The sequence below is a fragment of the Bufo gargarizans genome, chromosome 11, assembly GCF_014858855.1.
Source record: "Bufo gargarizans isolate SCDJY-AF-19 chromosome 11, ASM1485885v1, whole genome shotgun sequence".
NCBI classification, from domain to species: Eukaryota; Metazoa; Chordata; class Amphibia; order Anura; family Bufonidae; genus Bufo; species Bufo gargarizans.
In genome coordinates, this window is record NC_058090.1 from 54,790,921 (window position 1) to 54,859,290 (window position 68,370).

Below are 68,370 nucleotides of genomic sequence, written 5' to 3' on the forward strand. Positions count from 1 at the left end.
TTTACAAAAAAATATGAGTTTTAGAAAACTACTTTCTGCTATGAATTCAAATTCCCATTTCTCTTATGTCCCCGTGTACTAAGGTTATAATGTAGATACAACAGTGCCGGACGTATCATATGATACCACCAGTGCCTGTTGGACCTCAATAATTTATTAAAGAGTCAAATAATGGAGTTGATTTCCAGCATAGTGCATATTAAATTTCATAGAAACTGTGAACAGAGTCTAAAAATTCAATTAAGGCCACATCTGATAAGACTGTACATCACAATTAAAGTCCACCATACACCAGGTCAACTTTTTGTGGGGATCTGATCACAATGCTTGGTGGGCTGTATGGTACCACAGGTCATCAGAGAATGGTTTGGGGTATGTTTGTTGACATCTGGAAAAGACAAACTTCAATGATCATGTTTAAACATATTTATAGGAGTTTTTGACATTCATTGCACATAAAATAATGCAATAAAGAGTGCTGAATGATCACTAACTTTTCACATAAATCTTCACATAAATCAATAGTAAAAGTGACTATAAGAAACTTTATAGTAAATCTTATCAGTGAGAAATGTCTACTTCTTCTGTTATCAGCTATTTGCCTCCCCCATCCCCCTTGTTAATTTCTTTTCTCTTTGTAATATGCTTTGATTCCATTCAGCTTAAAGGGGATGTGTCATCTCTCTATTACTAAGGCGAGATGAGACACAGAGCGCTCTGGTGATCGGGACTAACGCTGACTGTTTTAGTAGCTTTCATTGCGGTGCATGAGAACTATGGAAACAACATACCACAGCAAGCTGTGCCGTTTCTGAATTAGGGAAACTTGGTTGTGGAAGGTTGCTTGCTGTGCTATGCTGTTTCAGTAGCTCTCATGCACAGCAATAGAAGCAACTGAAACAGTGGTGGTCGGGACTGGTGGTCGGGACTGTGTCTCATCTCGCCTTAGTAATGGTGAGATGAGACAACCCCTGTAAAGAAGGATCATATTAAACATGGCAATAGAAGTCTATAGAGGGGAAAGGGGAGGAATGAGCAGGAGCTGAGCGAGACCGGACTCTAGGAGACACACCAAAGAGACTGCTAGAGCTAAATAGTAAGTTTATATCTCAGCACAAGTGCTTTATTTACAACCATACAGGTCAGTGCTTCTCTGTAATGTCCTTGATCCAGGGGCTGCTTCTGAGTGAGTAAGAAGGTTAGGAAGCAGATTCCCTTCTACTTTGTGTGCAGTGGATGACAGCTATTCTCCCCCACCAGAACTAAGAGAACTGCAAATTAATGAAAGTCTGCAAGAGGAAACTGCAAAAAAAATGCCAGATACAAGTGATTTAAAAGGGTTTTCCAAGATTTAAATACTGATTACCTATTCTCCGGTGAGTGCTGAGGTCTTCTCCCTGCTCACCAAGCACAGCACCATATATTATATAGCGGCTGGGCTTGGTATCGCAGCTCAGCCCCATTCCCTTCTATGGGGATGAGCTGCGCCTAGGCCACGTGATCAGTGAACGTGACGTCACATGGCCTAGGGAAAGCTGGTAAAGGTCACGGCTCTATTGCAAGTGCCACTGCCTTTTCAAACAGCTGGGTGTCTTATTAAAAAGAGACATGTTTCACAATTGTGATACCACGTATATAGAATGTTGTCATGTCTTTTTCTTACACTCTTTTTCTTTTATTCCTGACAAAATCATAACTACAGCAAAATACTCTGAAATGTGAGATTTAAAAGACAAAAACTTGCGGCACTCACCCAATTTTCTTTGCAGCTTGTTTATTCAAAGTTAAAACATGGTCGCTGGTGCGGGCACTCACTCAGCCCCAGGCAGCGGCCGTTTCGCACAATCCGCGGTTCGTCTGGCCTCCCACGCGATGGCGTCAAGACGCTCCTTTCTATGTACTGCGTCAGACGTCATCACCATGACAACGATATACACATATACATTTAAAAACAAATCACTATTACATGCCTTATTAAAGAAAAACCGCTAAATCGTTCTCATCATTTAGGCCCATAGGAATAATGTCATCAATTTGACAAATGTGAGATTAGACGAGGACCGTCTCTCGCTGCTTTCAAAAGGTTTGAATTTTAGTTTAGTGGAAGGATTTAACCCAGTGGAATTTGAAGTAGATATATTTAAAGCTATCAGGAAACTAAATATATATAAGTTTTACAAAAACAACAAAAATATTGAAGTGGGAGGTAAAAGAAGGAGAAAAACCAAGTGTGATTAGTGAGGTTGGATTCTGTATGAGTAAAGTACAGGACCAAGTTGATAAAGATGTGGTGAGCACATTGTTGGCCCTACAGGATGAGACAGAGTCAACACAAATAGGGGAAGTGGATAATGTAGAACCGTTCATGAAAGGAGTTAAATCAACATTTAACCCTCCCTTGTCGGCTGGAAGTAACTTATATTTCAAAAACGGGTACTCAAAGAAGTGAGATGCCTGATGTATCCAAAGATGAAGAAAAACATCAGGAGGGGGAAGAACGAGCCTTACAGTGGTTGATGAATATAATAGTGAAAGCAGCCGACAAGGGAGGTAATATAGTACTAATGCAGAAAGAATATTACATAAAAGAGGCAATGAGACAGTTAGAGGAAAAGGACGTATACACACGATTGATGAACAATCCAAGTTCACAATATCAGAAGCAGCTGAGGTCACTGTTGTGGAAATATATGGAGAAAGGTGTGATAACAGAAAAAACAGCAGAGAGATTGTATCCCAAATACCCCACAAAACCAAAGTGGTATTTTGTACCTAAAGTGCATAAATTGGTGGAAAACCCACCTGGACGCCTTATAGTGTCAGGAATAGGGTCGGTTACAGAACCCTGTCACAATATGTAGATTGGCTACTTTGTCCTCTTTTGAAAGGGATACCATCATATTTAAAAAAAGATACTAATGATTTTTTTTTAGAGTAATCAGAGATATACAGTGGCAAGGAGGAGATCTTTAGGCATCCATAGATGTAGAAAGCTTGTACACAAGAATACCCCAGGAATTGGGGGTTCAGGCAATAGGTAAAATATTGGAATGTCAACAAAAAAAGTGAGGAATTTGTGGGAGAGAAGCCTTGAGATTTGTGTTGACGCATAACGCCTTCACATATGATAAATGGTATTACCAAAAAACGGGAACAGCTATGGGGACACCAGTCTCCTGTACTTTCGCTAATGTATACCTTTGAGGACGAATATGTGTTCACCACTAAAAAGAAGTATGTGAGCAATATAAAAAACTTTTTTTAGATTTATTGATGATGTGTTTATTATATGGAGAGGAACTGAAGTGAAATTTGAGGAATTTGTGGAATATTTAAATACCCAAAATAAGGCTACTTTCACACTGGTGTTTCTGGGTCCGCTTGTGAGCAGTGTTCCCTCTAAGCCTTGGCAGCTGCTGAGCGGGGTCAGCCCAGAGCTGGGCACAGCGCCATTAAATGTGGGCGATAGGAAAACCTAGGATAATTGTCACATCAAAGAGCATACAGTGTAACCCCTGTGCCATCCCGTACAATACAGTGTAACCCCTGCACCATGCTGTGTAATATACAGTATAATTCCTGCATCATGCCGTACAATATATAGTATAGCTAATACACCATGCTGTGTAATATATATTATAATCCATACACCATGGTGTACAGTATACAGTATAATCCCTGCACCATGCAGTACAGAATGCATTATAAAATCCCTGCCCCATGCCGTATGATATACAGTATAGTTCATACACCAGTGGGCTTATGCCTTTTGATCAAAATGTACACTAATGCCTCTTGTACAGCATGCAGTATGGGGGCTGTACACTTTAATATTGCACTGAGAAGCGAGTTTAATTAGCTCTAAGCATAGCATTGTGGATGTGCGATCCAGTTCTGTTTCTCCCCTTGGTATGCACCATGCCGTACAATATACAGTATAATCCCTGCACCATGTTGTACAATATACAGTAGAATCCATACACTATGCCGTACAATATACACAATAACCCCACAGTGTAGGTGTTATACTGTATATTATACAGCATGGTGTATGGATTATACTGTATATTGTACAGCATGGTACAGGGCTTATATGGTATACTGTAGTCATCTATAATGCTATTCGTTTTAGCACGGTAATGTATAGCGCCATCACGCTGTTGTTCTTGGCAAGATTAAATTACATGGTAGATGGGAATGCTATAGGTCAGTGGTGGCGAACCTATGGCACGGGCACTCAGAGGCCTTTCTGTGGGCACCCACGCCCTGGAAAAAGTCTATGGTGTACCAATATGCATTAGACTTTTCCTGCCATTCATCAGCGCAGGGCGCACTACGATCAACACTGGCAGCGTACTGAATATAGGCCAGCTATTATAGCTAAAGGATAAATTACATGGAAGATATACTATACTGGACTGTATAGGGTTCTATAGGTGATGGCACTGTGGATGAGGGTGCTATAGGTGATGGCACTGTAGATGATGGTGCTATAGGCGATGGCACTGTAGATGAGGGTGCTATGGGCGATGGCACTGTAGATGAGGGTGCTATAGGCGATGGCACTGTAGATGGGGGTGCTATGGGCGATGGCACTGTAGATGGGGGTGCTATAGGTGATGGCACTGTAGATGGGGGTGCTATAGGTGATGGCACTGTAGATGGGGGTGCTATAGGTGATGGCACTGTAGATGGGGGTGCTTTAGGCGATGGCGCTGTAGATGGGAGTGCTATAGGCGATGGCGCTGTAGATGGGGGTGCTATAGGCGATGGCGCTGTAGATGGGGTACTATAGGCGATGCCGCTGTAGATGGGGTGCTATAGGCGATGGCACTGTAGATGGGGGCGCTATAGGCGATGACACCGTAGATGGGGGTGCTATGGGTGATGGCACCGTAGATGGGGTGCTATAGGTGATGGTACTGTAGATGGGGTGCTATAGGTGATGGCACTGTAGATGGGGGGCTATAGGTGATGGCACTGTAGATGAGGGTCCTATAGGTGATGGCACTGTAGATGAGGGTCATATAGGTGATGGCACTGTAGATGAGGGTCTTTTAGGTGAGGGCAGCATAGCGGAGGGCAGCACCAGGAACCAAAAGGATGAAACAAGTGTATCCTGCTGTAAATGTAACGCAGCCACAGCTGTGGACATGCTCGAGTGTATCAGCTAAACCAAATAAGAGTCTGTGAGAAGAAAAGCTAAGAAGTGTGAGGGGTTAATGTCTGACAACCCTGTGTGATCTGGGGTATCCCAGGGTATTATATTGCTGCAGTATGTGGGGTCCCAGACTCCCAAGGGGCCCCTGGACCCCGAGCCTCAGATGGATACATTCCTGCGCAGTCTATTATGCCCTTGTGAAAACCCATGAGTTCAAATAATGTCTTTGCTGAGCTTTTACCAATGGGATACCCTGACAGTAAAACCCCTCTAGCCTCAGGCTCTAAGATGACGCCGATGAAGTTACCTCGCCCGGCTGCTGCGTGCTCAGTCCAGTCCTCCTCTTCTGGTCAGAAAAAGGAGGAGCCGCAGCAGTAGAGCGGTAATATGTGTAGGCGGCGCCACGCTGAGCCGCACAGGTCGTATTGAAGACATCATCTTGAGTGTGGGCATTAGTGTGGGTATTTTGCCGGCGGCAGGGTGAGCGGGTGCTAAGCGGAGGCACAATAATTGCTGCGCGGTCGCACACCTGCGCAGCTTAGAGGGAACACTGCTTGTGAGATCCGTTTCAGGGCTCTCACAAGCGGCCCAAAACGGATTAGTTTAGCCCCAATGCATTCTGAATGGATAAGGATCTGTTCAGAATGCATCAGTTTGTCTGCGTTTAGTCTCCGTTCCGCTTTTGAGGCAGACACCAAAACGCATGCTTGCAGCGTTTTAGTGTCTGCCTGACGATGCAGAGCCAAACGGATCCGCCCTGACTTACAATGTAAGTCAATGGGGATGGATCCCTTTTCAATGACACAATATGGTGCAATTGAAAATGGATCCGTCCCACATTGACTTTTAATGCAAGTCAAGACGGATCCGTTTTGAACGGATACAAGCGTTTGCATTATCGGTGCGGATCCGTCTGTGCAGATACAAGACGGATCTGCACCGAATGCAGGTGTGAAAGTAGCCTTATACAAATATGAAATTTACTAGTAAAGTAAGTTCAAGAGAATTAGAATTTTTAGATGTAAGGGTTAATGTACAAGGGGAGAAATTAAAGGACTAAAGTATATAGAGAATCTCCTGCCACAAACTCCCTCTTACACTTCAGGAGCTCCCATCCCCCACGTGTAAAAAAATAAAAAAATAAAAGCAGTACCCTATGGCCAATTTACAAGATTGAGAAGGATAGCTAGTGAAGATGTAGACTTTATAGATCAGTCTAGAGATTTAAAAAGAAGACTACTGGAGAGGGGGTACCCTGAAAAAATTATTGATGATTCATTTTTGAGACCAGAGAAGAGAGGAGATGTAATAAACAAGTAGAAGAGAAAAGAGGGAGAGCAGTGTTCACCTTTAAATACACACCTATGGCCACGATTACAACAAAAAAGCCATCTTGAATAACTGGAATAAGGATTTAAAGGAAAAAACAAAGCCACCTTTGATAAGTTTTAGTAGGAGCCAGACCATTAAAAACAAGGACCATTAAAAACAAGATAATAAAGAAGTAGGTTTGTAATAACCATGAAGGATCTAATCTGGGTAAAGGTATTTACTTAACACCACCCCTACTGTTGCTAAAAAAAAAATATAAAAGTTGAAATCACCTCCCTTTCCGTATAATAATAAAAAAAAAAAAATAAAAAAATAATAAAAAAAAATATATAAATATCATGGGTATCACCGCGACTGAAAACACACTCGTACTAATCAAATATAAAAATATTTTTTCAATACGGCGAATGGCGTAACGAAATAAAGGGTAAAAATTGCCAATTTACCATTTATTCATTGCTTCTCTTACACAAAAAAATGTAATAAAGTGTGATTGTGATCAAAAAGTCACACACACCCCAAATTGGTATCAATAAAAAGTACAGATTGTCCCTCAAAAAATTAGCCCCTATAAAGATCAGTAGACATAACTATAAAAAAAAGTTATAGGGTCAGAATATAGTGATGTCCAAAAAAAATTATTTTTTCAAACTTTAAAAAACCTATGTATAGGGTATCGTTGTAATCTTATTGACCCAAAGAATCAAGGGAACGGGACAGTTTTGATGCATACGAAACTCCGTAGGAACAAAACCCATAAAGCGGTGGAGGAATTGCGTTTTTTTTCCAATTCCACCCCATTTGGATTTTTTTTTTACCACTTCTCACTAAACTGTATGCCATAACTAATGGTGACATTAGAAAGTAGAACTTGTCCTGCAAAAAATAAGCCCTCATACAGCTATGTGAACGGAAATATAAAAAAGTTTAGGCTCAGGGAAGATAGGGAAGAAAGAGTTAAATGGAAAAACCTCAGGTAGTGAAAGGGTTAAAGAGCAGAGACCCAGGACTAATGTCTGTGATTGACCATAATGCCTATCGCAGACAGTGGAGTGGTAAAGATGAGCGAATTTCATATTTTGAAATTCGTTTGCGCTACGTTTGGTGGTAAAAGCAGAATTGCGTTATTGAATCCGTTACCACGGACCATAACACAATACTATGACGGAAAGTCCTCTCCTGCATAACGGAAACGGTACAGATCCGTTATGCAAGCCATAGACTGCTATTATTATAATGGAATAAATAACGGAATGCCTCTAAAGGCATTCCTTCATAGAATTGTGTTATGGTCCGTGGTAACAGAATCCATAATGCAATTCTGCTTTTACCACCAAACGAAGCGCAAACGAATTTAACATGAAATTCGCTCATCTCTAATTAAAATAAATAAAATGGCCGCCGTCCTATTAGTACACACAAAACCTGTCCTAATCACAGAGCAGGACAAGTTACTTCCCAAAACTTTACTAAAGAGCTGCCCCAGCCTCCGCTCCGCTTGTCGGGGGACTATGATCCTCTAGGAGGGCTTTTTTAAATATTAAAATCATCCCTCTTTCTTCAAAATAAAGAAAAAGATAAAATAAAAATATAAATGATCTTTGGCACCGATGCTTTCTGAAAAAGCGATCACTATTAAAATATGTATGCTATAGGGCGAACGGTATAACAGAAAAAAAAAATCAAAATGGGCAATTACATTTTTTTCATTGCTTCAGTGAAAAAAAAAAAAAAAAAGCCCACTCACCCACAGACTCCAAATTGGTATAAATAATAAAACTACAAATCACAACTCAAAAAAATAGGCCTCAATCATCAACGTAGACAAAAATGGGGATCAGAATATGGAGATGCAAGGAAAAGAATATATTTTTTTATTATCTTTTTCAGTATTAAAAGAAAAAAATTGCAAATGTGGTATCGCTGTAATTATACTGTGGCAGATTTATTTTTATATTCTTTTACATTCCACCTCATCTGGATATTTTTTTTTACAGCTTCACACCACATCAAATTCAAAAGTAGATGGTACCAATAGAAAATACTATTTATCCCACACACAAAAAAAATAAAATATGGAAAACTATGTTATGGCTTCGGGAAGGCCAAAAGTAAAAAAATAAAAATGGAAAATGGCCTGGTCCTGAAGGGGTTAAAGTTGTCCTGCCATATACATTCATGACCTATCATCAAGATAGGTCATCAATATCTGATTAGCAGGGGTCCGACAAACGGCACCCCGCCGATCAGCTGTATGAAGAGGAGCCGCCACTTCCTGGTCATTACACTATGTGTTGTCTCCTCTGGAGCAGAGACGTAGTGTAATTACAAGCACTGGCTCCATTCACCTGAATGGAGGGAGTACTTTTATTATACTGCAGTTGCGAGATGACAAGCAGTGTAATAAGGAGGAAGATGCGCTCGCATGGAGCACTGCCTCCGCTTCATCCAGCTGATTGGGGGATGTCGGGTTTCAGGCCCCCACTGTTCAGATACTGATGACCTATCCTGAGAATATGTCCTCAATATATCTGGCAGGAAAATCCCTTTAAATATACATAAAAAAATATAAATTATAATATATATATATATATAGATAGATAGATAGATAGATAGAGAGAGAGAGAGAAATGGGGCAGCACTCCTATGTTAAATAAGTAGAAGAAATCCACGGCACTCCTCTGTAAAACAGGAAAAAAAATTGTCTTTTATTCACACATGTCACACAGCGATGTTTCGGTTCTCTCACAGAACCTTTCTCAAGCCAAGTCTTAAGAAAGGTTCTGTGAGAGAATCGAAACGTCGCTGTGAGACATGTGTGAATAACGCTTTACAGAAGAGTGCTGTGGATGTATTCTAATAAATATATATATATATATATTTTACATACACACACACATATACATAAAATTCTGCAAAAATATGCGTATTTTCATTTTTATATACAGTATATTATATATACATACACATGTATATACACATATATAACGTACATACCGTAAATATAAACATATTTATATACTGTGTGCATATATATCTGTGTGTATGTGTGTACATATATACACTCACCTAAAGAATTATTAGGAACACCTGTTCTATTTCTCATTAATGCGATTATCTAGTCAACCAATCACATGGCAGTTGCTTCAATGCATGTAGGGTTGTGGTCCTGGTCAAGACAATCTCCTGAACTCCAAACTGAATGTCAGAATGGGAAAGAAAGGTGGGCTACAACAGCAGAAGACCCCACCGGGTACCACTCATCTCCACTACAATAGGAAAAAGAGGCTACAATTTGCACGAGCTCACCAAAATTGGACTGTTGAAGACTGGAAAAATGTTGCCTGGTCTGATGAGTCTCGATTTCTGTTGAGACATTCAAATGGTAGAGTCCGAATTTGGCGTAAACAGAAGGAGAACATGTATCCATCATGCCTTGTTACCACTGTGCAGGCTGGTGGTGGTGGTGGTGTAATGGTGTGGGGTATGTTTTCTGGGCACACTTTAGGCCCCTTAGTGCCAATTGGCCATCGTTTAAATGCCATGGGCTACCTGAGCATTGTTTCTGACCATGTCCATCCCTTCATGGCCACCATGTACCCATCCTCTGATGGCTACTTCCAGCAGGATAATGCACCATGTCACAAAGCTCGAATCATTTCAAATTGGTTTCTTGAACATGACAATGAGTTCACTGTACTAAAATGGCCCCACAGTCACCAGATCTCAACCCAATAGAGCATCTTTGGGATGTGGTGGAACGGGAGCTTCGTGCCCTGGATGTGCATCCCTCAAATCTCCATCGAACTGCAAGATGCTATCCTATCAATATGGGCCAACATTTCTAAAGAATGCTATCAGCACCTTGTTGAATCAATGCCACGTAGAATTAAAGCAGTTCTGAAGGCAAAAGGGGGTCCAACACCGTATTAGTATGGTGTTCCTAATAATTCTTTAGGTGAGTGTGTGTGTATATATATATATATATATATATATATATATATATATATATATATATATATATATATATATAATCATACTTACCATGAGCTTGACAAAGGCCTCATTGAGTAGGCCAAAACGTTGCTGGGGGATTAAAGTTTGGGGTCTTCACCCTTTCGCAGTATTCTGGAGTGTTGCGTAGTTTTTTGGGATATATATGCAGTGGAGGAGAAGCCTGCCTTCCTAGAGGAATCGCACCCAGTGTACACCATCTGACTGTGCTGCTGTGGTATTTGCAAGTGTATATATATATATATATATATATATATATATATATATATATATATATATGTATATATATCTATGTGTGTGTGTGTATATATATATCATACTTACCAATGTTTCATTTGGTAAAACATAGGCCCCGCCTGCTTTCCATTAGCCCCGCCCACATGGGGCTCTGGAGGACTTTCTTGCAGGGAACTTCAGGGAAGCACATCCTCCTCCTCCTCCACGAGCTGCTGGTCTCTTTCACACTGAGGGCACCAGTGCTGGGAGCAGACTGTACATGCTCTGCTCTTACAGGTGAGGGAGAAGAGCGCAGGCGCAGATAGACTGCACAGATTATCTGGCACGGACGAGCTTGTTGTGAAGCTCCTCCATGTGGCGTGTAGCCATGGACGGATTCAGCTGCAGGGCAGAGCGGTGCTCAGGGGGCGTGGCTTCAGATTCTAGAAAAAAAATCTGCTTAATGACATATATTAGGAAATGTACTTTTTCCCTGGCCAACCCCTTTAAATCTAGGAATTTAAATACAGGAGGAGTGAAACATATAGTAAAACAGTTTATCTCATGTAAAACACAGTTTTTTGTTTATGTTATATTTTGTTCATGTGGAAGGTTCTACATAGGAAAAACCATAAGATGTTTATATATAAGATTTAGGGAACATAAGAAACCTATTGAGACAGGAATACATCAGAGAAGCACATGGAGGGGGCAGTAACGTCCGCACATGTGCAGGAATAGAATCGGTGGAGGAGATGGACATTGCATATTACTCCAAAAAGAAGTCTTGGCTGATATAAACAAATGCAATGGGAGCTCTGGGCCTAAATGATCAGAATGATTTAGCGTTTTCATTTAATAAGAATAGTGTTTTGCTTTTAAATGTATATGTGTATATCGTTGTCATGGAGATGACGTCGGACACAGTACATAGAGAGGAGCGTCCTGACGCTATCACGTGGGAGGCCAGACGAAGCGCGGATTGGGCGAAACGGCCGCTGCCTGTGGCTGAGTGAGTGCCCGCACCAGCGACCATGTTTTAACTTTGAATAAACAAGCTGCAAAGAAAATTGGGTGAGTGCCGCAAGTTTTTGTCTTCTACATATAACATTTGAACAGTTCCTATATTGCTGAGCACCACCTATATATTACACGCAAATGCGCACGGACTCCAGGTGTACCCCCAAAAAGCGGCAGCGGGATTGCTGAAACATGAACTCCTAATCTCGGACACTGGCCACATCTGGCCCTGCTGTAGACCTCCAAACATAGTGACGATCCCAGCCTTCCATTCAGTGGATTTAGCAGGCTTGCCATGTCAGAACCACTGGCCGCAGTGACTGGTGAAGTCCATAGAAAAGAACAGGGATACACGATGTGTCACGTGTGACTTTCATTGTTTCATTGTGACTTTGGTGTTTAGAAAGACTTGTCAAATATGGAGAACCCGTGACCAGCAGGATTGACTTCCGTTTTATAAAGGAACAGATGAATTTAGTGCATTTGTAACAAAATGTATTTACAGAAGTAATGTCTACAACCTCTGCTACTTACCTTCAGCTTCTGTACCATCTGGTGTCCTGCAGGGTCACCCACATTATAGCAAAAATCTGCCAAAAAGGTACAATGTTCTCTTACCTGATTGGGCCCCATAGCAAGTGCTATGGCTATAGTGACACCCATGGAAGTAAGTTAGGACCCTGCTGTGCGTCCCAGACCAACAATTGATAAAAACTTCACAAAATATGCAGAAAAACTGTAATCACACACCTTTTTAAAAGTATCTTACCTTTACTCCCGGTCTTGCATGTCTTATCTTGACGCTGCAGGATTCCTTGTGCTGTCTTTTTCAGCTTCCAGCGTGAGGACTATGTACCATAGACCTGCGGGTAGGTCATCTGACCACAGCCATACACTGAAGTGGTCGACATTCAGACACGAAGTCAAGTGTGTAGGCAACTAGTATAGTATCGCTATGATCTGACTTCACTAAACATTTTGAATTCTAAGTTTAGCATTTTACTTTGGAAAAAAAAAAGATTATAAATGTATGTTTTTGTAAAAGTGCAGGGAACTTATTAAAATATAAAAAAAGAATTAAAAAAAAAAGCTTACTCACCTTTACGAAGCACTGCATCTATGATCCTTCGCACCGCTGCAGCCATAGTGCCATGCTTTTGGCTGTAGGGATGACATGCTCGTACACTGAATGTGATTGCTGCAGACAATTACTGGCCACAGCGGTATATGGCGTGAGACCACTGAGGTCAGTGATTGGCTGCAGGGATCATGTGTGGTATAGTAGCATGTCACTGCTGCAGTCAGCAAAACAAACCCTGGTGTGGGGGGGGGGGGGATTAGAATAGGGGTGCTGGAAACTAGAGGGGGTTTTAGAAAGGTGACTATAAGACAACCCCTTTAACTACTGTATAAAAGTGTTGTGTCTTTTTCTAATAGATTGTGTTTCAGTTCCTTATTTTGATACCTCTGTCTTCTTTCAGCGAATGGGAGCATTCTAGATTACAGCCATGCCAACCATACCTTGTATTGTAAAAAATAAAATAAAAAATTATGTATATAGATATATACACACACATACACACAGATGTAGTCGAGATAAAATTGACTCTGATAACACGTCACAGTATTATCTTGTGCCATCTTGTGACAAAAGCCATTGAAATACATTTAAGGAGTTAACGTTTGTGTCATTTTTTTACTTAACTCATCTGCATCTATATATATATATATATTAGTGTAAAATTGTGTTGTCCTTTATTCACCCATATAGCGACAATTCAGTCCTCTCTCATATACACCAGAAACTTTGCGTGTCTGGTGTTTAAAGCCGTTTTTCTATTTTTTACTACTTGGATGTGCTGTGGAATTTTTTATTTTTATACATTGGAGGGGGATCGCCCCCACAGCCGCTGGCACTCCGACCGTACTCTACAGATAGTTGTGCTGCCCACATCCTTCTACCTGTGCTATATATATATATATATATATATATATATTATATATGCATCATTTTTCATTTTCAACGTTTCAACATTTTCCCCTGCTTTTCAATACCCTTTGTCCTTCTCTCGACAAGCTTTTCTATAATCCCTCATTAGAACTGTTTTAGGCTGGGCTGTGAGCCACAAATGCTCCGCTCTTTTTTTACTTCTTTATCAGATCTCATCACGTCACTCATCTACCTAACAGAACCAGTTCACGTGCCTGCTCAATCGTGCCGTCAGCCATGGCCAGGCGTCCGGCTCCTCCTTCATTGCTGACCTTTCTTGAACTTCTCTATCCTTTCATTTACACTTCTTTGCGACAAAACTCTTTCTCCATACAGCGCACAAAGTCTTGGATGAATATCGGCACCAGACAAAAACAGGCCACAAGATCAGCCATTGATTCTCACACCACAGTCACAAATGAACCGATAATTCAGAGCAGTGACTGGGGAGATTAGGTCAAAAAATGATGTATTTGCCTCTTCTAATTAAAATAAATTCTACAGCCGGAGTGCAGATAGTTTTTGACTCACCTTCGTATATGATGTATATCCCAGTATCATTTATTTTTCAGCTGTAGGTGAACTCAGGTAGGTGTAATCATTAACTAGAAATCATGTACAAGGCATGGGCGGGGGAGTGAAATCTTTATTGCGGTTATTTCTAATTTACAGTATTGAAGAAGGTAGCGAGCGATCTCCGCAGCCAGACACAGGAGGCAGGGTCTTACTGGTAACTACAGCTGAACACTGACACTATGTGGCAGCAAGCAATTGGTTAAACTTCCTCTCAAAGCATCGCAAAAATGCACAAGAAAAAGATACCGCTCTTCTAATTTAACAGAAAGCAGAAGTCTATATTTTTTATTACCTATGACAACATAATGTTATAAATCCAGCTGGTTCCCATTCACAGGTCTATAAATAATAAACAGGCTGCCAGTCAGTGGGGCTCTGGAGCAGCAGATAGGACGCCGGCCGGATCACAGCAGAGAACGCTCACTCATTTGGTTTTGCTTATTCTTCCTCTTCACCAGAGAAATGCGGAACAGACTTCTTGGCTACAACGCTGTCCAGCCTCTGCCCCTGCAGGTATGGATTCACCATCTGCCAGGGGAAAAGGTGGGTGGTGAGACGGAAGATGGAGACAAGTGGGACTCTGTATGCCATGGATGATAGATAGAGAAGAATAGAAGAGAATATAGATAGAGAAATAGATGAGGAAGGCTCTAGTGTTTTAACCGAAATAGTCGCGTCCACATGGGTGAATAAACTCTCTCCTTTTTTCTTTATTTGAGAGTGCTGCCGGTTTGCATTTTGTTTGTTTGTTTGGGCATTAGTCTTAGGGTCCATTCACACCTCCGTATGTGTTTTGCGGATCCATGGATCTGCAAAACACGGACACTGGCAATGTGTGTTCCGCATTTTGTGGACCGCAGATCGCCGGCATAATAATAGAAAATGCCTAATTTTGTCCGCAATTGCGGACAAGAATAGGACATGTTCTATTTTTTTCGGGAACGGAATTGCAAACCAGGAAGTGCGGATCTGCATTTCCGGATCCGGACAGCACATAGTGTGGCCCCATAGAAATGAATAGTTCCACAATTCCATTCAGCAAATTGTGGAACAGAATTGCGGACATGTGAATGGAGTCTCATCTCATTAGGCTTGCGACTATTATATATTTTTTTGCCTGGTGCTGCTATTTTTCTTATGGATAGAATAGATGATAGATAATAGATAATAGATAGATATAGACAGAGATAGAGAGTGATAGATAAATGAGAGATAAACGATTGATATATAGATAAATGATAGATCATAGATAAATAGATAGATACTGATAGATAGATACTGATAGATAGATAGATAGATAGATAGATAGATAGATAGATACTGATAGATATTAAATAATATTAGCATTTAACAGGTCATGTGACTTTTGCTCGGTTTACATTATGTTCTTGTACATTGGCTTATATTGTGGGAAAACCTCCTGAAGTATATGCCGAGCACAGATTTGTGTTGCAGTGTAAATTGGAAATGTATAGGGAGTGTTATGTATTTTACTCTTAGTGGAATCCCTTTGTATTCAAAAGCTATAATGGCGCTGATTTACCAAGACTGGCATGTGCTGTGCCAGTGTGGATAGGCCCTGAGCCACCAGAGGATGCATTTAATTTAGGATGAGGCACAGGCCTGGTCCCAAATTAGATGCCTCCTCTGGCAGCCTGTGCACCAGACTGAAAGCTATGGCAACGTGGAGTTCCTATAGAAGTCATTATTTACAGCAATTTCTTGCAAAAATAAGGATAAATGTGCCCGCCCATACCCCTGCCCCCTATTTGGAAAGTGGTGAGGGCGGCGTAAAAGCTCCAGTTGCAACTAAAAAGATCGCAATGGCATTTAAAAAGTAGCAAAATAGATTTTCAACCCGGAAAGTGGCATGGGGGGGGGGGGGGGGGATGATAAATCACTACCTGTGTGTTTCAATACAGTTAAAGAAAAAAAAAAAAAAAAAAAAAAAAAAAAAAAGGTATACTACTGTGAAGGAATACTTTTGAAATACCTTTGGCCCATTATTGGCTCTGGACGTATTTGGTGAATATATTGGGAGCATTTCCCGGCATACATGTCAAATGCACACTACAGGCTCACCCCAGGAATTACATCTCCATGCTTTTCTCATGTCTATCTGTTTCTCATGTCTATCAGATGGCCTGAAGGAGGTCTGCTGACCAAAAACGTTAATTTATAATCTGATTTGCAGCTAAAAATGTATTGAATGTGATTTTGTCATGTGCGCACGTTTTCATTATCCATTGTATTGCCTCCTTGGGAACCTACTGTGGGCACCTCTCCTATATGGGGTGCCATGATTTTCCCTTCTGTTGAGGGTACGCTATGAACATGGTGTGCACATTGGACTTCTGTGGATAAGTGTTGATTTTAGTACAAACCCTTTAAGATCTCTAGGGCAAATAAGCTATGACTGCAGTGTACATAAGATGGGTCTTAGAAACTCAAAATGTGATGTACTCTTAGTATTCCCATCCTCAAAATCACCAACATTGTTTAAGCATGTTATAGGACCCAGAAAGTAATGTCATTCAAAATCAGAGGTAGAGGTCAAAACACCCCACACTGTCACCCAATTGTAGATTCCAGAGTCAACAATTGTAGGAGGCTTTGGTTGGTGCTACTCTCTTTACAGTCCTCGTATCAATGATTTGACCTGTCATTTTGGCAGGTTTGGGACTGTATGGGGTACAAAATCCCCTATTCTACCCCCTGTAGCTTTTAAGCTCATTTGCAACTCTTGATCTCGTCATTCAGAGGAACAGAGGCTTCCAGTAACTCCTACGAGATGTCACCACCATACAAACAACATTATCCATGTCAAATGCACACTGCAAAACCCCCAAAAAATATTACCCTCTTTTTCCTCTGCGAGGTGCCCTTCATCTTCTCATAAAGTAGTTTTTTATTCTGCACAAAGAATAAAAGCAGAGGTCAGAATGCTGGCAATAACTATATTTTATGTAGCATTAGCTTGTAGAAATAATGTTCAAAAGTGCATTTTACTTTACAACGTGGTTATGGAGAGCAGACTTAGGTAGGACTATTTTCCTGTGCTACAGGCTTATATTCACGTGTCCATAAATTACTACAGGAAAAATGTAAATGTCAAGATAAGAGCAAATAGTGGTGTACATAGAGCAGAGGAGACACAAAAAGGAAAAGTAAGCGACCTTTCTGTTGCTGGTTCATGCCCTTTGTTGCCCTCTCTCCACTTTTCATCCATAGGTAAGCCATTCTGCCCAATTTCCCTATTACTTTTATGCTAAATTTGCTGTGAATCTGAAGGAAAGCCCAAGAGTGTAGAGCCAGCATAAGCATGGGCTCCCCTTCCCATACACACTACACAGTCGAGTTCCATTATTCTGACCACCAGCCAATTTCCAGAGTGACCTCCGTGTGCAACACAAGCATCAGCTAGACGGGCTGGGAGTGACTCAGTAAGGTCTTGGTAGGTTGTCACAGGTATCTCAAGCAATGCTGATCCCACAGCTGCTAGAGGGTGTTTGAGGGAGGATCCATATAGCGAACACAAATATCAATGTGGTCCCACAGATGCTCAGTTGAGTATAAGTCTGGGGAATTAGGAGGCCAGGGGAGTACTTGGAAGTCTCGGTCATGTTCTTCCAACCAATGTTAGACATTTCTAGCCGTGTGATATGTTGTATTGTCTTGAAGACAATTAGCATGTATGGTTGTACTTTATCTGCAAGGATAGATTGATACCCAAATTGGTTGAGAGCTCTTTACACATGGATGAGTGGGCCCAGAGAATTCCACAAAAACATTGCCCAGATCATAACACTGCCACCACCAGCTTGTCTTCTTCCATCAATGGCTCCAGAGTGTTTGTTCTCTGATGTTTCTTGCCTGACACGCCAACGCCCATCTTTTCACTGACGTTTGACTCATCGGAGAAGACAACCCTTCACCAATCAGCCTTTTCTGCTGGTGCAACTTCGTTAGTAGAGGTGCAGTGACCATCCGTCTGCTTCATACCCCACATGGAGTAGGGTTCCCGGAACTGTTGATTTAGAAACACGTCTGGTAGCCCCTGGTTTATTTTAGCTGCTCCACTGTATTGTGTTGGTCCACCCACACAAACCGTTGTAGCGGATGTTCACCTCTCACATTAATGCCATGTGGTTCTCCACAAGTTCCACATCACTTATTCCCAATGGTGCCATTTGTCCACTCACAATACACTTTTCACCACAGCAGCACAGGAACAGTAGGAAGTATTCATAATAATCTGCTTTGACTGCATAGATGAATTGTATGGGCTGGTTCTATGCTACCTACATCCTTGAGGGCAAATTAAACAGGGGTTGCTCAAAGTGATGAACATATTACATCTTCCTACAGACGATAGAGATGACGGATAACTTAAGACCTACAAGTTGTGAAGCTGTCATCACTTTAATGAGTGTGAACTCTGTACATTTACCTATTACCGCTGCCCCAGGTAGTGCACGGCTTTTTATTTTTCTCTAGCACCTCCTGTTCCCGAGTCCTGTCCCCAGATACGGATGTAGCGGAGTTTACATTCACAGTCATAACGCATTAACCAAATGTGATAACTCACTAAGAGTGTGTGTGAACTCTGCTACATCTGTACGTGAATCCATTATGGCTTTTCCACGGAGGCAACTACAGGGAGTTTCTTCACTCTGATGGGGGCAGCACCATAGCAGCTAGAGCAACTCTAAGGGAGAGTTCACATCCGTTTCATCTTCTGATCTGTCAGAAGAAGAGAAAAAAAACAAAAACTAAAAACCGGATCCTGGAAAAAAACGGATCCTGGTTGCATCAGTTGGTACCCGTTTGAGCCATTTCCATCCGAGATCCCCGTAGATGGAAAAAAAAAGTACTGCATGCAGGACTTTTTTTCCCAGTCTAAAAAAATGGATCTCAGACAGAAATGGCTCTAACAGATGGCAACTGATGATGTTTTTTTTTACAGGATCCCGGTTTCTTTTTTTTTTTTTGTTTCACGGATCGATCAGAAGAATGGAAAATGAAACAGTGATTTTAACTCCCCCTAACACAGTGATTGGACAGCAGAGGGACGAAAATCACGAAAATCACTCCTCCTGGAGTGAAGACTCCTGGTAGTCACCCTCTTGGTGAAGAAGCAGTGGATTCGTGGATTTATCCATTTTTTTAGGCTCTGGCTCAGGAAGTGCTAGGAAGAAGAAAAGCGGTAAACTCAGCAGGCCAATGGTACTTGGTAAATGCACTTAGTGGTGACAAGTCCTCTAAATCTTCTTGCCATTTTATTTTTTCAAAAACTTCCATGAGCACATGATTCATGATAGAACATTGTACTAAGACGACCGTTTATTTTTTATTGGTCCAGGAAATAAAAATACATAGCAAACTGTTAAATGTAGAAATTTCCCACCATGCCGTGTTAAGAAACCTGTGTATGAATTGTATACGGCCTATATCCGCTGTCTCCTATAGGCACTGCATAGTTTTTTATGCATAAATACTGATTTAACTGCACATATTCCCCTAAACATTCGCAGAAAATACTCCACCCAGTTATAAGTATATACAATTATTACAATAGTTTAATAGTGCTATTTAACGTAGAGAATAAACGGCAGATATGAATTGATGGAGTGTGGAGCAGAGCATTTCTCTCATTATATCCCACTAGACTGATTGATCTGGAGCCAGTCTCCCTGATCTCATTGATTTGCTCCGTTTTGTTGTTTTTTTTTACAATCTGGATCTAGTCTAAGATCTGGGGATACTTTTCATAATTTGGGATCATTATAAAAGGCTCACGACAATTTTCTCTTTAAGGACAGAGGATTTTTTGGCCTTGGGGATTCACATCTGTGTAATTCTTTCCGTCATGTCTGGACTCAAAGATTGTGCTGGAGAAGTAGGGGTTTTCCACACGTACCAAGACTAGAAAATGGATAAGACTTTCCAATAAGTGACAGCAGACTTTTCTTTTTATACGCTCACAGAGGAGATAGCAGATGTATAACACTGACTGTGTGCGCCTAGGGATTTATCTAATGAATCCACTTTTTTTTTACAGGGCTAATGAAAACTACTTTGATTTCTAAGCAAATAGCAATTTCATCATGATTTTTTAAATGTTATTAATGTATGGGCATAGCGTATAGGTGCTTTGCACTGTTGTCTTGCGGCACTGGGGTCCTGGGTGGCACCTGGGTATACACTATATGTTCTTTCCTTGCTTCTGTAGGTTTCCTCCAGTACAGTACTTGGTTTTCCTTCCACTCTCTGTAACATACCGAGTCGTCATCAAGCTTCCTATGGAATTGGCCTTCACATGCTTGTGTTGTATATTTAATTGTGAGCACCACTAACCAGCAATAACTTAGACTTAAACTGGATTGGTAACTTGAAAAGTAGACTGTTCATAGAGGAGGCTACTCTATTCAGGACGCTCATCTGTTAGGATAGGTTCACGCAGAGTTTTTTGGAGGAGGTTTCAAGGCAGATTTTTCAGCCAAAGCCAAAAGTGGATTCAGTAGGAATCGGAAATATAAAAGGAATTAAGCTGGATTTACATGGCCTGAATACCAGATGTACAGGCGATGTCAGCAGGCTGAGTTCTAACCAGGAGCAACAGTGCAGGACCGAAGGATGAGGCAGAGGCGAAGTCAAACAGGCAACAGGTCAGGGCAGGAGGCACAGGTACAGGTCAGGCAATCCGGTTCAGCAACAGGAGAGTCAAGGCAAGCAGGCAGGGATAAAACAGGTAGCAGAATCCAGGAATACAAGCGAATATCAGGAACCTTAGAAGGACACAAGGACCTTGACACTCAGGCATCTAGGAAGGGGGCTGACCCACATATATGTGCAGGAGGGCTAGGATTGGTCAGCAAGGTCACATGATCCAACCCAATAAAGCACAGAAAGTGAGGCAGGGCCTTAAGAAAATGCTGCAGGAAACAAGCAGCAAGCATGCTGTGGCCAGGGCTGTAAGGAAACACTGGTAGCAGATCACCGCTGAACACGGCGCCCAAGACAGCAGTAGTAAGCAGGGGAACAGCGGCGCAGCAGCCGCTGTTAGACTGGGCAGCAGATAGTGTTATCTAAACAGCACTCTGCTGCCCATGATTTTTGAGAGATAGCTACAGCAATCGCTTGACCTCAAACTGTGGAGGTGATTGCTACATGTAAATGCAGTGCTTTACCTTCACTTCACAAGCAGCCGACTGTTGGGAAGGAACAATTCATTCCCAACAATAGGTTGCTCCATTCTCCCCCCCCTCCCACTTCCTGCTGGACCGATCTCTGGCTTTGGCCTCAAAACTTCCTCTAAAAGACACTCTGTGTGAATCTACCCTTAGCCAGTGGACTTAGCGTGGATACATATAAACATTCTACCAGCATCTCGGCTCCTTCATTTTTCTGACTGGCAGAGGAAGAAGGATCTACACTGATCAAACATTGGTGGCCTATTTTATGGCAAGATCATTCATGTTCTAGCCCTGGGAGAACAGCAGCTACTCTCACAGCGAGTAAAGGCCAGTTAGATATGCCAATATGGGGGCTTAGTGGCCTACTAGCGATTAGAAACACTCATAACTGTCTACACAATCGCCCTGAATTCATCAATATCTCCAATGCCATATTCAATACTGTGACATGTCTTCTATTGATTAAACAATTTAAGTTGACATGCCACAAAGGCAATTCTGCATTGTTTTTATTTTTGCAAAAACTATAACACTGATTGAGCATGTTAATATCACTAGGCTGTTTATATTAGACAACTCTTGTGCATGCTCTTATCTGCTGTCTAAATGGGCAATAAATTAGAAGACCCTTGCATGACCTATGCTCATAGATAGATTCATAGATTGTATCCTGGGAATACAAATTGATGGCCAACCCTATTAGTCTGCAGTACCAGTTACATGTACAAATGTGCCACTGGAGAGCTATGTCTCCTTTGATGTGGACCTTCATCGATGACACATTGATGGTCTATCCAAAGGATACTTATTAGTATAATTTGACAAGCAAGTTGATTTCAGGTCATTGGAAAGGCATTACAGAGTTAGAATGAGATAACTAGAGACTTACCCATTTGTTCAATCCTGGATAGTTGTGTTCCGGGTCATACAGGTTTTGGTGAAGCTGGTACTCTTTGCTGAACTGAGCTGTGTCTGGTGTATCCACCAAGCATCCTTCACCTGTTTTCCAAAGGAGAAGAAAGTTGATAAGATTAGGTGAATGTTCCTGAAGATCAATGGAATGTAGTGCTCCAGTGATTCATGTTTATGGAGAGCACACAATCAGTTGGTAATGGGCTCTAACCTAAAGAAATGTTGCAGTGGAATCAATGGGCTATGTCTTGTATTACAGCTCAGCCCCATACACTGCCCTGTTTCTGGAAGAACTAGGCAGACCAGTCAGAGAATCCCAGATCTGTGCCGCTTTGGGTCCAATCGGTTATGCTTGTCTTCTGCTTACCTGTTGGACCATTACAGTCAGAAAAAGAACTTGTGCAACAAAGGAAATAATTGCAATATTAGCAGGAATAATTCACACCAAGTTTGGTGGAAGCAAGGTTCGATGACCATGTTAAAAAAAAAAAAAAAAAGTGAAAAAACAATAACAAAAAACAACTCTCATATCATCATCATCATTTTACAGATCTGATCTCCATGAAACATCCTAAAGCCAGATGAGTGTATTAGGACTATGCAGCAGCTTTGTTTGGGAAAGGTTTACTTGCTTTGTCTTTGGAGGACCCAGGGGTTGTCTGAGATAATTAAAAATCTTGGATATCCCCTACAATTGTTTTAAATAAAAAAAAAAAAATCTTCACTCCTTTCTCCAGTGCCGTTTTCTGCTCTGCCGATCCAGTACAAACATCAGGGGTGGCATGTTGGGATATGACACGCAACTATTGCAGCTAATTGTTGTTCCCAGTGGTAGACAAATGAAGACCGTGATAATATATATATTTTTCTTTTAAGCAATTTGAGGGATTTCAGTGATTTTAATGATCTCAGACAACCCCTTTAATAGGTTCCAGTACTGTTTGAGGCACTAAATATACAGTTACTGTACAGATCAGTATCATGGCCATCTGTAAGCTGCATGACACTGAAATAAACGAGGCGATTTACCAAGCTAAATGCACCAGAAATTTTGCTTTATTTCACCCAAAAACCTGGGGTACGTGTAGCCCACAATGCAATTCTCCAACCATCTACACACAGGTAGTTTCCACGTGAAAGAGAAGAAGAGTAACACACAGCTCAGGAGCAGGGACAGACAAGTACTAATGGCGCATTGTGTACCCATCTCTGGGACCCTCAAATATTTGGAGAAGGGGGATCCATTAACCCCGGTTGACAATTGAGAAAGTATTATGTGAGATGGGGGTGAACCTCTATGAATGGGCTATCTCCATTGTAGTCTATAGTAGTTGTGAAATGCTAAGCTGTTACTACAAGACCCATAAACCATGATTCATACCTGGTCTCCTACTCTCTGGAGTGCGTATTAGTGGGAGAAGGGGACCCCCATCATCACAGCAGATGGGTGTCCTGGAAGGTGAACTTGCAGACATTTATGATATATACTTTTGATATGCCATGTATGACTCCGATATCAACACCCCTTAAAGTTTCAGGCCGGGGACACATGGTGACGTGTCACTCAGTATGAAGATTGCGATGTTGCATTACATGGAGTCAGTGTCACGATCTGATATGAGACACAAATGTTGCAAAAATCAAACAAGGTTGGATATTTGGTTGCAAGTCTCAAGCAACTTTGCCATCATAGACCAACAGACCACAGCGCAGTGACTTTCCTGCAAGCTTTTTTTTTTTTTTACATATTTTAATAAAGTGCATAGGCCGGGAAGAACAAAGTTAGAAACAAGTTTGTTCCAATATAATTATATTCTATATTTTTTAGACCCACATTACAGTGTTCCCTTCTTTACACGGCGATGGATCTACCTACACTATGACCCCAACTGCCTATACATGGCTTTGGCTAGACTGTGACTTTAGAGATATACAGCCATGGTCACACACTAGGGGAGGATCTGTGACCTTGTCTGTGTCTGCGGTGGTAACTCATTTACCAGGTACACTTTCACTTGTGCCTTTGGCAAAATGTTAATGGCTGCGGGTCCATTTAATGACTTGTTCATTTACTCACAGACAATGGGACGCCACTGACCAAATGCACGAGGAGGTGGAAATGGACACAGAAGGTGAAAGTCATATTTGGGTATACTGGCCAATTCTGAATGTCTATGTTGGTCCTTCCTCATTTTAAAGATAAAGGTAGCTATTTCAGCGCGAGGAATATGGCTTATTATACAGCAACCTTACAGAACACTACATGGTTCCCTATTGTGCATGAGCATTTCCACACTGGACCACGGAGGGGTCTTGTATCCAGAAGAAAGAAGATTTTTACAGAGGGGAGATCATAAAACCACTTTGTAGTCATGCCCTGGAGGGAGAAGCTGAAGAAGACCTCTGCTCTGTTGGACCTCATATAAACATATTTTGCCCTGAAAATGTTGTAAAAGTCAGTAAACAATGTGTTTGCACTTTCAAAAAGTACCAGCCCCATTATTTCTAGCTATAGTTGTCGGTCTCAGCTTATGGACCACTACCAATGAGAACTTCTAACATGTCTCTAAGACGTGTGAACTATTTTACGTATATGTAACAGACACTTTGGCTGGTGATTGTACACAAAGTGGTTTGAAGCAACGCTCCGGGCTCCCCTTACTAAGGCTTATTCCCCTCGGTGTATTACATATTTTTTTTTTTTTCACTGATGGTCTAATAATCTGCAGTTTATAACCAGTTTGTGTACTAGAAATCAGCCTGCCGCGCTTTGTGGTGAGCCGGTGCTAGGCTAGCAGCCAATCTGAGGAGGCAGAGCTGCAGGAGGCGTGTCTTAGACTACTTTACACTCCCTGTACGCACTGTAGATAGACTGTAGTCACAGATACAGCTCTGCCCTAATAGAGGACCGCTAGAAAGCAGCCAAGAAACAAACAGCAGGTAAGTCAGTACTTATACAGGGGATGATTATGTATCATTTTGATATCATATCAAGTGGACAATCACAAATCACTTTAAACTTATTTTAAAGGCCATCTGTCAGCAGATTTGTACCTATGACACTGGCTGACCTGTTACATGTGCACTTGGCAGCTGAAGGCATCTGTGTTGGTCCCATGTTCATATGTGCCCGGATTGCTGAGAAAAATTAGGATTTAATATATGCAAATGAGCCTCTAGGAGCAACGGGGGTGTTACCATTACTCCTAGAGGCTCTGCTCTCTCTGCAACTGCTGCACTCTCTGCACTTTGATTGTCACGGCCAGGCAATGTAAATGTGATCACGTCTGGCTGTGACTTCTCCTAAAGTCTCTTAAAGTGCAGAGGACACGGCAGTTGCAGAGAGAGCAGAGCCTCTAGGTGTAATGATAACGCCCCCGTTGCTCCTAGAGGCTCATTTGCATATATTAAAACATCATTTTTCCCAGCAATCCGGGCACATACGAACACGGGACCAACACAGATGTCTTCAGCTGCCAAGTGCACATGTAACAGGTCAGCCAGTGTCCTAGGGACAAGTCTCTAAGGTCTCTGTCTCTGCCTTTCTTTACTAAAACGCATAATGAAGTTAACAGAGTTGCATTGTATTATAAAGAAGTGCCAACTCTATGTGACTTTTGTTTGGTCTGTTATAAAGCCATATAAAAATGTACTGACAATAAACCAACTATACCTGTTTTTCCAACTGGACATGGGTTAGGAGGGTTTGGATATCCTTGATCTTCCCGGAAGTCTTTAGGAATGTTGTCCCCTGTTAGTTCTGCTACAATGTTTGGTATGTTACCATATGGTCCCAGGTGCTGCAATCCCTCATGGGCGCCACCTACAGGCAAAGTATAAGAGATGACAAAGAAAATATATAACATACAGGAAAGTACTGCATTACTTCCACAAAACCTTGACATTTTGTAAAAAAAAAAGAAAAAAAATGACAAGCTGAAATAGTATTTTTTCGTATTGATGAGGCCAATTTGTCAGTTTTAAGGCACCCCATAGATCTATGGTAAATTGCCCTGTTCTCTAGTTAATTGCTTCACAAGATTAAGGCCATCAATATCAGAGTCCCATGAAACCCCTTTATAGGGGTTTTCCAGTAATTTGATATTGATGACCTGTCCTCAGGATAGGTCATCAATATCAAGCTGGAGGGATTCTGACTCCCGGCGCCGTAGTGAGGGTTGCAGCCTGCGCACAGCGCCATACACTGTATAGTGGCTGTGCTTGGTATTGCAGCCTACTCAAATGGAGCTGAGCTGCGCTTAGGCTATGTGACCGATGAACATGACCTCAATGGCCTAGAAGAAGACCACAGCGCTCGCCTCAGCCTCTTTATACAGCTGGTCAGACCACCATAGACCTGAAATTGATGACCTACCCTGAGGATAGGCCATCAATATTGAACTTCCGGGAAAACAACTTTTTAAGTAGAGCATTTTTTTAAATAAAACCCCAAATTGCACCCTCCCCTTTGTGGACCCCTATTCCTTAGCCTGAATGGAGGCTTAGATACAATGGTTGTAAAGGGTCAAAATCAAGATACTTCAGAAATAGTGTTGAGCGAACTTGTGTTTTAAGTTCGGCGTCTAAAGTTCGGGTTATCGAAGTATCCCGTTATGGATTCCGCTACCACGGACCATAACGGAATTTAGAATCCATAACGGGATACTTCGATAACCCGAACTTTAGACGCTGAACTTAAAACACAAGTTCGCTCAACACTACTCAAACCAGCGAAGCCCATGTGAAATGCAATATGCAACCAAATCATTTCTAATATTGGTCAATTGCTGTCCACAATGCAAAAGAAAAACGGATTCACAATAGTGAATGTGACTGTAAAATGCACTGGGTAGAAGGGAAGGATACAATCTGGCTGCAGCGAGAGGTAGCACCTGGCAGTAGAGGGAGTCTCTATGGCTGCTCGTTACGGCTATACAAGTTCCTTGGAAGTCGGGATAAAGTGTCAGAAGTCCATAAATAGAAAAGCAAAGTCTCCTTGTATGAGCGATGCTTGCTGATCAATATGCAGCGCGCCACTTGTAAGCAGTTTGTTTTACAATGTGTCATTTCTGATACATGGATCCCCCTCGTGCTCACATCACAGACCCTGTGGCACCGTGGGCTTCCCATAAAGAAAACAGAGGTACTTAGCAGGCTCCAGGGCGCTAACACATATCCAGTTAAAGTTTAACCAAGTGACAGCATTCCTTCCACTGAGAAAACACATCTCTCCTACAGCACTTGGAAATGGAAGGCAGCCTGAGCTGTAGCTAAGGAACCACTGCAGCGTCCATCCGTATTTCTACTGTCTGCGCATATGAAAGGTCACGGCAGACGTTCGCTGGGGGTTATTTGCTTTCAGCCTTTTGCAGCACATTTATAGAAAATGTACAAAACCTCCCTGGCTAGAAATGCTCTTGTCTCCATGAAATCAGTTTTCTGAAATTTCAATATTAAAAGGGGTAGGCCGCCAGTTTATATTACTAGCTGCTGATAAGCATTATAATGCTATTGGGGCTGATGTCCGATAGTTTAATGAGAATAATTCATGTTCACATGCAGGTTTGTTGACCTGTGTGCCAGCTCTGCGCTGAGAAAATGGCCACTGACAGGATTTCGTCCATAAGTGGCCCCTATTAACTTAAACAGTGGACAGACAGGAAACCTAGCGCATGCGCAGTCCCTCCCTAGTGTAAGTGAATGGAGGCCGCTGATGGACAGGACCTTCCATCAGCGGCCATGTTCCAAGTGCAGCGCCGACATGCAGGTTAGGAGACCTGCATGCAAACATGAATTATTCATATAAATATACATTTAATATCAGTGCTAATAATTTAATAATGCTTATTACTAGCTGCATGCATGTGCCGTTACCAGCTAGTAATATAAATCAGCCAACCCCTTGAAAGGATACCTAAACTTTCACGCAAAGCATGGGAGGTGTAGCCAGTGGCGTTACGAGGGGGGTGCGGGCCGCATCAGGTGACACCAGTGACGGGGTGACACCTGATGGCTGCGGCGGCAGGGCACCGATAGGCTGCCGGCACAAGGGCCCCCCCCCGTCGGTGATCTCTCTGCTAGAACACGATGACCACACGAAGAAGCGGTCACCAGAAGAAATTGAATAGCATTTGGTATCTCAGTCAGTCAGCCAGGGAAAGTGGGGTGCACCTGACCTAGGGGGGAAAGGAGGTAATGGGGTTCAAAGCATTGGGGGGGGGGTCTGCTAAGCTAACGGATGCCCCCCTACGGCAGTAGCACCCCCATAGCCCCATATGTGGCTAAAAAAATTATTGCTTGGGGGGGGCGATACCATTTTCTCCCGCACCGGGTGACACCAGCCCTAGCAACGCCACTGGGTGTAGCAGCAGACCCTATATACTTTCTATGCATCCGCACTCTGCGTGCTGCAAAAGCTGGAAGTTGGACAGATCTGATATTGATGGTGTATCCTAAGGATAGGCCTCAAATATCAAGGTCGCAGAAAACTCTTTTTAAGGAGTTCTCTAGGAATAATGATTAATTTTTGCACGTGCCTCCATAAACAGAAGATTCATACTTACCTGATCCCCGCTTATCTGGTCCTCCATGCTGTCTCCTGCATGTCCATATTCCTAGCATGCTCTACTGCAGCCAATGACTGGTTTCAGCGGAGCACGTAACCATGCCCGCTTTGCGGCAGAAGTATACACCGCACAGGGAATGGAATATAGACATACAGGAGAGAGCGTTGAGGACCGATGCAGGGGGGACCAGGTGAGCATGAACCTTCTGTTTACGGAGGCAGGCTGGGGGCACATGCAAATAAATAATCATTCCCAGAGAACCCCTGTTCTATGGTAAAGTCTCAAACAGTGGTTGGTCTACAACAATGGTGGCCGCGCTGCCGCATTGTGACTGGCCTGCATTCTTTGCATGTACGTTTTGGATAAAAAAAACATGATTCTACCATGCAGAGGAAAAAAATTTTACTTTTGCAAAACTAGCTAATTCATCTGGTTTATTAACTAATGTGGATAACATTTTTTTTTTTTTTTCAGTTTCAACCTGATGTACGAAATCAGAATAATATGATCCAATGACCCATATGATCCAATCTCCTGCATCCAATGTGAATAAGGTTCTGCACATCAAGAAGGACCCAATTAAAAATGAATTCTTTATTATCCAAGGTCAAAAACTCCAGCTTGAGTCACAATATAATCTCCACATCTTTAAGATTTTTAGCTGCTAAGATTATATCATGACTCAAGCTGAAGTTTTTAACCTTGGATAATAAAGATTGAATTTCTTGACATGCAGAACCGTATTCACATTGCATTTTGGCCAGTGTTCTCCAGATGTTTCATGTACTGAGAGGGTTCATTATCATGTGAAGGTGAGCGGGGACCTGTTGTACTAAACTCCTGCATGGCTGCTTCTATATGCACGTCTAGATGTAAACCACCAAAGGCCCCTTCAAAACAGCCAACAGTCAGGGGTGCAGAGAGTCAGACCCCCCTCAATCTGATATTGATAGACTACAAATTCCTCAGGCTAGGCCACCAATATCCTGAACCGGAAAAAAGACTTTAATGATAAATTTGACCACAGCATCTTATGGTGCATGCTTTTTTTATAATGGACACGCGCAGTATGCTAAGTATTTTGAGGGTTTATTTTTTGGTGTGGGGGGGGGAAGGTTCTTTTTTGAATATCACTTTTCTTAAAAGTGGGATTAAATTGCAAGCCATTGTAAAGTTGATTTGACTTATAGGTATTATAGACAGTTGAGCTGGTGAAGAAATAGAACGTATACAGGAGCCGGAAAAGGATTGGCCCAGCACCTTGGAAATCTTTGGAAGACGAGAACTGGCACATAAAACAAAATAAAATAAAAAGTGGTGGTCTAGCTCTAGCACATAGGAAAATAGGGAAAGGAGTAGTCGGGCACATGGTTAGTCATAGGGCAAGGGGTGGTCTGGCACACAGGAGAACTATCAAAAAGTCTGGCACACCAAGCGTACCAGAGACAGGAACGGTTGTGGCATGAACCAGAGCAGGGAACAAGTGGTCTAACACAAGTGCGAGTTAGAGAAGGAGAGCCTTCATCAGGGGCGCTGTGTGTACTATTGGTATCAGGCTAACAGCAGATTTCTGGCCTGCACCAAAGGCCCAGAAGGAGTCTCAGCGTGAATTCCCAGTGAAAGCCACCATTGAGTGGAGGGGCAAAAAAAATACCTACTAATGATCACAATCGTCAAATGAATCCCCATGAAAAGTGACATGTTATGCAGGAAACTGGCTTTACTAGACATGTCCACCATGCAAGTGTAAAGGGGTTCTACATGGTTAGGGTAGTTTACCTCTAGCGCTAAGATCTTCCTGCAGGCTGTTCTGGCAGAGTAACAGCCTGCTGGAGTTCATCGCATCCGGCATAGCTGGAAAGGGCTGGAGCACCGTCAGGCCTCATGGACCATATGGGAACATTGGGACCCGGCCAACAGGGATCCAGCCTTTTTTCCAGCATTTGTGCCAGGATTCGGCCAAACAAAAAAAAGTGTGCTTGCAGCGGTTTTTGTCCAGCCGAATCCCGGCACTAATGCTGGAAACAGGCTGGATGACTGCCAGGTTCCATTATAGGCAATGGGATTCGGCAGGGAAAGGCAGTATCCGGCAATACCGGATGTGAAGAACTCCAGCAGGCTGTTTCTTTGCCGCAACAGCCTACCAGAAGACTTTAGTGCTACTGTGAAACTAGTCTAAGAAAAACATGGCTGCCTTCCTCCTGAAAAGAGTGCCACACCTGTCCATGCATCTAGTATTGCAGCTTAGCGCCATTGAAGCAAATGGAGCTGAACTGCAATTCCACATCCAACCTGTGGACAGGTGTGGCGCTGCTATTAGAAGAAAGCAGCCATGTTTTTCGAATCCTTCACACGTTCCGCAATGCCTGCGAGTGACACTGATGTTACCTTATATACTACAAACCACAGTGCGTTTTAGGGTAAGGGATATCCATGTCTGTGGGTTGTTTTCACTGTTATTAATCCTTCACTGACACAAGTATCTCTGGCAATAGGATTTAAGGCTCCAGGCGAAAAAAAAAAAATACAATTGGCAACATCTGTTACCCTACTCATTCATATTAATGACCGCCATCACTACAAAGAGTCAGCGGCTCCACCTTGTGCTGAACGTTAGGTACTACAACCCATGCTATGCATATGATAACAGTTAATGAGATATCTTTGTTGATCATATGCAAATGCCTTCCCTGCGTGATGGTGAATAATACAAAGCAGACGGGTTCCTATTCCTACGCATTTCATCAAAACACTATGTCATGTAAGGAGTGGGGGCTTGTGTATATAAACCTTTCCCTCCCATGTCTGCAATGATTTGCAGACCCCAGGAGATAAGAAGGGATCAGAGGGACCCTCACGCACAGGATTTTTTACAGTAGAGTCAAGGTCGCCTGGTTTCCAGGAATCCTATTCATCAGGTCCTCTTGATTTCTTCCCTTAGATCATAGCACAGGAAAGCTCATTAATGTTAACATTTCAAGTTTAGACTATATATGTCATAGTTAAACATCCAAGACCTTCAAAGGCAGTTAAATAAAACTTGGTACCTACAGGCTATAAAAAAAAGCGATGCCACAATGCTCAGTACTAGGTGGGTATGTGCTATCAAATTAATCTCAGTTACCTGACAGCCCATTCAAAGCGATGCATGCACAAAAAAGCTATGTAAAAATGCAGACATATAGAAAACACTCTCCTAAGAGACTCCCGGTCCCAGCAAAGAAAAATGTGGACATGTCTCAGAACACATGGAGAGTTTGTCAAAGCCAGAAGGTCACTTTATGCTCAAAGCTAAAGTCAATATATTCACTAGGAAGCTCTTTTCAAAATGCAGATTTTCCTCTCTACCAGTACACTGGCTACATGGTCATGAAGAAAGCAAAGACACTAATTAAGCTTGTCAGGACAGCAGAGTCAGATATAACAGAGTTGAGTTTGCCTGCCATTTTAATGCTAAAGACTGCTGGAACCAAGATAAAGCCTGAAATCTGCTTTAGAAAAATGTTTATGGAAATTAAAGCTGCTATTGAACTTCATCTCAAGTTCTGGACTCAAGTTCTTTCAAATCCCTCAATTATTCCCCCCTATTTATTGCTTCGGAGCCAAAGCCTGGGGTCCAGCCGTATCCAGGTAGGAGCACCGTGACCAAGGTGACATTTTAGGCCGCTCGGCATTCCTATTCCTGGGTCGCAACATAGAGGGCCCTAGGGGGAGGCGCTTGTTGCAAACCCATCTGTAGTCAGCACGGTTTCAGGATTCTTCCTGCTTATCAGTACATAACAGCTAGATTACCAGTACCCTGCTCCAAGCCAATATACAAGGAAAACATAACATAACACAATGAGGTGCTTGAAGTAGGTTAGCAACCCCAGCACGCTCCTAGGAGTATGCAGAGTCTTCTTATTATAGTACTTCCTAGATGGATGACTTCTCCAGATGGATGTCTCTAGTTTGGTTGGTATTAGAGATGAGCGAATCAAGTTAAAAAAGTTTTGCACCTATGACGAGGTGTCTCCGAACCGGAGGATGCTCCTCTTGCCACTTGGTTGACAGGGCCAGACATCTCGGCTGGCCTTGACAATCTAGTGCTAGTGCAGCTGTTCTAAGTAGCTGGAAGTGTAGCGACACCATCGCTGACCCAGTAGCAGAAGCAGAGCCTTAGCGCTTGAGCCTCTGCTTGGGGGCTGTGCTCAGGTGCAAGATTACTACAGGGGTAATATCCTTAGCTTTGGGGACATACAGGTGCAGAACTCTTCTTAATGAGACTAATCGATTCACTCATCTCTAGTTGGTATGAGCAAATTTGCATACTTTACAACCTAAAGCATTGTCTGAAAAATACGACTCCATATACTACTGTGCCTCTTCAATAAGATTTAGCACACACACCCTCCTCCAAGCTGCGGTTACCCAAGGAAGCTCTGTGTGGCTACTCATTTACTCTACAGCAGCCATAATGCAGTTTTACATGAAGCTCATTCAAATAGTAACATCAAGTCCTCTACAACAGGGAGGACCTCCCCTGAGGGCACTTGGTATTAGGACAGGGGTTGCCCAAAAGGGACAACCTCTTCAAAATGTTAATAAAACCATGCTGCAAGATAGAACTGCATACCAGTAATAGGACATGTCCATGCAGTCATCATATTAAATAGGAAAGCCTTAATAACAGATCCGTTAGCAGCATCTTATTTATGATTTCAAAGCTGAAAAGTTATCATGAAAAAAGTAATGGCAATGTATTAAAAAGATGCTAGGACCCGTGGTGGTGAACCTATTCCAAGTTCCTGACTATATGGTTCTGGACAAAACGTAGGAAGCCAATATGGTGAATTAAATGATCATAATTACTAATGATATGGAAGATCGAGAGAAGGACATGGAAGATAGGACGGAAGATAGTGTAATAGTATAATTTATCTTGAAGAGAATTTGTCACCATGAAAATGCAGTGCAATCGGCAGCATGTTATAAAGCAGGAGGAGCGGAGCAGATTGATGTATAGTTTATAAAGTTTTGTGGGGAAAAAACATATATTGTGTAAATTGTCTTATTGTATTGACATCTCTTCCTGTGCTTAGGAGTAGTGATGAGCGAACTTGTGTTTTAAGTTCGGCGTCTAAAGTTCGGCTTCCGGTTAGCGGAGAATCCCGATATGGATTCCGAATTCCGTTGTGGTCCCTGGTAGCGGAATCAATAATGGCCGATTATTGATTCCGCTACCACGGACCACAACGGAATTCGGAATCCATATCGGGATTCTCCGCTAACCGGAAGACGAACTTTAGACGCCGAACTTAAAACACAAGTTTGCTCATCACTACTTAGGAGTCATATGGATGGCCTCACCCTTGACTGGCAGTTTCCCCTGTATGTGTAAGCAGGGTCACACTCACACTGGGAGGAGGCCCACCGAAATTCTGATAAAGCTCCAGGGTCCTTGCTGGTAACACTATCAACATTGGGAAGAGTTTGGCTGATAAAGCAGCCTTCGTCAGTCTAAACCGCCACCCAGCGCACCCTGGGTGGCCACAATTTACAGTGCAATAACCTAGTGGAGAGGACACAGATAGGGTGCCTTCACACGCTGCAGACTTTGTTGCAGAATTTACCGCGACTCAACATCCGTTCCATCCGTGGCGTACATAGAGAAGTAAGGGCCCCATAGCAAGGATCGAACCAGGCCCCCCACACAGGACAGAAGGGTTCCCGCCTAAACCCTTTTCAATGACCCATGGGCCATTTTTTTCACTGCCTCATTTGCTAAAAGTTGTTCCTTTAGATCAGGGGTGCACAACCTTTTTTGGTCTGGGGGCCGCACTGTTACATCACACTATTTCAAGGGGCCTCAAAAAAAAAAAAATACATGTTAATCCGCGCTTGTTTGCATCAGCCTATTACACAGGCTAATGCAAAGTGGCTGGGAAGGAATGATCACTACCACAGTCATTCCTCCCTCATTCACTTCTATAGACTATCGGCAGCACATTCCTGATTACACGGCGAGATGTGCTGACGATAATTGGACATCTTTCATCTTGATAAAATATGCAAATCATCCGACAAACGAGCAATTCCTTGTTTATCGGCTGATCAGCGGCACGATTATACCGGCCAGATATCAGGAATGAGCGCTCCTATCAACACTTGTTCCCAGTAATTATCCTGAATATCGTGCCGTGTAAGAGGGGCTTCAAGATTCCCTGGTAAAAAATTATTTTTAACACGTTCCACACGTTGGGCGTGAAACCAAAAAGATTCATAACCTCTGTTTACATGCGGTTGGATATGGGCATAGTCACTTGTACCTCTCCAGCCAAAGACTGGCTTCAGTGGTGATGTGGCCACAAGCAGTGTGTCACCGCTGAAGCCAGTCATTTGCTGGAGAGGTGCTCCGAGACCGGAAGATGGAGACTGTGAGAGCAGCACAGAGCAGGAAAGTAGGAATCTTCTGTTTCAGGGACTATGCTGCAGGAACTGGTTAAAAATCATTTTAAACTGGGAAACTCCTTTAAGTGGTGACGTTTTCTTCCTGCCTCCTATTCACAAATAAGCGCTTTACTTCACTGCAGAGGACGGTGCTCACTAGTTACTACTGCCTCCTGCACCCCCAGATATACTGTAGGTGCCCTGCAATAACCAGTAGGCACTTTCCCTGAGGGCTCACGCACACGGCCATTGTTTTAGTCCACATCTGAGCCGCATTTATTTTATGTGGCTTGGATGCGGACCCATTCACTTTACATGGCTGGTGTCCTGCGGACCAAAAGAAAGGGTACGGTCATATGTATGAGGCCTTACTAGCCGGGAAAGCGCTTATTGGTTAACCCTTTAATGACCAGGCCTGAAAAGGCCTTAATGACCAGTCACTTTTTTGTAATTTCGCACTCGTGGTTCAAACACTAGTGGTTTGGACTACCAAAATAACTTTTGCAGCTTTTTATTGAATAACACAGGGCTTTTAAATATTTTTTTTTTGTTTTATTAGGGGGAAACTGTACAATTTTTTTTTTAAGTCATTTTTATTCAAACTATAGCTCAATATTTAAATATGCAAATTATTATAAATTAGTTCCCTATATGTGTTGGATCGCTTTCTTATATAATATGTATAGTTTCACATGAATGGAGTGATAATTGTAATGGTTTTGGTTGGTGTGGGCATTATTTTTTCTTTTATTGTATTTTACCATTTTTTCTTTTTTTAACTCTTTAATATATTTCTGCTACAAAAGACCTTTGGGGACACTGACTTATTTTGCACATTTTCCTTTTTTCCCCCTTTATTTTGTATTTTTTTATATTTTTGTCAGCACTTTAATATTTCTTTTTAAAATATATTTTGCACTTTTTCCTTTTTATAGTTTTCTTTTACTTGTATTTTATTTATTTTACATCTTTTTACTAAAATTTTATTATCTTTTTTTATATATTTTTTTGCAGCAATGTATGTCCCCCAAGCCAAGAGGTTAAAAAAAAGAGGTTAAAAGACCTCTGGGGGACACTGACTTGTTTTTGACACTTTTTTTTTTAAATTGTATTTTCAATAATTAATTTTTTTTACTTTTAACATATATATTTGCCACATAATTTGTCCCCAAAAGGTCCATAAAAGACCTTTGGGGACACAGACTTTTTTTTGCACTGTCTACACAGTAACTGGAGCATGCAAAGGAGCCCCAGTTACAGGGAAAACCAGACTCCTGGAGAGGCTTTGTACAGGGCAGGGCTGGTGAGGCTTTGCAGCCCTCTGCCCCTGACACCCGGCGACCACGTGATCGCCGGGTCTAAACTGCACAGCGTGCCGCTCACCTTTGTGAGGAGAAGGCAGAAGCGCTCCCACACTGTCTCAGACAGTCGGAGAACCCGTCATGCTCCTGCTACAGTGTGGGAGCAGGAGCTGTAATGCTCTGTGATACAGCGTTGCGGGCAGAAACACAGCTGCACCCCTGCTTTACAGTGTAGAGTCCTGACCAAGTTTTCAACTCCAGTGGAAGAGGAGATAAGTGGGCCTCCTCTTGCTCTCGGCCCCATAGCAGTCGCAATTCATTTGAATGGAGGGAGCAAGCTCATGGATGAATGGAACGGATTTTTTGTTGTGGAAAATTCTGCAACAAAATCCATATATTGTGAAGGCGGCCTTATAGCAGGTTCTCTCTGCAAAGTCAATATTTCTGATGTTCCTCCTTCTGCCTACTCAATAGTTGGGCCCAAGCTCCAGTTAGCTGAAGGTCCCCCAACTTCAGGTCACAACGGATCAGGAAGTCATCTCTAATGCTGCCAGGTCACGTGTCCTGCCCTTATATTAGCTACCTCTTACCCACATGGGAACGTGAGGCCTTAGCACAAAACTAATATATATATATATATATATATATATATATATATATATATATATATATCAGTATACCAGGCTTCTCCTGCTCTGCAACATGCTGCCTGCAGGTGCGACTGGTTCCTTTTTACCCTTTAGCATCATCCACCATACATGTACATTGGATGTCATGAGTTTACATATGGCGCTGCCAAAACCATAATATGCCTTTCATTTCTGAAAAATCTTTTTTTTTAAAAGGGGGCTTTTGTGCCTTTTTTACATTTTGAAGAAAATTAGTCATTAACACTTCCCTAAATTTTCCAGCAAGTTTTATTGTGTTATGAGGCTTTCTTAATATATAGATGAATAAGACTCACGAGGCCTGATGAAGGGCGTGTATACAGCACATTACAAAAGCTGCCATCACGGTATGACGGGACAATGTTTTCTCTATTATGTAGTGGCAGCGTACATTCAGATAATGCAGCCTACTAGCTGGAAACACTAATGGCTGATGATTCAAACTAATTAGGTGGGCGGCTTGAAGAGTACTCGTTCTAGGTACACGGTGACTGACATTTCTAATTAACATCCTTGGGCTACAGCTCTTTTCTGTAAGTGGAATTGATGGTTGATTTATAATAAAGTTCAGCCATGAGTGCCCTGTAAAAAGGGAATTTACCATTTCCACAAGTACCAAATTGGTACTCAAGACATCTCTCCTTTGTAGAGAGGGCCAACAGTCTAATGGTGGAAAATGCGACTCAGCCACCGTTACATAAGCTTTTGTTGGCGGTTCATTTAATGTACCTGACGTAACCGAATTTTCGTTCCCAAAAGACAGAAGATTACATGTAAACAGCAAAATCATGTCTGAGTGTTGCCAGACCTTTCAATGTATGTGGTCGAGTCTCTGATCACATTTTGTGGACCATCATGTATATTCTCAGTGTAAGTGTTTATCCATTTTTATTTTCAGATAGTTTTGAATCCAAAATAATGGCTAAAACTACAATTTCGAGTTTTAAATGGTCATTAACTTCTCACACAATTTTGCATAAATCAATAGTACAAGCTATAACAAGAAGCTTTGTAGCATGTATCAGTGAGAAATGTCTAGCTCCCCTGTCATCAGCTGTTTACCATCTCGCCCCACCCCTCCCCAAATTGCTTTTCACTTTGAAAAATGCAGACAGGATCATCTCTGCAGGAGGATCATATCACACATGTCAATGCAAGTCTATGGAGAATGGAGGAAGGAGGAGTGAACAGGAACTAACAAGTGCTTCACAAAAATACAGGTCAGTTCTTCTCTTTAATGTCCTTCATTATCCTGAGGCTGCAAGAGACTGTGAGACAGTTAGAAAGGAGATTCTCCTCTACTTTGTGTGTGTGCAGTGGATGGCAGATAGTCTCCACCCATCATGTCGGAGAGCACTGCAAACTAGATGTTCAGCAAGCACAGAGGAAAGCGTAAAAAGCCAGATACAAGTCTAGCAGTCTGCTATATTACCAAAGCCCCACAACAATCTGCGGTGTCTGTCCTTCTCTCCCTAGTTTCACTTCGCTCCATTACCACACACAGCTGATATCTTATCAGCTGTATGTAAGATTGTAACTTATTACAGCTAGACTGGTCAGGAGGGTGAGAGAGCTCTTTAGCTAACTGCACTGAACATCTGATGTATCCCGTCCCAGCTGTCTCCTGAGGACGGACTTTGTCTGTGCTAGCAGCAGAGCCACCATTTTATTTCTCCCGATGCTTGTCTCCTAGTGAAAACAAGACATACACTATGTGCAGAATTATTAGGCAAATGAGTATTTTGACCACATCATCCTCTTTATGCATGTTGTCTTACTCCAAGCTGTATAGGCTCGAAAGCCTACTACCAATTAAGCATATTAGGTGATGTGCATCTCTGTAATGAGAAGGGGTGTGGTCTAATGACATCAACACCCTATATCAGGTGTGCATAATTATTAGGCAACTTCCTTTCCTTTGGCAAAATGGGTCAAAAGAAGGACTTGACAGGCTCAGGAAAGTCAAAAATAGTGAGATATCTTGCAGAGGGATGCAGCACTCTTAAAATTGCAAAGCTTCTGAAGCGTGATCATCGAACAATCAAGCGTTTCATTCAAAATAGTCAACAGGGTCGCAAGAAGCGTGTGGAAAAACCAAGGCGCAAAATAACTGCCCATGAACTGAGAAAAGTCAAGCGTGCAGCTGCCAAGATGCCACTTGCCACCAGTTTGGCCATATTTCAGAGCTGCAACATCACTGGAGTGCCCAAAAGCACAAGGTGTGCAATACTCAGAGACATGGCCAAGGTAAGAAAGGCTGAAAGACGACCACCACTGAACAAGACACACAAGCTGAAACGTCAAGACTGGGCCAAGAAATATCTCAAGACTGATTTTTCTAAGGTTTTATGGACTGATGAAATGAGAGTGAGTCTTGATGGGCCAGATGGCTGGATTGGTAAAGGGCAGAGAGCTCCAGTCCGACTCAGACGCCAGCAAGGTGGAGGTGGAGTACTGGTTTGGGCTGGTATCATCAAAGATGAGCTTGTGGGGCCTTTTTGGGTTGAGGATGGAGTCAAGCTCAACTCCCAGTCCTACTGCCAGTTTCTGGAAGACACCTTCTTCAAGCAGTGGTACAGGAAGAAGTCTGCAAGGTAAGAAAAACATGATTTTCATGCAGGACAATGCTCCATCACACGCGTCCAAGTACTCCACAACGTGGCTGGCAAGAAAGGGTATAAAAGAAGAAAATCTAATGACATGGCCTCCTTGTTCACCTGATCTGAACCCCATTGAGAACCTGTGGTCCATCATCAAATGTGAGATTTACAAGGAGGGAAAACAGTACACCCCTCTGAACAGTGTCTGGGAGGCTGTGGTTGCTGCTGCACGCAATGTTGATGGTGAACAGATCAAAACACTGACAGAATCCATGGATGGCAGGCTTTTGAGTGTCCTTGCAAAGAAAGGTGGCTATATTGGTCACTGATTTGTTTTTGTTTTGTTTTTGAATGTCAGAAATGTATATTTGTGAATGTTGAGATGTTATATTGGTTTCACTGGTAAAAATAAATAATTGAAATGGGTATATATTTGTTTTTTGTTAAGTTGCCTAATAATTATGTACAGTAATAGTCACCTGCACACACAGATATCCCCCTAAAATAGCTAAAACTAAAAACAAACTAAAAACTACTTTAAAAAATATTCAGCTTTGATATTAATGAGTTTTTTGGGTTCATTGAGAACATGGTTGTTGTTCAATAATAAAATTAATCCTCAAAAATACAACTTGCCTAATAATTCTGCACTCCCTGTAAATAATGAAAGCCATTTTAGAAAGTGTTTATAATTTACTAATATTTATGTATTTTCAGTAATTGTATTCTCTTAATATCCGGAGAAACCCTTTAAAGGTTGTTTTAAAAGGGTATTCTGGTCTACTTGGGAATGGGGCTATAACATGAATGTAGAATTTCACAATTCAGATTTTAATTTGTCAGAAGTGTGAAAATCGTGACAGTTTCATGGAAGTACAACATTTCCTTTTGCTACTGGAGGAAGTACCTCCGGTAGCAAAAGAAAAGTAAAGTTCTGGTGGTTGTTTTTGTTTGAAAGTAAAAAATATAACATTAAAATGACAAAAAATTATGGAGATGGATTTCATCTAGTAAAAAGAACATTTGTAACATACTTTCATCGGCTTTTGATGCTTAGCCAGAGTACTGATTGTAAGTAAAGCTGGCCATACATACTAGATGTAGGTCGGTGGGATTGGCCGACCATCTCATGTCTATTAGGACCTCCTGAAGGGCTGGGGAATGTTGGATTTCAACATGCCGGTTCCTTTTAGTCTCAGGAAGATAATTCACTGCCAAAAGGTGTCTGTAAGCAGATTTCTTCCCTCTCCCCTTTACAACTCAGCTACGCAGGGCATGCATGTATATGGGGCGGATCAAGAGAGCTAGCTTCCAATTCTCAGTGATCTCATGTGTTTCACTGGCTTACAATTTCTTTTTTTATGGCTCCAATAAAATAAATTTCCAATGTAATGTTGACAATATTCTCAGAATGAGTAATTACCAAGGAATTCTTGGGAGATTGGAGGACCTGATAATGAAGACACCTACTGGTAAGACTAATTATTTCTACATGAATCGATAATCAGGCCAGTTATTGGGGGATGAATGTTTGTAGAAATGTTTGTTCCTGATAATTGACCTGTGTAAAAAGTCCTGGTGATAACCCGATGAATGAGCAAACACTAATTCATTGGGTGACCATGTCTCTCGACTGACACCAAAAATAATCGTTTCTGGGCAGCCATACACAGGAGATGATTGCTGCGTGTAAGTGCAGCTCTCACCTCCTCTATAGATCATGAACTTATTGGGAACAAACTATTTTTTCCTGAGAATTAGGTCTACGCTGCTTTCATTCACCGGGTGCTTGTGCATATGGTGGCAGCTTGTTCAGTAGTTTCTGCTTGCAACAAAGACCTTCTCAAGAAAGCAAGGAAAATCATATGGATGTTTTAGTAATTTTTATCTGTTTAGCATTTAATTTTTTTTTCTAATTCCATGTCTTTGCACTATAAACTCTATCAATTTACTTAGCAAATGTGCGAGCCTATTTTTTCCTACATTCCCATAATCCACTAACTCTAGACTACACATGCGGACTGATATGATAAGGGCTAGTCTAGACTACACAGAGACAGGCAGAAATGTAGAATATATAGCAAAGTATCTTGTTATATGGGTGGTGCCATTGATTAAAATCAAATTACCGTACTCCATGTTTTCCATTTGGGACCCCAAATAAATATTTATTGGACATGATGGATGATTTTTCAAAAAAGTTACTCCCACTCAAGCATTGCTGTACACACCAAGCCTGTACGTTTTCCATAACACCGCTATAGTGTCTAACTAAATAGGGGTAGACAGTAAAGATCCTAATGCTAGGCCATTAATATTGCCATATAGTACCAGAATAAGCTTTGCTATACAGTGTGTAGATAATGCAATCAACCCCAGACAAATAGTGGAGACAGGTCACACAGTGTCCTATGAAAATACTGAATAGGTAAAATATACAGTGCCAGAACAACAGTGGTGTACATTACTAATATAAATAGAACATAAAGCATTCAGATGAAAATTGCTGTAGATTGTACTACTCCTCTGCGCCCAGCAGATACTAAGTAGTGCCCTTATAAATACTTTATAACAGAGCTGATGAATAGTGGATAGAACCATGTGGTGCCCGCATAAATTACCAAAAAGTTGAGCTAAAGGGGACCTTTCAACACGCCTGACATGCCTGTTTTAATAGCCTCATGCATTCCCCATGTAATAACAATTCTGTAGTAGTTTGTATATTGGGAGCAACTGAACATTTGAAATTAAAGAAGGAAGTACGATTGGTTTTGGGTAAAGTACTATTTCAAGCTAGACTTCTTATACTTAGGAAATGGATAAAAGAAGACCCTCCTACAGTGGGACAGTGGCGTGAAGCAGTAGTTAATCTCATTAAAAATCAACGGGTTTCTGAGTGCTATACTAAAAATCCAGTAGGACTTGACGAGATATGGAATAAATGGCCATATGAGGATGAGGAAATTATTATTATTATTATTTTTTATTTATTTTTTTCAGCTCCTCTCTCTCTCCTTTTTTCCAAGGGGTGGTGGGTGGGTATTTGGGTGATAACTAATAATATATATTATAGTAGTAATATGGATTGTGTTATATTATGTTATTGATGTGTTTGCATGTTTATACGTTTGAAAAAAAGAAAAGAATAAAGTATATAAAAAAAAAAAAAACAATTCTGGAGCATCTATTCTTATGACTATGTTGTGCCATTCCTGTACTATTTCTACTAGAAGTTATGAATGAATTACTAGCAGTCTGCAGTAAGGGTACAGAGGGGAGGTAACCAGTTGGGGGGGTGTACCTGCACAGTCTGACAATGGCTGCAATGATTGGACAGACTGATACTGTGCAGGTACACCCCCCCCCCCCCCACCTGGTTACCTCCCCTCTGTACCCTTACTGCAGACTGTTGGAAATTCATTCATAACTTCTAGTATAAATAATGAAGGAATAGCACAGCATAGAGCCATAAGAATAGATGCTCCAGAATTGTTATTACATGGGGAATGCATAAAGCTATTAAAACAGGCATGTCAGGAGAGGTGAGGGGTCCTCTTTAAGTGTCTGCTATGGGCTGATGGAAAAGCCCAGACAATGCAGACAATGGGCCATGAGGCACTTCTCTTCTGCCAGGATTACATATGCTTGCTTTAGGAGATTGTCCTAATACAACAATTTATTATCTATCCACAGGATAGGGAATAAGAGAGTCTTGATCAACGGTGTCAGACTGCTGGTGCCATGCCATTCACTGGAACAGAGACCTATGTTTCCCCAATAGGTTGGAGCAGCGACACACATGCATGCTGCTGCTCCATTTAACACTATGGGACTGCCGGCGATAGCCAAACACTTGTACTTGGCCTTCTCTGGTCGTTGTAGAGTTGAATGAAAAATCACAGGCCCCTTTTCTAGTGATTAGTAGGGGCTCCAGCACAGACAGACACTTAGTGCCTATCTTGTTGATAGGAGATAAGTTGTTGTAATGGGACAACCCCTTTAAACTGAGAGGTAGACCAAGTTTATCTTCCCCCCCAATCCCCTCTTCCCTGCCTAGTGAAGTGACTTTTAATGTTGCATCCAATGGAAAATATATTCATAGGAAAAAAATAAGAATAATGGGGGGCATTTATTAAACAAAAATACGTATTTTTGGCACAGATTGCAGCCGAAAAGTCCTTTGCGCCGACTTCTCCCCGGTCACACCAAGTCTAAAAAAGTGGGCTCGGCGTGGGCAGAGAAGAGGATGGGCTGACAGGCCCGTCTCATTTACCATTTTCTAGGCCTGTTGTAGGCGTAGAAAATGGTCTAAATGTATGACAGCTAGGAAGCCGTCTTACATTTTGAACTGGCGCTGGATGCGCCAAAATTATGTAGAGACCGTTGCCTCTTCATAACTCCGATAGATCCTCCGCCAGCTGTAGAGCTCATTAAGACTGGCATCTAAACTGCCGGTCTTAATAAATGTGCCCCAGTGTTTGCAATTTGCTGGCCTGGATAACTCCTAGAACAGAAGAGGTCTATAATACTGCAGGTTGTCAGTTACCTTCAATATTCTGCGGCCCCACAATGTTCACTGCCTGGTGCGCAGGGTACTCCACTCTTGGTCTTGCAATACCCAGCTCTTCCATTACCCCGTGAAGAAGCCGCTGAATGTCTGCCTCCGACACACTATCTGGGCTCCGTACACTATGACCAAGAGCTGGATTCAAACAGAGTGTTATCACCAGAATGGGATAAACCAAGGAGGATGACAACATTGGTCTCCATCTTCACCTGAATATAAACACAAAAGGTCATGTTATGCCACCATCACTGTCATGCTTGGTAAAGTACTAAATATTGGGCAGTCTGTCGATATCATAAATTGTAAGAACAGGCCAGCTGTAAAATTGTAGGATGATGAATCAACTAATTCTTGAAGGGGTTTTCCTAGATTTTCAGTATCTGAATGATGAGTATTCAACACCCAGGACCCCCACCAGTCAGCCGTTTGAGAAGGCAGCAAATCTTCTGTGAATGCCGCGGCCTTCTCTCTGCTTTTCCTAGGCCAGTGACGACACAGTCATGATCACATGGTCTAGGTCTAGGAGCAGCTCAGCCCCATTCAAGTGAAGGGGCTGAGCACAATACCAAGCAGCGCCACTATACAATGTAAGGCGCTGTGCTTGGTAGGCTGCGAGAAGGCAGCGGCGCTCACATGAGTGCCTCTGCCTCTTTAAAACAGCTGATTGGCGAGAGTCCCGGGTGTCAGACCCCCACCAATCAGATACTGATGACCTATCCTGAGGATAGGTTAGCCTTTAAGAAAAAAGTTCTGGAAAACTCTTATCCTAATTTCACACCTGAGCGTTTTACAGCGCGTTCCTATGCGCTGTAAAACGCTCAACAAGGAGAAACCAATGCTTCCCTATGGTAATGGTTCTCACCTGGGCGTTTTACAGCGCGTACGATCACGCTGTAAAACGCCCGACGCTCAAACAGGTTCTTGAGCTTTTTTGGGGCGTTTTGTCGCGAGTTCCCGTACATAGATATTCGGGAATGCGTGACAATGTGTGTTTGCCTGTCTCTGTATGCGCGATTGTAAACGCGGTTACAATCGCGCATACAGAGCGCTCGTTTCAGAACGCTCAGGTGTGAACCCAGGGTCAAGGCAACCAACCCTGGATTTTGTGAAAATAATAATTAAAAAAAAAAAAAATATATATATATATATATATATATATATATATATATATATATATATATATATATATATAGGTCAGCTGTAATTGGCAGAAAGTATCCAGCTGCCCTGTAGTGCCACCACAGGGGTATGAAGCACTACATGGTCTCAGGAAAATCAGTGGTGTGTCTGTGTAACACATGAAGCCAGGACCTGGGGAGAGATGGAGAGGGACAGAAATCCAGAGGAACAGAGAAGAATAAAGAAAGTAATAGAGAGAGACAGAAATAGAGAAGGATAAAACAAGAGAAAAGGACAGAGAGGGACACAAAGAGTGAGAGAGAAGGACCATAGAAAGGGTGAGAGAGGAACAGAGAAACAGTGGGAGGGACACAGACTGAGAAGGGCAGAGAAAGAGTGATAGACATAGAAATATTAAAACTTTGCTCTGCTCCAGCTAACTGATGTGGTCTCAAAAGAGACACTCCCCTCACAACTCAGAAAGCCCCTCAGCAATAGGGTGTCTATTATTTTTATGTGCCTCTGATCACCCAACAAATCAGCCAATTTATCCGCATGCACATCTCGCTGTGTAAACTGGGGATATGCTGCCAACAATATGCCAACTGACTGGGGGACAAATAAATTGGAAGAACAAACATTTGGATCTCATTCACTTTGCATAGGGCCATGTGAAAGGACCTTTAAATGAGTGTTGATCATTAGTGCTGATTATTTTTAGCCCAGCACTGGCCCATGTAACAGGACCCTTAGTCTGTTTCATCACTTGTGATTTCGGAGGTGTGCTTGGCCAGTGTATCTCTCACCTTTACATTTCTTCCTGAAAAAACCCCCGAAAGATCTAAAGGGCATCCCTTCTCATACAAAGCCCCAGCACATTTTCTTACATTCGGGTTATTGTTATATTGACAGGGCTTATGCTGTATGTATTATTAGGCTGCACAAGGAAAGTGAAATTGATTTAATCTGGCAGTAGTAGGACCTGACAGATGGCAATTTATTAGACTTTACCGATTGTCAGCCAGAGAAAAAGTACTGTATATAAATGTACAGGTAAAGCAGGACAAGTACAATTCTCACCTATAATTTATTACTGTGTTTTATTTTACTGCTTTTATGTGGTCAGTGCACATTTTCTTAAGCTTTCAAATTCCAGGTGCTGGAAAATCACCGGAAATTTACAGCACTACCTTGTGAAACTTTTTGGTCTCAGTTTTCTTCTTTTGCTTCCCGAGTTGCTTAAAAAAAATAAATTATATATATATATATATATATATATATATATATATATATATAGTATTGGTCTAATCTTCCAGTAATTTCTCCATCTCTCCACTGGAGAGCAGACCTATTCAACAGATCACAGTAAAACATAAATGAGGGTAGGCCAGATACATACATGTAAGCTGGTGGGTATATGTATGGGGCATGAGCTATGATGGAACATGATATATGAGGATGTCTTTTACGCAAGTAAGAGAAAAAAAGCTATTTGTCTTCCGGATATTCTCCTCCTGACCAGCAACGTAACTGATTAACATTATAATACACATTGCGACTGAGCAGAAGGTTACAAGCAGCATCACTTTAAATACAATGAAATTCAACCATAGAAAACCCCTGCAATAAATCCATAAAACAGGTCTGACCACCCAATTTCACAAGGAGCTCGCTGTGATGACTTGATATCTAGAGATATAACCAAAAAGACATCATCATCATCACATGCACAGAGAATAGAATGAGGAGACTTACAAACATGGAGGCTGGCAGCTGGGAGATGCAGGATCTGAAATGAGAGGAGGAAGCAGAAGGGAGGGGGGATGGATGCAGACGGAGCAGAGATGTGGGCGGGAAGTTGGTGACAGGTGAGGGCGAAAATAACAGTGGTAGACAGAGGACCTCTGGCCCTGGAGCTGCTTGGCCTTTCAGGGTTATGGATTCTCTGATGTACACATAAATATGGGTGCGTGCGCAAAGAAAAATATATAGCAAATGACTATAGAAACAGTCATCACAACAATGCATCACAAATACAATATAGACAGCAAATAATAAAAAAAAGATGCGCTACACCATAGAATAAAAAAATTAAGTTTATTGCATCCAATATATTTAAAAATGCACATGAAATATAAAAAAGCTACATGAAAGATGGAAAAAGAGAGGGTGAGCACAAAATCACATAGTAGCGTCACATACACAATCAAAGGTAATACAAAAGTATCTCCATTAAGAGCAATCAAAGCTAGTACTAACATAAGCAACAAATAGCCGAAAGTACAGAAAAGTGCAAATGCATAAACAGCACCACCATACGGACCTGTAACATGGCACTGAAGTAAGACGGTCAGCAGACGCCAGGTGACAATGCCCGACTAAGGCTACTTTCACACTTGCGGCAGAGTGATCCAGCAACCAGTTCCGTTGCCGGAAGTGCCTGCCGGATCCAGCAATCTGCATGCAAACAGAAAGCATTTGTAGACTGATCCGGATGCGGATCAGTCTTAAAAATGCATTGCAAGAACGGATCAGTCATATATATTTTTTTCACATTTTTACCGGTCTGGACTGATCCGGTATTGCAGTATTTTTAATGTAAATTTAATTTCAATGTAAATTAATGCCGGATCTGGCAACTGATCCAGAATTTTGGACGGAGATAATACCGCAGCATGCTGCGGTATTTCCTCCGTCCAAAATGCCGTTCAGTGACTGAGTGGGATGAAACTGATCAGTTCTTTTCCGGTATTGAGCCCCTGTGTCGGAACTCAGTGCCGGAAAAGAAAAACGCTAGTGTGAAAGTACGCTAATGGAGGGGAGCACGTGCGCCAAGTATTCTCTCTTATAAGGCTCAGCATCAGATGTCACCAAAGAACAGTGTGTGTGGGGTTTTGGAGATGGATGGGCGCATGAGCCGAGTACATTGGTGACAATGTATAGGAACTAAAAAACAAACAAACATTCAGTAGCATGCCCACCAGACTTGGGTGATGGGTGGGTCCATGTGTAGTTCAACAGTTTACAGGAGGTCAGGGCGAGGGAGCAATACACCAGTCTTGGAACAGATATCAAAAGATCAGACGATTGGAATTGAATTAATAAAACAGCCACAACATAGGAAGAACACAATGAGGTCAAGTAAATCAACCGGCTGCAAAATACATCCCGCAAGCCCAGGAGGGGATAGAAGTAGTTGTTTGTAACAATGATGGTGGCAGTAGTTGCTCACTCTTGCAGTCTCCATACAGTGATGAAGAAGGGCACACCCTTTACTCCCTTCGGGCACTCCCTGTTTATGCAGTGTATTGATGAGGCAATGATGAGACTGTCATGCATCTCCAGTATCCTCAGTGGAATACAGTTTCTGAACAGAGGGCCCTTTCTGTCTTTTAGCTAAGATGGGGAACCTGAAGTTTACTCGCATCAGTATGCAGAGAAGCCTATAGCCAGGGTGTAGGCAGTTCACTTCTCTGACAAATGCTCTGCAATCCTCCTTTGTGGCAGCTCAGCTTTCTGCTACCTAGTGATGAGCGGCAGGGGTAATATTCGAATTTGCGATATTTCACAAATATTTTGTAGAATATTCGTGATTTCAAGATTATAGTCTTGATTGCGAAAATTGGCAATGTATTATTCGCGTAATACAACTTTTCTATTGGTTGCTAGGGATGTTGCTAAGCTGTTACAAAGACTTTTCATTGGCCCACAAGCTGTACGGTGTTAAAAAAAACAAAAAAAACTATATTCGTCATTACGAATATATAGCACTATATTCTAAATATTCGCGAATTCTCGAAGTGCCGATATTCGTGATAAAAATTGGCTTTTCGAATATTCGCGCTCAACACTACTGCTACCTTCAGTAACTTTTCCTATTAAGAGTTGGCATGTATGCTGTCACTTTCTTTTCAAATCCACAGGGTAGGATGATTTCCCTGCCAGCACTGCACCTTGGGTAGACCCTGAACTTCAGGTCCTCCTAGATAGTGATAGACGAACATCGGCCAAGACTATTAGCGATCAAATGTTAGCAAACCGCACGTTTGTGGCGGGTCCCATTCACTTCAATGGCAGGCGAACCTGAAAAACCTTCAGGTCATATTTGCAGCCACCAAATACTTACTAGAAATGCACAAATATAGTCCCACAACATGGACGGTGACATACCAGAGAGGGGATCATTGGCTAAAATTCCCACAAAAAATATGTATTTTAATCAGGGGCCATTTTCATGCGTCTTAAAAGGGAAACTCTCAAAAATGTGCCCTGCTGGAGCCTAGAAACTTTTTATTTTAGGCCACGGGAGTACTGGCCCCAAAAATTAGGCATTCACCTGACAGAAAAGAACTTGTGATGATGTGGCTGGAGGTATATTAGGCAGTCACTGGATAAAAATTTTACTGTAGGCCAGTGGAGTACAGGCCCCAAAATTTGGCATTCACCGGACAGAAAAGGCCTTTTATGCCGCTGTATATACATAGACCATTCTTTGTTCTGGGTAATTGCGGATATGTGTGGGCTGGCATGAGGAAATTTAATTACACATTGTCGTCACAGGTGTTGAATTCCTCTGAGATCCATGCCTCATTCATTTTTAGAAATGTGAGGTAGTCCACACTGTCGTGAGCTAGGCGAGTCAGCTTATCGGTCACGATCCCCCCTGATGCGCTGAACGTCCTTTCGGACAGGACACTCGATGAGGGCCAAGCCAAGAGTTCCATGGCAAATTGTGCCAGCTCTGGCCACAGGTCAAGCCTGCACACCCAGTAGTCCAGAGCTTCCTCACTTCTCAGAGTGTCCACATCGGCCGTTAACCCAATGTAGTCAGACACCTGTTGGTCTAGGCGTTCCTTGAGGCTGAATCCGGAGGGCGGCTGTCGAGGGGTTGGCTACAAGAATGATCTCATATTCGTAGTGACCAACACATATTCAAACCGCCCTCTTACAGGCGCGGTAGGATTGGTACCCGCTCCTGTTTTGCTATGGGTGGAAATTCCTCTGCCAGCACCCACAACAGCAGAATGCAGCATCTCTCGCAGCAAGGCCTGGAAATGCTGCATTCTGACAGCCCTTTGCGAGTCTGGTAACATGTCCGCCATTTTGTCTTTGTACTGGGGGTCTAAGTACGTTGCCACCCAGTACTGGTCCTTGCCCTTTATGCTTTTTATACGGGGGTCCCTCTGCAGTCACTGGAGCATGAAGGCCTCCCATTTGCACTAAATTGGAAGTGGTGGCTCCTGCTCATCTCCCAGGAGAATGTCATCCTCGGTCTTCTCCCCCCAGCCACGGACAACACCATGAATCCCCAAAAAAGTTTGAAGTCCCCCTCAAAGCCTACTCTTCTTGCTCCTCCTCCCCCCAGCCACCATCCTCCTCTGACTACTCTTCAGACTCATGCCGACTGGTTTCAGATGGAGTAGCCCCCCTCTGGGAATTCATTCAGCATTGCGACTTCCTCATCTTCCTGCTCCTCGACGGCTTGATCAATGACACAACGCAATGCAGGCTCCATAAAGGTGTCACTGATGGCGCCCTGGCTGCTACTGACCAGTTTGATGATCTCAAACGGCCGCAGAAGTCTGCATGCGTCGCACATGAGCAACCACTGGGGCGGTGAAAAAAAAACAAGCTCCCAGAACCTGTCCTGCTGCAGAGTTCGTACAGGTAGTTGTTAACGGCACTGGAGCAGCCTATCAAGCATATACAAGGTGGAGTTCCAGCGCTTCGGGCAGTAGTCACAAATCAGACGTCAGACGGGCAAGTGGTGTCGCCGCGGAACATCAGCAAGGTGAGCCATGGCCGTGTAAGATCTAAAATGGCCCGAGATTTTCGTGGCCTGCTGCAAGGGGTATTTGGCAACAAATCGCTGCACGACTAACTTCAGGACGTGTGCAATGCACGGTACGTGTGTCATGTTGCCATGTTTCAGCGCGCTCAGCAGATTGGCACCATTTTCGTACACCACTTTGCCAACTGTCAAATTGAGTGGTGTCAGCCACTGATCAGCCTGTGACCACAGAGCTGAAAGTAGTGCAGAACCAGTGTGGCTCTTGGCTTCCAGGCACAACAGCCGCAGCACAGCATGGCATCTCACCTGGCACGTCAAATAGGTTCTGGGTAGCTGGGGGTGTGTGCAGCGGAAGAGGTGGTAGCAGTGGAAAAGGAGGAGTCAGCTGAGGAGGAGACTGAGGATGGAGTAGGAGAAGAAGAGGCAGGCCTGCATGCAATCCGTGGCGCTAACACCAAATCCACACGGGTGACACGGGTTGCATCCTTGACAGCAATCAGAAGGTTCACCCAGTGGGCAGTAAAAGTTAAGTACCTTCCCTGCCCATGTTTGCTAGGCCACGTGTCTGTGGTCAGATGTATCTTGGCACCTACACTGTATGCCAGAGATACATTCACTTGCCGCTGAACATGGCCATATAGCTCTCGTATGCCCTTCTGGGAGAAATATTTCCTTCCGGGGGACCTTCCATTGCGGTGTTTCAATGGCCACAAATTTTCTAAAGTCCTCAGAGTCCACCAGTTTATATGGCAGTAGTTGGCAGGCTAGCAGTTCTGACAATCCGGCAGTCAGCCGTTGGGCAAGAGGATTATCCAGTGTCATCAATTTTATATTAGAAAGTTTGGGCCACGGAAGCCTGCCTTTTGCCAAATAAACGCGTCGACGGCACGGTGGAAGGTGGTGTGGAAGACAAATGGGAGGAGAAGAGGCAGGACGTGGAGCGCTGGGAGTGTGGCTTTGTGGGTTCTGACGACATTGCTCCCACTGGGCTCGGTCATGGGAGGCCAGGTGGCTTCTTAAGGCAGTTGTCCCTAGGCAAGTGTTGGGCTTACCACGACTTATGCATTGACAGCACAGGCTGCAGATGGCAACACTATTGTCAGCAGTTGACAAGTAAAAAAAAAAAAAAAAGCCCACACTGCGGAGCCATGTGCCAGCATCCTGGAAGCATCAGAAGTGACCGTGCGTGGTGGATAGCTAGCTCCAAATACATTTGCAGTCTGTTTTTTGCCTCCTGTGCCCTGCGAGCTGTGCCTGCTTCTCCTCCTTCTCTGCTGCTCCGTCTCTCCCTCTGAATTCCTCTTCTCTTCTTCTCTTGCGGGCACCAATGTGACGTCCATCGTCACGTCATCAACCTCACCTTCACCACCACTGACATTTGAGATGTCGGAGTAGGCAGCAACAGCGGGGACCCCCCCCTCCTTGGGCTGGTCTGGGTACTGTCTTCAGACCGCTGGGTGGCGGCCGTTGCTACCTCCCCTTCTGCATCCGATTTCAAGAATGGCTGCGCATTGGTAAGGTCTGGGAATGGATGGGAAAATAATTCCTCTGACTCGAGTGGAGGGGCTATGGTGGTGGTGGATTTGGGGGTGCACTCAGCTAAGACTAAGTAGGATGCGGAAGGGTGAGTGAGCCACTCAACCAACTCTGCGTCCTTTGCAGTAATCATACTCGCCTTCTCCAACTTCCCACTTGGACTCCAGCCTGGTGCACCTGCCTGACCCCTACCCCCCCCCCCCCCCCCCCTGCGGAAAAGCCTGCCTCTTCCTCTGTCTGTCATTTTGAAAATGACCATGTGCCTAAGTCCCTACAGAAGAGCAATAGTTGTGAAAGCAGCTATATTGCCGGCCTCAATCAATATTTGGTGTAAGCAGGTATATCTAACCCCTTAATCAGTCTTTTGTGGAAGCAGGTATAACACACCCCTCAATCAGTTTTTTTTGGGGGACAACTGGTTTATTACACCCGTTGCAATCAGTTGTTCCAATAGCGTTTGTCCCTCTATATAGCTGCAGTATCGTAGCAGAACTGCACACAAATGATGCACTATATAGAAAGTACAGTCGTGGCCAAAAGTTTTGAGACAAATATTAGTTTTCACAAAGTTTGCTGCTAAACTGCTTTTAGATCTTCGTTTCAGTTGTTTCTGTGATGTAGTGAAATATAATTACAAGCACTTCATATGATTCAAAGGCTTTTATCGACAATTACATGAAATTTATGCAAAGAGTCAGTATTTGCAGTGTTGGCCCTTCTTTTTCAGGACCTCTGCAATTCGACTAGGCATGCTCTCAATCAACTTCTCTGGGCCAATTCCTGACCGATAGCAACCCATTCTTTCATAATCACTTCTTGGAGTTTGTCAGAATTAGTGGGTTTTTGTTTGTCCACCCGCATATGGAGGATTGACCACAAGTTCTCAATGGAATTAAGATCTGGGGAGTTTCCAGGCCATGGACCCAAAATGTCAAAGTTTTGGTCCCCGAGCCACTTAGTTATCATTTTTGCCTTATAGCACGATGCTCCATCGTGCTGGAAAATGCATTTTTCTTCACCAAACTGTTGTTGGATTGTTGGAAGAAGTTGCTGTTGGAGGGTGTTTTGGTACCATTCTTTATTCATGGCTGTGTTTTTGGGCAAAATTGTGAGTGAGCCCACTCCCTTGGATGAGAAGCAACCCCACACATGAATGGTCCCAGGATGCTTTACTGTTGGCATGACACAGGACTGATGGTAGTGCTCACCTTTTCTTCTCCGGACAAGCCTTTTTCCTGATGCCCCAAACAATCGGAAAGAGGCTTCATCGGAGAATATATGACTTTGCCCCAGTCCTCAGCAGTCCATTCACCATATTTTCTGCAGAAGATCAATCTGTCCCTGATGTTTTTTTTTGGAGAGAAGTGGCTTCTTTGCTGCCCTTCTTGACACCAGGCCATCTTCCAAAAGCCTTCGCCTCACTGTGCATGCAGATGCGCTCACACCTGCCTGCTGCCATTCCCGAGCAAGCTCTGCACTGGTGGCACTCCGATCTCGCAGCTGAATCCTCTTTAGGAGACGATCCTGGCGCTTGCTGGACTTTCTTGGACGCCTCTTAACAAGAATTGAACCTCTTTCCTTGAAGTTCTTGATGATCCTATAAATTGTTGATTGAGGTACAATCTTAGTAGCCACAATATCCTTGCCTGTGAAGCCATTTTTATGCAACGCAATAATGGCTGCACGCGTTTCTTTTAGGGTCACCATGGTTAACAATGGAAGAACAATGATTTCAAGCATCACCCTCCTTTTAACAGGTCAAGTCTGCCATTTTAACCCAATCAGCCTGACATAATGATCTCCAGCCTTGTGCTCGTCAACATTCTCACCTGAGTTAACAAGACCATTACCAAAATGATCTCAGCAAGTCCTTTAATGACAGCAATGAAATGCAGTGTAAAGTTTTTTGGGGGATTAAGTTAATTTTCATGGCAAAGAAGGACTATGCAATTCATCTGATCACTCTTCATAACATTCTGGAGTATATGCAAATTGCCATTCTAAAAACTTAAGCAGCAACTTTTCCAATTTCCAATATTGTAATTCTCAAAACTTTTGGCCACGACTGTATATTATAGGTATATCACAGCCCTGCCTCAATCATATTTTTTTGGGGGGTCTACAGGTATATCACCAGTTGCAATTAGTTGTTCCAATATCGTTTGTCCCTCTATATAGCTGCGGTATCGCAGCAGAACCGCACACAACTGCTGCACAATACAAATGCACTAATATTCTTTCTATGTTATAAAGTATATTATAAGTATATCACACCCCTCTGTATATCACACCTATACCAGTCGTTAAAAGGATTTTTGTGGCCCTATTAGCTAGCATTTGGTGTCCCCAACAGTCTGTCCCTGTTCCACAAAGCAACCTCTCCCTACACTGACAACATACAGAATGGAAAATGGCAGCCAGATAAGGTTCTGTTGTAAGGTAGGGGGTATGTCCATGTGCTGAAATGTCTCAATTGACTGTCCTGTCCCACCTGATGGATGTGTCATGGGTCAAAGTTCGGCGCATTGCAAAAGAATACGGCACACGCGAACATCGCCATATGTTTGCATGTTCGGTGGATCGCGAACCGACCGCCGGGCGAACCGCAAGGCCATCACTACTCCTAGAGAGAAAGGGGATGGTGCTGGTCCTGCCTAGCCAGTAGGGAACCTCCACGGCTCTCTCTCTCTATACACAGCCTATGGGACACAATACATAAATATAATGCATGACATATACCATATGCCAGTGGTGGCGAACCTATGGCACGGGTGCCAGAGGCGGCACTCAGAGCCCTCTCTGTGGGCACCCACTTCCTGGGAAAAGTCTATGGTGTATCAATATGCCTTAAACTTTTCCTGCCATTCATCAGAGCAGTGCACACTATGAACAGTGCAGGCAGCACATTGAATGTAGGCAGGCTATTATAGTACATTGAGGATATACTATATTTGTAATTTAGGTTGAATTGCCGTGCGATAAATAAGTGGGTTTAGTGTTAGAGTTTGGGCACTCTGTCTCTAAAAGGTTCACCATCAGTGCCATATGCAATGAAGCATTGAAAGTGTTTATTTTAATTACTTTACAATTTTCGTCTTATGTCACGAGTTTGTATTTACAAGCTTTCACCCATTTGCTGACATCCGTTCCTATTTCTACAAGGGGAAGGGGGGGGGGGGGGGGAAGCACAAAATAAGGATAAAAATACACTGTAGGGAATTGAGGGGAATTTACCCAGAATGGAAAGTCACTACAAAGAGTCACACAGACTCTGGCTCACGGATTGCACATTCATTTCAATGAGACTCCCACGTAGCTTCCCCCAGAAATAACAGCTAACCCCTTAAAAGGGTTATCTGTGAATTTCATATCAATGATGTATCCTCTGGATAGGTCATCAATATCAGATTGTGGAGGTCCATCACCCAGGACCCCTTATGATCACTGTATGAAGAAGCCACCCTGTTCCATGAGTACCTAGGCTTCTTCCTAGGCTAGTAACATCAATCATGTAGCCTAGGCACAGCTCAGTCACATTCAGGTGAATAGGGCTGAGCTGCGATACGAAGCACAGCTGCTATACAATGGATGGCACTGTGCTTGGTGAGCTGTGAGAAGGCCATGGCTTCCTCAAACAGCTGATCGGTGGGGGTTCTGGGAATTGGACCCTGCTGATCCAGAGGATATGGCATCAATATGAAAGCTGCAGACAGGTATATCCTGAATAGATCAACCTATGCATTACTATGAGCATGTGAGAAATTTTAATAGCTGTTTATTGTAGTTTCCTTCATTTTCCAAAAACAGTTTTACATTTTTAGCACACAGCAGACTAGTATAATAGCGATATACTAATATACTTGTTGCATAGGCGGCCAATGCCCGCCACCGTCCCCCTCTCCCAGTCAAGCATAGGTGCAGCTCCACTAAACTGTCTTCCTCTTCTCCATTTCCTTGCGGCGTGCTCGGCCGCTGGAGTCATTTATGCCCCTGCAGGCCAGCCTGCTTCTTGCTGGCAAGGCACCTTACCTTTGCCAGTAGGACATGCAAGTGCTCCCTGGCTGGTGCCCTCACCCTAATTTGCCCTAACTCACCCCAATTTGCACCAGCCAATGGCTGTCCACTTTTGGGTACTTACAACAGCTTCACCCATGGAGGGTGCCTGAGCAACAGGTTGTCTAGCTTGCTAGTTCCTGCAAAGGTGTGCTGTATTATGTGATAATGACTTTGGAATTCTTTTACTTATCCAAGCCATTCAGACTGTTTTCTCATGACACATTGTACTTCATGATAGTCATAAATTAGAGTAAATATATTTCACCTTATAAAAAAAAAATCCTCAAATTACCAAAAATTTTGAAAAATTCGCAATTTTCTAAATTTCTATTTCACTGCTTTTAAAACAGAAAGTGATACCTCATAAAATATTTATTACTTAACATTCCCCATATGTCTACTTTATGTTGGCATCATTTTGTAAATGTCATTTTATTTTTTTTAGGACTTTAAGGCTTAGAATTTTAGAAGCAATTCTTAAATTTTTTTAAGAAAATTTCCAAAACCCACTTTTTAAAAGGACCAGTTCAGGTCTGAAGTCACTTTGTGGGGCTTACATAGTGGATACTCCCCATAAATGACCCCATTGTACAAACTACACCCCTGAAGTTACTCAAAACTGATTTTACTAACTTTGTTAACCCTTTAGGGAATTAAAGGAAAATGGAGATGACATTTCTTCCATTTTAATAAATTTTTTTCTTTAAAGGGAGTCTGTCACCAGCATTTCACTTTTTTAACCTTTCCCACTGCTCTCTAGCATGCTTACAGTTAATCAAAATGTTACCTCTGGCATCTTTCCTGCTCTTATAAATCCATCAAAAACGATCTTTATAAGATATGCAAATGAGGGCTCGCAAGTGCCCAGGGGCGGCGTTACTCTCTTAGGTGCCCTGCTTGCTCAGCCTTTTCATTGCATCCCCCCCGCCCCTTCCTACCCTCCGCCCACCCATCCTTTCCCTCTGACCGCCTTTCTCATAGCTTGTTATTCAGCCGATATCCCGCGCCTGCGCACTCATTCCTTTGGCCGGCGCATGCGCACTGCGATGCCCATTCCTTGTACGGCATCACAGTAATTAATGCGCATGCGCCGATGGACCGCCTCCTTTGTTGAGTTTTCACGTCGTTAGCGGCGCATGCGCAATAGTTACTGTCATGCCGTACAATTTTTTTGTTACCTTACACTTTTTTTTATTTTTCGCGGTGTTCACCTGAGGGGTTAGGTCATGTGATATTTTTATAGAGCTGGTTGGATGCAGCGATACCCAATATGTATAATTTTTTTTATTTATTTCACTTTAACACAATAATAGCATTTTTTAAACAAAAAAAATGATGTTTTAATGTCTCCATGTTCTGAGAGCTATAGTTTTTTAAAATCTTTTAAGCGATTTTCTTATGTAGGAGCTCATATTTTTCAGGATGAGGTGACGGTTTTATTAGTACCATTTTGTGGGACATACGCCTTTTTGATCACTTGGTGTTGCACTTTTTGTGATGTAAGGTGACAAAAATAGCTTTTTTATGGTGTTTATTGGACAGGGTGGATCATGTGATATATTTATATAGCCGGCCGTCACAGACGTGGCAATACCAAATATGTCTATTTTTTATTTATTTTTTTCCCCAAAATTTTTATTACTTTTTTTTTTTTACATGTGAAACCTTTTTTTATAAAAAAAATAAATATTTTATTTTTTATTTTACACTTTGTGTCCCCCATAAAGGTCATACAAGACCTCTGGGGGACATTTAATGTCACTTCTCCCCCCCCCCCCCCCACTATTGATTTCTCCTGTAACTGAGGCTGACATAGTAGCCCCAGTAAAGAGGCTGTACAGCAGAATACTGCAGGGCTGATCAAGGTCTGTTAAAGACCCGACAGCTCCTGCACTCTGCCGGCCCCTGCAGTCACATGACCACCGGGCCGGGACAGGAAGTGTATAGTGCTTTCTGATCTGTATTCACAGCGCTCGTTGAGAGCTGTGTATGCAGCGATCTAGAAGGCAGGGACACCTGGGAACTGTCCCTGCCTTCTCCCTGTAGTGCCCTGCTGTCACTGACAGCGGGCCCCTGACACAGCAGCTGCGATCTCTAAATGGACGTTTCAGACCGTCCATTCAGAGATAAACAACCACTACTGGAAGTTTATAGTCAATGGGAAGATCTGAAGTGGTTAAAGGGTGAATACCAGGGGAATGCCAGGATAACAGCCTTAGGTCTAGACCAAAGCCAAATCTGTTGGGTTAACACAGTGGTTTCACACCTACTGTCGTAACAATACTCACCCGAAGGAAAATAATCTATGCATAATGGTTATCATTGGTTTTTCGCCCTATAAGACGCACCGGCCTATAAGACGCACCTAGGTTTTTGAGGAGGAAAATAAGAAAAAAAAAATTTTTAACCAAAAGGTGTGCTTTTTGGTGGGTTTGAAATATTGGTGGCCTGTGCATGACGCACTGTCATGTAGGGCACCTGTGGATGGCACTGTTATGGGGTGGGTGTTCTGTGGATGGCACTGCTATGTGTCATCCAGAGATCCCCCTTATAACAGTGTCACCCAATACACCGGCCCTCTGCTCCCCGCAGTATTTATAAACATTAATCCTTATCTCGTTATTAAGTTTAACAAACGCTGCGCTCTCCCCTGTATCCGTAAAGCACTTACGAACACGCTTCCATAGCAGGCAGAGCGGACGGCAGCAGTAACGTCACTCACTGACGTCACGCGCCTGCTTCATTCATAAAGTGGGAGGAGCAGGCGCTCGACGTCAGTGAGTGACGTTACTGCTGCCGTCCGCTATGCCTGCTATGGAAGCGAGTTCGTAAGTGCTGTACGGATACAGGGGAACAGGGGAGAGCACAGCGTTAGTTAAACTTAATAACAGGATAAGGATTAATGTTTATAAATACTTCGGTGAGCGGCGGGGCCCGGTGTAAGAGTACAGTCACCGGGGCCCCACCCCTAATTCCGGACTACAGCCCCTCCTCCCTCCCGGCTCACACATCGCTGCAGCATCGCAGACTGCGATTTAAAATGGAAGCATTCGCCCCATAAGACGCAGCGGCATTTTCCCCCCACTTTTGGAGGGGGAAAGTGCGTCTTATGGGGCGAAAAATACAGTAATGCCACTGACAGTACAAGATGTACTGACAGCACAAGAAGTGTGTGTGTGTAGGTTTATTTTGTACAATGGATGATTTGTTTCTGTGTAGAGATGGCCTTGTGGTTAGCCCGGCGGTCGTTTCGCGGCAAACTTTGCTAGTTCGCAGTTCGCCAAACATATGGCGATGTCCACCAGTGCCATATTCTTTTGCATTGTGCCGAACTTTGACCCATGACACATCCATCAGGTGGGACGTCCTGTTGAGACATTTCAGCACATGGACCCACCCCCTACCCTATAAATAAATCTGATCTGGCCGCCATTTTACATTCAGTCTTGCCAGTGTAGGGAGAGGTTGCTGTGAGGAGCAGAGACAGACTGTTCGAGACACCAAACGCTACCTAATAGGGCCACAAAAGTCCTTTGAAGGACTGGTATAGGTGTGCTATCGATAGAAAGTATATTATAGTGCATTTGTATTGTGCAGCAGTTGTGTGCGGTTCTGCTGCAATATTGCAGCAATACAGAGGGACAAAAGCTATTAGAACAACTAATTGCAACAGGTGTGATATACCAGTTGCTCCCCCCAAAAACTGATTGAGGAAGGGGTGTGATATACAGTACAGACCAAAAGTTTGGACACACCTTCTCATTCAAAGAGTTTTCTTTATTTTCATGACTATGAAAATTGTCGATTCACACTGAAGGCATCAAAACTATGAATTAACACATGTGGAATTATATACATAAAAAAGTGTGAAACAACTGAAAATATGTCATATTCTAGGTTCTTCAAAGTAGCCACCTTTTGCTTTGATTACTGCTTTGCACACTCTTGGCATTCTCTTGATGAGCTTCAAGAGGTAGTCACCTGAAATGGTTTACACTTCATAGCGGTTTAATAAGTGGGATTTCTTGCCTTATAAATGGGGTTGGGATACACAACTGATAGTCCTACTGAATAGACTGTTAGAATTTATATTATGGCAAGAAAAAAGCAGCTAAGTAAAGAAAAACGAGTGGCCATCATTACTTTAAGAAATGAAGGTCAGTCAGTCTGAAAAATTGGGAAAAAACTTTGAAAGTGTCCCTAAGTGCAGTCACAAAAGCCATCAAGCGCTACAAAGAAACTGGCTCACATGCGGACCGCCCCAGGAAAGGAAGACCAAGAGTCACCTCTGCTGCGGAGGATAAGTTCATCCGAGTCACCAGCCTCAGAAATCGCAGGTAACAGCAGCTCAGATTAGAGTCCAGGTCAATGCCTCACAGAGTTCTAGCAGCAGACATCTCTAGAACAACTGTCAAGAGGAGACTGTGTGAATCAGGCCTTCATGGTAGAATATCTGCTAGGAAACCACTGCTAAGGAAAGGTAACAAGCAGAAGAGACTTGTTTGGGCTAAAGAACACAAGGAATGGACATTAGACCAGTGGAAATTTGTGCTTTGGTCTGATGAGTCCAAATTTGAGATCTTTGGTTCCAACCACAGTGTCTGTGTGATGCAGAAAAGGTGAATGGATGGACTCTACATGCCTGGTTCTCACCGTGAATCATGGAGGAGGAGGGGTGATGGTATGGGGGTGCTTTGCTGGTGACACTGTTGGGGATTTATTCAAAATTTAAGGCATACTGAACCAGCATGGCTACCACAGCATCTTGCAGCGGCATGCTATTCTATGCGTTTAGTTGGACCATCATTTATTTTTCAACAGGACAATGACCCCAAACACACCTCCAGGCTGTGTAAGGGCTATTTGAACATGGAGAGTGATGGGGTGCTGCGCCAGATGACCTGGCCTCCACAGTCACCGGACCTGAACCCAATTAAGATGGTTTGGGGTGAGCTGGACCACAGAGTTAAGGCAAAAGGGCCAACAAGTGCTAAGCATCTCTGGGAACTCCTTTAAGACTGTTGGAAGACCATTTCCGGTGACTACCTCTTGAAGCTCATCAAGAGAATGCCAAGAGTGTGCAAAGCAGTAATCAAAGCAAAAGGTGGCTACTTTGAAGAACCTAGAATATGACATATTTTCAGTTGTTTCACACTTTTTTTGTTATGTATATAATTCCACATGTGTTAATTCATAGTTTTGATGCCTTCAGTGTGAATCTACAATTTTCATAGTCATGAAAATAAAGAAAACTCTTTGAATGAGAAGGTGTGTCTAAACTTTTGGTCTGTACTGTACCTATAATATACTTCCTATATAGTACATTTGTATTGTGCAGCATTTGTGTGCGGTTCTGCTGAGATACCGCAGCTACAGAGGGACAAACACAATTGGAATAACTAATTGCAACTGGTGTGATATACGTGTTGCCCCAAAATAAACTGATTAAGGGGTTTGATATACCAGAGGAAGAAGCAGGACTATCCGCAGGGATGGTAGGGGTAGGGCAGGTGCACCAGGCTGGAGTTGATGTGGGAAGTTGGAGAAGGTGCGTGCAATTACATCAAAGGACGCACCAAAATTGGTTGAGTGGCTCACTCAACCTTCCGCTTCTGTACCCTCCTCACTCTCTGCTGTGTGCACCCCCAAAGACACCACCACCACTATAGCCCCTCCACTCGAGTCAGAGGAATTATTTTCCCATTCATTCCCAGACCTTACCGATGCGCAGCCATTCTTGACATCGGATGAGGAAGAGGAGGTAGCAACGGCCAACACCCAGCGGTCTGACGACAGTACCCAGATCAGCCCAAGTCCCCGCTGTTGCTACCTACTCCGAGATCTCAAATGTCAGTGGTGGTGAAGTTGAGGATGATGACGTGACTATGGACATCACGTGGTTGCCCACAAGAAAGGAAGAGGAGGGAGTTCAGAGGGAGAGATGGAGCAGCAGGCACAGCTTGCAGGGCACAGGAGGCAAAAAGCAGACTGCAAATGTATCTGGAGATAGCCATCCACCACGCAAAGTCACTTCTGGTGCTTCCAGGATGCTGGCACATGGCTCCGCAGTGTGGGCTCTTTTTAACTTGTCAGCTGCTGACAATAGTGTTGCCATCTGCAGCCTGTGCTGTCAACGCATAAGTCGCGGTAAGCCCTACACTCACCTAGGGACGACCGCCTTAAGAAGGCACCTGGCCTCCCATCACCGAGCCCAGTGGGAGCAATGCCATCAGAACCCAAAAAGCCACACTCCCTGCGCTCCAAGTCCTGTCTCTTCTCCTCCCATTAGTCCTCCACTCCACCTTCCACCGTGCCGTTGTTGCGTTTATCTGGCAAAAGGCCGTGGCCCAAATGTTCGAACGTAAAAAGTTGATGACACTGGATAATCCTCTTGCCCAACGGCTGACCGCCGGCTTGTCGGAACTGCTAGCCTGTCAACTACTGCCATATAAAACTTGTGGACTCAGAGGCCTTTAGAAAATTTCTGGCCATTGGCACACCGCAATGGAAGGTCCCCGGAAGAAAATATTTCTCCCAGAAGGGCATCCCAGAGCTATATGGCCATGTTCAGCGGCAAGTAAATGTATCTCTGGCACACAGTGTCTGTGCCAAGATGCATCTGACCACAGACAAGTGGCCTAGCAAACACTGGCAGGGAAGGTAAATAACTTTTACTGCCCACTGGGTGAACCTTCTGACAGCTGTTAAGCATGTGTGGCATCGTGGCACGTGGCATCCGGTGTTACCGCCACGGATTGCATGCAGGCCTGCCTCTTCTTCTCCTCCTACTACTCCATCTTTCATCTCCTCCTCGGCTGACTCCTCCTTTTCCACTGCTACCGCCTCTTCCGCTGCACCCCCCAGCTCCCCAGAATCTATTTGACGTGCCAGATGAAATGTTGCCATGCTGTGCTGTGACTGTTGTGCCTGGAAGCCTCTAGCCACACTGGTCCTGCACTGCTTTCAGCTCTGCGGTCACAGGCCAATCAGTGGCTAACCCCGCTCAAATTAAAAGTTGGTAAAGCGGTGTGCGACAACGGTGCTAATCTGCTGAGCCCGCTGAAACAGGCCAAAATGACACGTGCCCTGCATGGCACACGTCCTGAACTTAGTCGTGCAGCGATTCGTTGCCAAATACCCCGGGGTCCAGGACGTTATGCGGCAGGCCAGGAAAATCTCTGTCCATTTTAGAATCTTACACACCCATGGCTCACCTTGCTGATGTTCAGCGGCGACACCATTTGCCCATCAGACGTCAGATTTGTGACTGCCCGACGTGCTGGAACTCCACCTTGTATATGCTTGATAGGCTGCTCTAGCAAAAACATGCCGTTAACAACTACCTGTACGAACTCTGTGGCAGGACAGATTCCGGGGACTTTTTTTTTTTTCCTCATGCCGCCAGTGGCTGCTCATGCACAACGCATGCAGACTTCAAAACTGTTAGGTCGCAGCCAGGGCGCCTTGAGTCGTGTCATTGATCAAGCCGTCGAGGAGCAGGAGCAAGAAGATGAGGTGGTCGCAATGCTGAATGAATTCCCAGGGGGGGCTACTCCATCTAAGACAAGTCAGCAGGAGTCTGAAGAGGAGTCACAGGAGAATAATGGCTGGGGGGAGGAGGAGGAGGAGCAAGAAGAGCAGGCTTTAATCTTATCCTTGGTGTTGTCCGTGGATTGGGGGAGGAGACCAAGGAAGACATTCTCCTGGGCGATTAGCAGGAGCCAGGCCGCTCCACCGCTTCCAATTTAGTGCAAATGGGGGCCTTTATGCTCCAATGTTTGAAGAGGGACCCCTGTATAAAAAGCATAAAGGGTACTGGGTGGCAACGTACTTAGACCCCCGGTACAAACACAAAATGGCAGACATGTTACCAGCATCATAGAGGGCTGTCAGAATGCAGCATTTCCAGGCTTTGCTACGAGAGATGCTGCATTCTGCTGTTGCGGGCGCTGGCAGAGGAATTTCCACCCACAGAGAAACAGTTGCGAGTACCAATCCTAGTGCGCATGCAAGAAGAGGGAGGTTTGAAGATGTGTTGGCAACTTCGGATGAAATCATTCTTGCAGCCAACCCATCTACAGCCGCCATCCGGATACAGCCTCAGGGAACGCCTAGACCGACAGGTGTCTGACTATATTGGGTTAACAGCTGATGTGGACGCTCTGAGAAGCGAGGAACCCCTTAAATACTGGGTGTGCAGGCTTGACCTGTGGCCAGAGCTGGCATAATTTGCCATGGAACACTTGCCTTGCCCCTCAGAGTGTACTGTCCGAAAGGACATTCAGCGCATCGGGGGGGGGGGGGGGGGGAATCGTGACCAGTAAGAGCACTGGCCTAGCTCACAACAGTGTGGAATACCTCACATTTCTAAAAATGAATGAGGCATAGATCTTGGAGGAATTCAACACCTGTTACGACCACCTGTAATTGAATTTCCTCCATGTCAGCTCACACATATCCGCCACAACGCAGAACAAATAATGGTCCCTGTCTTATGTAAATACAGCGGCATAAAAGGCATTTTCTGTCAGGTGAACGCCAAATGTTTCGGGCCTCGGAGGAATTCAACACCTGTGACGACAAGGTGTTAACATATTTCAACTATTATCATTTGGGGTTTATTCAAGAGGGGGGAGGGGTCACGATCAGTGTGGGGGGGAAAACTCCCCACTGAACACAGGAGGGAAGGGGAACAGTAACTGGGCCTGGAAACTAGGGAAGAAACAGGTCACCTCCTAGAGAACCCTAATCCGGGCCCTGACTACCTATCAATATGAATAGACCTTGAAGGTAAAAATATTCATAAAGCAGGATACCTAGGCCCTGGAATAAGTATAGGACTAGAAACTGTCTCTGTCTCAGGCCCAGATACAACAGAGAATATAACAAATACAAACAAAAGCGACAATTAACTTCTGTAGAGATGGAAGAACAGGAACACCAGCTCAGCCAAAACACAAATGACGCCATCAACCACATAGTCAGAGGGGTGGGGTCAGACTATAGAAGAGTAGAAGTGATGACCACTGAGCAACAGCTGAGAAAAGGGAAGTGGTCATTAACCCCATCAACACTGAATCAAGAGAAATCAAAGAGGCTGTTAGATTCCTCCACACTCAGCAAATCTCCTTGATTTCCTGACATCAGTCACCTGAGGGACCGTGACAGTACCCCCCTTCTACGGGTGATCTCCGGGCACCCATGACTAACCTTATCAGGATGGGCTCTGTAAAAGGCCTTAACCAGACAATTTGCATTAACATCAGCCGCTGGAATCCACATCCTCTCCTCTGGTCCGTAACCCTTCCAGTGGACAAGATACTGGAGGGATCTATGGAGAACTCGGGAATCCACAATCCTGCCAACTTGAAATTTTAAAGTACCGTCCACCAAGATAGGAGCGGGAGGAAAAGAGGACGGCTCAACAAGTTTGACACATTTCTACAACAACTTATGAAATACATTATGAATTTTCAAAGCCTGAGGAAGTTCAAGACGGAAGGCAACAGGGTTAACAATGGCAGTGATCTTATATGGACCAATAAATCTTGGGCCCAACTTCCAAGAAGGTACCTTAAGCTTAATGTTTCTTGTGAACAGCCACACAGAATCACCCACTCAGGTCCGGACCATTCATACATCTCCTGTCAGCCACACGCTTATACCTGTTGCCCACCTTTTTCAAGTTATTTAGAATTTTCAGCCAAATCAAAGACAAAGAAGAGGAAAATCGTTCCTCCTCAGGAATACCGGAAGTTTGAGAACCAGAAAATGTGCCAAACTGTGGATGGAATCCATATGCCCCAAAAAACAACAACTTATCAGTGGACGCCTGTCTACGGTTAATAATGGCAAACTCAGCTAACGACAAGAATTAAGACCACTCCTCCTGGTTCTCCGAAACAAAACATCAAGTGTCCAGATTCTTATTGGTTCGCTCCGTCTGTCCGTTCAACTGAGGATGATGAGCTAAAGAAAAAGGACAAATTGTACCCCCAGTCGAGTACAGAAAGCTTTCCAGAATCTAGAAACAAACAGAGTCCCTGATCAGACACCACATCAGAGGGAATGCCATGTAGTTTCACAATGTTATCGACAAACACTGTGCAAGATCAACTACCGATCAACTACCACCAGGATCACGTTTTTTCCCAAAGAATTCGGTAAATCCGTGATAAAGTCCATGGACAAATGCGTCCAAGGTCTGGACGGGTAACGGAAGAAGAGATCCAGAAGGCTGAGTACTTGTCTCCTTGACACGAGCACAGGTACAACAGGCTGATACATAGTCTTCAACACACTTAAGCAACCCCGGCCACCAAATTCTGCGCATGATGAGATCGACAGTGGATCTACACCCAGGGTTTCCAGCTAAGACAGTACAGTGATGTTCCGCAAATACCTTATGACATAAGTCTGAAGGAACAAACAATTTACCTGGAGGACAAGAGTCTGGAGCATCCTCTTGGGACTCCAACACCTTAGCCTCAAGATAAGGATATAGGGCAGATATAACTACCAGTTCAGACAAAATAGGACTAGGATCTTTAGAATCACCCTTCTAAGGAAAGCTGCGTGACAAAGCATCCGCTTTGACTTTCTTATCCCCAGGACGGTAGGTGACAATGAAGTTAAATCTGGTGAAAAACAGCGACCATCTGGCCTGCCTTGGATTCAGTTGTTTAGCCGACTCAAGGTAAGCCAGATTTTTGTGATCAGTAATTACTGTAATAGGATAAATTGCTCCTTCCAACCAATGGGTATGTCCGGTTACTGACTGACAGGTGGACAAGATCACAGAACCCTCTGGACTTCAATTATTGCTTTATACCTGTGTCTTATTCCATGTTACTTGCCATGGTACATTATGCAAATATTTATATGTATGATGTGATTACATTGTTCACTTTATTTTTACTTTTTCTTTTCCTTTTGCTGTAGTCTGATGAAGGCCAATGTGTGGCCGAAACGTCAAAAACTGTACACAGCCGCAAATGTCTATTAAAGAATTCCTTTTTTGCAACGCAATTGCTGGAGTTTTTTTATATTCTTCCAACCAATGGCGCCATTCTTCAAAAGTCAACTTAATAGCCAGCAATTCCCTATTACCCACGTCATAATTTCTTTTAGCAGTCGAAAAAAATTTTGAGAGAAAAAGCACATGGGCGGCATTTACTAGGAGACGGACCTTGCGACAAAACTGCTCCCACCTCTACCTCGGATGAGTCAAACTCTACAATGAATGGCTGAGACACGTCTGGTTGCACCAGAATATGGGCTGAAGCAAAACATTCCTTGACAGCAGAAAAGGCTTGTAATG

General features: G+C 43.2%; 1 protein-coding gene across 2 annotated transcripts; it reads right to left on the minus strand.

Moving 5' to 3' along the window:
* Window positions 1–14,703: 14,703 nt before the first annotated feature.
* On the minus strand, window positions 14,704–47,543 carry SCG5 (secretogranin V). Of its 2 annotated transcripts, none has more exons than XM_044272140.1 (6): window positions 47,423–47,543; window positions 44,528–44,757; window positions 26,091–26,240; window positions 22,395–22,504; window positions 17,169–17,222; window positions 14,704–14,837 (listed from the first exon to the last, which is right to left on the minus strand). In XM_044272140.1, exons 2-6 carry the CDS (start codon window positions 44,739–44,741, stop codon window positions 14,748–14,750), a joined length of 618 nt encoding a protein of 205 aa, XP_044128075.1. In that variant the 5' UTR covers window positions 44,742–44,757; window positions 47,423–47,543; the 3' UTR covers window positions 14,704–14,747. The 2 variants fall into 2 exon arrangements, with proteins under 2 accessions (XP_044128075.1, XP_044128076.1); XM_044272141.1 differs by lacking the exon at window positions 47,423–47,543 and adding an exon at window positions 46,748–46,880.
* Between the last annotated feature and the right edge of the window lie 20,827 nt (window positions 47,544–68,370).

Bases quoted from the DNA above. Each gene is read 5' to 3' on its own strand.
- SCG5 (XM_044272140.1), bottom strand. From the start codon at position 44,741: ATGTTGTCATCCTCCTTGGTTTATCCCATTCTGGTGATAACACTCTGT. The intron at 26,241-44,527 runs GTAACTGACAAC...CTTTGCCTGTAG, and splicing joins GGGGCCGCAGAATATTGAAG to GTGGCGCCCATGAGGGATTG. The intron at 17,223-22,394 runs GTAAGTCTCTAG...TTCTTTGTGCAG, and splicing joins ATCCAGGATTGAACAAATGG to AATAAAAAACTACTTTATGA.